The 72,089-nt window shown below is 34.0% G+C and overlaps 6 protein-coding genes, 1 long non-coding RNA gene and 1 pseudogene across 10 annotated transcripts; 4 read left to right on the top strand and 4 right to left on the bottom strand.

The window, feature by feature from the left end:
• Positions 1-11,520: 11,520 nt before the first annotated feature.
• On the bottom strand, positions 11,521-12,597 carry LOC106416954 (annotated as a pseudogene).
• Positions 12,598-12,756: 159 nt separating this feature from the next.
• LOC106418664 lies at positions 12,757-14,720 on the top strand. Its single transcript, XM_013859410.3, has 8 exons — positions 12,757-12,906; positions 13,091-13,168; positions 13,265-13,332; positions 13,707-13,847; positions 13,971-14,012; positions 14,100-14,215; positions 14,309-14,410; positions 14,503-14,720. The coding sequence occupies exons 2-8, from the start codon at positions 13,107-13,109 to the stop codon at positions 14,629-14,631; spliced, it is 660 nt and encodes a 219-aa protein (XP_013714864.1). The 5' UTR covers positions 12,757-12,906; positions 13,091-13,106; the 3' UTR covers positions 14,632-14,720.
• A 1,366-nt stretch (positions 14,721-16,086) lies between these two features.
• Positions 16,087-18,577, top strand: LOC106418663 (tRNA-dihydrouridine(20) synthase [NAD(P)+]-like). Its single transcript, XM_013859409.3, has 9 exons — positions 16,087-16,231; positions 16,326-16,431; positions 16,960-17,098; positions 17,194-17,302; positions 17,412-17,548; positions 17,660-17,796; positions 17,887-17,993; positions 18,058-18,185; positions 18,341-18,577. The coding sequence occupies exons 1-9, from the start codon at positions 16,187-16,189 to the stop codon at positions 18,420-18,422; spliced, it is 990 nt and encodes a 329-aa protein (XP_013714863.2). The 5' UTR covers positions 16,087-16,186; the 3' UTR covers positions 18,423-18,577.
• An 8,264-nt stretch (positions 18,578-26,841) lies between these two features.
• On the bottom strand, positions 26,842-30,210 carry LOC106417677 (probable 2-oxoglutarate-dependent dioxygenase At3g49630). Of its 4 annotated transcripts, none has more exons than XM_013858454.3 (12): positions 29,956-30,210; positions 29,721-29,836; positions 29,502-29,620; positions 29,143-29,206; positions 28,983-29,050; positions 28,021-28,079; positions 27,790-27,934; positions 27,656-27,675; positions 27,509-27,555; positions 27,350-27,430; positions 27,184-27,273; positions 26,842-27,105 (listed from the first exon to the last, which is right to left on the bottom strand). In XM_013858454.3, exons 1-12 carry the CDS (start codon positions 29,990-29,992, stop codon positions 26,953-26,955), a joined length of 999 nt encoding a protein of 332 aa, XP_013713908.1. In that variant the 5' UTR covers positions 29,993-30,210; the 3' UTR covers positions 26,842-26,952. The 4 variants fall into 4 exon arrangements, with proteins under 4 accessions (XP_013713908.1, XP_013713909.1, XP_013713910.1 ...); XM_013858455.3 differs by having other exon boundaries at positions 27,208-27,273; XM_013858456.3 differs by lacking the exon at positions 27,350-27,430.
• Positions 30,211-37,900: 7,690 nt separating this feature from the next.
• LOC106418282 (pre-mRNA-splicing factor cwc-21) lies at positions 37,901-40,089 on the top strand. Its single transcript, XM_013858949.3, has 2 exons — positions 37,901-38,027; positions 38,149-40,089. Exon 2 carries the CDS (start codon positions 38,187-38,189, stop codon positions 39,966-39,968), a length of 1,782 nt encoding a protein of 593 aa, XP_013714403.1. The 5' UTR covers positions 37,901-38,027; positions 38,149-38,186; the 3' UTR covers positions 39,969-40,089.
• A 439-nt stretch (positions 40,090-40,528) lies between these two features.
• Positions 40,529-46,966, top strand: LOC106416953 (ubiquitin carboxyl-terminal hydrolase 26-like). Its single transcript, XM_048766094.1, has 14 exons — positions 40,529-40,977; positions 41,184-41,286; positions 41,537-42,133; positions 42,232-42,487; positions 42,775-43,481; positions 43,614-43,722; positions 43,904-44,082; positions 44,322-44,606; positions 44,686-44,893; positions 45,121-45,192; positions 45,628-45,843; positions 46,017-46,280; positions 46,374-46,515; positions 46,615-46,966. Exons 2-14 carry the CDS (start codon positions 41,210-41,212, stop codon positions 46,707-46,709), a joined length of 3,207 nt encoding a protein of 1,068 aa, XP_048622051.1. The 5' UTR covers positions 40,529-40,977; positions 41,184-41,209; the 3' UTR covers positions 46,710-46,966.
• On the bottom strand, positions 46,720-48,287 carry LOC125591603. The gene is made up of 3 exons (XR_007327688.1): positions 47,808-48,287; positions 47,520-47,701; positions 46,720-47,410 (listed from the first exon to the last, which is right to left on the bottom strand). It is a non-coding gene; the product is annotated as an uncharacterized LOC125591603 (long non-coding RNA).
• Positions 48,288-51,119: 2,832 nt separating this feature from the next.
• On the bottom strand, positions 51,120-52,260 carry LOC111206856 (ATP-dependent DNA helicase PIF1-like). The gene is made up of 2 exons (XM_022704284.2): positions 51,429-52,260; positions 51,120-51,346 (listed from the first exon to the last, which is right to left on the bottom strand). Exons 1-2 carry the CDS (start codon positions 52,258-52,260, stop codon positions 51,120-51,122), a joined length of 1,059 nt encoding a protein of 352 aa, XP_022560005.2.
• Between the last annotated feature and the right edge of the window lie 19,829 nt (positions 52,261-72,089).

Here is a 72,089-nt window from a genome sequence, read left to right as displayed (position 1 = left end):
ATGTTATTGTATTTTTTTAATTTAATTAAAACTTATACGAATATCCCGGGAGTAGCCCAGGAAAAGCCTCTAGTATATATAAAAGAACAGTTCTCTCAATCCTCGACCCTCCACGTCTGATGCCAGCGAATAAAGTAGAGAGCCTCGGTGCTGACACGTGTATCGCACCGCAGAACGCAGAGCTTCTTTATTTGTGTATCGTCTGGGCCTTTCTTCGCTATGTGTCCGTATGATCTTATCGGGCTTAAGTTCAGACGGTGAAAATATATGTTCTTCGCTTCTCTTCCTTAAGTGGCGACAGTGACTATCGAGCTTTCTCACCGTCCATGAAACAGATTGCGTTATGGTTTTTACGTGATTAATCCCATCGATTGAAGCGCCCGTTATTCAATGCGTTGTTTGCGTCGGCAAGATCTGTGAGGTCGGGTATAAATAGGTCTGTATTTCTCTTCTGGAAATCACAATCTCTTCACCGCACTTCTACTCATATCTCTTATATTATACTAAAGATTCACATGTTTTTTCCCGATCTGAAGTCTGGCAAGTGTTCATCTGTTGTCGAGGCTAGACTGCTGCGATTCTGGGGGGCCAGGAACGTTAAGCGTGGTGGGGAGCTCATGTGGCTTGATTAAAGTTATCCACCTTTCTTCATGCTTTTCCCAATTTTCAGTCAAGGCTTCTCCAAAGTTCCATCTATGTTCATCGACTTAACACTTGCGAACATTTGCTGAAAGCGGGAGCTGTTTACGAGCTCAATGGGCTTGATGTTACGAGAAGCAACCACCACTTCAAGTATCACCAGTCGACATACGCTTCACTGACCTAACTAAGTTTGTTGAGATTCCGGTAGGACCTGCTCCATTACCTCTGGAGCTCTTTAGGTTCATGAACAACTCATGGCATTGGCAAACACAAATACTGAATTGCTAGGACTGTCTCTTAACTTATATTCAGAACAAATCTATATGCCTCCCCATAAAAATGTCCATACTCTGTTACACTTTCCTTGCAAACATCATATGGCATAATGGCGACCATCCAAAATGACAGGTACATCGTGTGTTTCAGAACCACTTCACTGTTTATGTATCATCTTCGTTTGATTTTATACTACCAAACTTGAAAGCTGCATTAGAACGTCCATTTACTTTATTTTCTGTTATTCCTGAACATGTACGCAGATCTTCTACTGTCCGTCGAAGTGTCTTTGACGTGCAGGCCAGCCAACTTCACCAAAAGTTAGATGGTGTCGGTGTAAAGCCTAATGTCATTATCGCAACGAGCATTAATCCCAACACTTTGTAGGAGGTCAACAGCTTCCTCAAAACCTTTCTATTTCAGACGTCTGTGTGTATTTATGTTCCAACACTAACTACGCTAGACTTGCTGAACGCCAATATTTGAATGCAACTTCAAGGACCCATTCGTGTGCTAGATTATTAACGTTCCTTCTTTCCACCACAAGTTGCTGAGTTTCTTTGCACCTGTAAAATAGAAGCCATTGAAGCTACTAATGTTCAAGGAAGCTTCTGCGAGAATTCTGGTGTTCTTAAGTATTGCCCCATAGATTTAAATTACTCCTCACTTTTCAAAACACTAACCAAATAAACCATCTACCATTTTCCTACTAACATTTTAAAATTCGCAAACGTTGAAGGTATTGTGTGAAGATGTGTATCTCAGATGCGATAGAGTCAGTCAGCTGTGTTTGATCACCACCAGCTTCCCACTACTGAAAATTTTGCATTACATGTTAACCTCCTCTTTCTCATACTTTGTACTTAACATATTTTAATATGTTTAGACAAGGTGGGGACAACATCCCATGTGATATGCCATGACCTACATGTGTATCTTGCGTCTGCTCTAAAAGACTCAAGTTAAGTGCAACTGATCAGGCTAGCGGCAGTAGTGAACATAGCCACGCTTAAGGTGACCCTTATGATTATAGTATATGATGGAGCAAGACCGAGATGACATACGTATAGACCAACCTGTAATAACATATATTAAACAAATACAAATTCAATATCAAAGCGACAAGTTTGCCTTCTATTTTATTTCTCATACTGCTTCGCTTAGGCTGACGCCTCCATCATGTTTTTTTATATTCCAACGGACCTCGCCAAAATAAAGAATAACACTATTTATCCGATCATGATTTACCAACACTTTTGTATGATTCGAACCTGCAACCTCGAGGCAAAGTCATAATATTTTCAGATGCGGAGATGTGTGTCTCAGATGCGATAAAATCAACCCAACCCATTCAACACCTTGTTTCTGTTTATTATGAGACATCATGATTATGTGGAAAGATCATCTTGAGTTCTAACTCAGAAATATAATTGTGTATGCTTTCTCTTTTATTTACCATACAACTTTGTATAATGTTACTGTTGTTCATGTGGCGTTATACCTCAGACAGTTCAATAAAAAGAGTTCAAATCCTTCTGGATTGGTGTAGGGACTGAAAGGAGAACTTGGAAAAACATTTTCTGCTCTAGGACGTACTGTGATTTACATCAAGGAGTCTCTTATTGATTTGTTGCCATGGTCATTAGTCTCTGCTTATTATTTGTTCTTCACTATTTAGTTGAGATCCCTTCAGTCTTTTTTAGAAGCTTTATAACCAACATCTTTCGGAGGAAAACAAGTATTAACAATATGTAACACAAAACGCATAATGATTCAATAAATGTATGTATCTTGATCCAAAATTATAACACACGATACATTTTTAACTAATACATATATTATGTTTTATTTTGTCACATAATAAATTTATAGTAAATTTAAAATTAAAATAATATATTACTCGGTATAGCAAATGGAAACAATATATGATGTAATAGAATAAGTAAAACAGCCACTAATTATACACTGAAACTGAATAATAAAATTTTATTAAAAATACAAGTACATTCAATACATACAAAATGTAAAATAATCGATATCTTGAGTACTATACCTAACCACAACAATAAAAATTCAAATATACTTACTCTATATAAAAATAATGAACAAACATTCAACAAATGTATACCATTTCAATCATGAAAATCGTATCATGCTAATACAATCTTATAATCTCTAACAATAATAATAAAAATAAATAATTTTAGTTAGACATATGCAAAGATGATATAAAATGTATTATCATTATAAAACATAAAAAAAATAACTAAAATAATATAATGTCAAAAAATATATTTGATAACAAATAAAAAACAAAAATAAGTGAAAAAAATAAGCAAACATCAAATGTTAAGTAAAATGAATATACTGTTCTTCACCACTTAGATTTTCCTACTAGACAATAAACACTATTATAGACATTTCTTGTAAATGCAAACCTAAAACACAAACCACCAAATCATACAAAAAATAAAATCTGAGTTCACAAGTAAAGTATACCCCGCCCGTATAGGCCGGGCCGACCCTAGTTGTTTCATAATTTTATTATGAAGCTATACATGTATGTATGCAAAAGAGTTTTTTTTTATACAAAAGATGAGATGACTATGATATTAGTAGAAACGAATAAAGAAGTTAAGAGTTTGTGCTACAAAAAAAGGAAGTCTAAAAAGTTAGCTCACAGTAGAACTGGTAAGAATGTGATTCTATGGGAAGAATAGATATGTTTGTTGATTGATGGGAGAGTATAACGGTAATTAACAATTGTTCTCTATTTTTTACAATTTAATATTAGTTTTTTAATATTTAAACTTCCGAAGAAAACTATATTTTTATAAAAGAATGTTTTGAAGCTATATAATAACAAGTTGATTTCTAACATGGATGTTTTTGAGGTAGAATTTGGTGATATACTTGTAATCGTTATATAAGGATAGAGCGTAGACATTTCGGCTTGTTGTTTGTTGTTTGTTGTTTATGATTCCGATTATTTTTTTTGGTTTAAATATTTATTTTAATAAGTATGATTATATATTTCTCTTGATGGTTTATAACTTGTCTTAATGTTTTTCTTTATGATGTATTTATACTTTTGTTTTATGATGCATTTTACACTTCTTTTATGATACGTTAATTTTAGTCTATGATTATTAATTTTACTTTTTCATCGCCCACTGATGTATTTTTATTTATGTTTTGTAGTTGATTAGTTGGATGATTGATGATGATGATGATAATGATAATGATGAACCTTATTTGTATGATATGGTTAATCCTGACAAAATGATCCAAAAATATATCAAGGTACATGATGGTATCATGTTGAACAACTTATGCATTAATTAGATTAACAATTATAAGATATTTCACAAATGAACCCGAAGACATTTGTGGAGTTATGAAAACATAATCAATGGTCAATGGATATAATAAAAAGAAAGCTAGATGAATTTTTAACTGTTCTAAAGTTTGTTGTGGATACATTTAAACCATAAGAAAGTGAATTCAGGCGAATGAGTTCATTCATGAAGAATGATGATCGATAATTTTCATATTTTAAAGATTGTATTGGATCTTTTGATGTGACACATGTTCTAGTTCGGGCTCCTAATAAAAATAATGAGACATATAGAGATAGAAAGATGGAACATACCATGAATATCTTAGTTATATGTAATTTCAATATGAAGTTCATATATGTATATATTGGCGTACCATGTAGAGCGAATGATACAAATATATTAACTCAATGTAATAAGAATAAATCTTTTTCACTTCATTCAAATGGAAAATATTACCTAGTTTATTTTGGATATCCTACTATAATTTGCTATCTTGAACCCCATACTAGGATTCAATATAATTTTGATCAATTTCATAGAGGAGGATTACCAATAAACATGCAAGAGTTGTTAAATCAGAAACATGTGAATTTGTGAACAGTGATTGAACGGACCTTTCGATTGTAAAAAGCAAAGAATCACATTCTTGATCGTAAACATACAAAGTATGGTTTAACTAAATGTTTAAAGATTTTAACATCAACAATGACATTACATAACTTTATATGTGACTCGCATCAAGAAGATCATGATTTTGTACAATGTCACACATTAGAAAAATATCTAGTTACTATTAGTGATGATGATGATTATGATGAACATACTCAATATGAGCCTACTAGTTATAGAGCCATGAAAAATTTGTGTGATGTGATTACAAATGAAATTGGTAGAAGATGTTATCAACCATCTTTTTTATACAATAAAGCAAAAGTCAATTGACATTTCTTGGTTTGACACGTGTCTTTCAATTTCTATTTTGAAAAATAAATCAAAATTTGTTCTAAAAACCAACATGTGAACTAAAGTTTAAAACTTTTTTAAATTAAATCTTTTACAACTGTTTTCTGTTATATTCGTGTAACTTTATTTCATTATCTCAATTTTTTAAAAAATGCTTTTAATTAAATGTTTTCTAAACAAGTTTTAAAAAATATTTTTTTGGTGTACAAAAACGTTTTAAAATTATATATCTGTGACAGTTTATTTTCCACTATCTTCATAACTGCATCGTTAATCGTCATCTTTATTAAGATTATTATTTAATCCATTTGCTATCCTTTTCGGTTTATTAATTTTTCCGATCCAAAAACTATTTTCAGATCATATGCCGAAGCTATACATTCGTCGCTTTCAGATGATATGCAGAAGCCATACATTCGTCGCTTTCAACATACAACATTGATTTAATTATAATTTGTATAATCTACTCGTTTTCTTTTTCTTTGTATTCCACGATCGGTAAATTTTGTTTTCCACTTTCACCACTCATCACTTCCAATTCAACACCTTTATATATAGATACAAAATCTAACAAAAAGGAATTTTAACAGTTACGTATTCCTACAGGTAAACTACACATCCTTGATTTTTAAGTTTCTGGTTTTGTAGATTTTTAGTTTTAGAGTTCCTTTCTTAATTTTATTTTCGTCTATTACAGGTTGTATGAATTTATAATCTGAAAACATGTTACAATTTCATTTCAGTATTCATGTATATCCTGGACAAGATGAAGATTGCTTTCACACCTATTTCTCAGGTAAATTATGTTTCTGAAAAATGAAATTTGGATATTAAACTGATGAAGATTGCTTCTGCATATTAAACTGATGACTCGATTGATTAACAATCGCTGGATAAAAAGGCAAACAAGAAGATTCTGACGCCTTAACATTTCTTTTATTTTATGTTCAGCCAAATGTTTTCAGCCGTAGTATTTGGTCAATGCTAAGGGGATACAAGGAAATCATTTCTTCCATTTATTTTTCCTTTGCAACATGTTTTGAAGAATATTTTCAATTTTTTTTCAGTTGGAGATATTTTTATCTTTTTGGTTATTTTAGGGAAAATGGCAGACAATTGTACGCAATATCTAACACTAACAACCATCACAAAGAAAATTATGTTATAATCTCATACCATATAAAGGTATAGTTATGTTTTAAAAAAATATAAAGGTATAGTTATATTTATTTTTTACATTTGCTTTCTATTTAGATTTGATGTTTTGATTTAAGGTTTACAGTTTTTCAAAGTCTTTGCTAAACATCGAGTATCGCGCTTAATCATTGAAAATAGTATTTCTTTCAATTAGAATGTTCAAAGCATGTTTCGAAAGTGGAAGGAATCACATGTTGTACAATTTATAAAGGTAAATGTTCTTATCTGACATTTTCACATATTTTAATCCATTAAAAAATCTGAAAAATGTTTTTTGAACATCAAATTTGCAAGTTTTCTAAAATAGTTGGTCTTCTATATAGATTTCTAATTAATGAATTTTTTTTCTTTAGTTTGATCGCCATATTGTCGTTGTATATCTCCCAAATTTATTATCATATCCAGTGAGTTACCAATAAGTTTTAAACACTATTTTTTATTTGAAAATAAAAATACATATTTTTAGTCTCATAAATTTAATTACAACTATACACTTTGAACACTTTTTTTTTGGTATATATGACTGCTTTTTTGTTCATATTTGTATATACTTTTTACAGTCATTTTGAGCGCCAAATTGTCATTGTAAATTGGCGTAGATTTACAAATTCCTTTTGTTTATTACTTTTAATGTCTTATATTCAATTTAATTTACTATTTTATCATAATAATTATTACTGATATTTTTATTTGTATATTTTGGTTCATTTTAACTTTTGGTCGCATCTTATATATTAAAACATAAGTCACAACCTTGATTCATATGTGATATTTTAAAAAATGGACCATTACTAGAAATTCATATTTCATTTATTTCTTAATAACATTTTGGCATCATTACTAATTTACCTCATATATTATTGACTATAATAACTACCTTCCTATAAGATTGGAAGGAAGCCATTAATGTGTATTTTAAGAATCTTGACCCGTGCATTTCAAATTTCGAATTATCTGAAAACACATGTATACAAAAATACTCCTAAGATCATTACTTATATTTGTCAAAACAATAATCGTTATCTAAAGTCAAATCTAATATTATAAAAAAATATAAAAAAATCTTATGTTTTTTTTCCAAATTAACCATATAAACAATCGTACATAAGAAACTAACTTATTAGCTATTGCATAGTAATTTTTCTGTTTTGGTCATAGTTTATGATAAACATCCGTGCATTTCAAATTTCGAATTATCTGAAAACACATGTATACAAAACATAAAAAATACTCCTCATATCATTACTTATATTCGTCAAAAGAATAATCGTTATCTAAAGTCAAATCTAATATTATAAAGAAATATATAAACACATCTTATGTTTTTTTTCAAATTAACCATATAAACAATCGTACATAAGAAACTAACTTATAAGCTATTGCATAATAATTTTTCTGTTTTGGTCATAGTTTATGATAAACATATATATATATATATATATATATATATCACAAGTAGTTTTTTTTGTTTTGGTGATAGTTTATGATATTTATATTTCTATTTTATTGTTAATGTATTTCTTCTATTTATTTATAAGTAAAATGTATAAAAATAGTTGTTTAGGTTAGATGGTTAAATATCTTAATTTTTTTTTGTGGTAAAAATGTAAAGAAATATATTAAATTTTAATATTCTTAATATAATTAGTTAATATAATTCAATAACCACTTCATTTTTTTTGAACAAAACCAAACCATTTGGATTGATAAAACTTTTAACCAAATGGTTTGAAAATATATTTTGGTTTGGTTTAGATCGATTTGAGTTTGGTTGGGTCGGTTTGGTTTGGTTTGGTTCAGTTTTTCTGCCCACCCTATTATTGGCCCATTTATAAGATATATAATGTTTTAATAGATAAGATTTATATATTGTTGTAAAGGCTTATTTAAATTTGTATATGTTTGAATTACATTACATATAAACTTATATTTTAATAATATACCTTCAATTGTAACTTATTAAAAACAATTATCAATGTTTTTTTTTAATTCATTAGTTCATTTTATCATATGTTCTAATAACTAATATTAAATGCTTAAAGATTAGTGTATACAGATGTTTTTTAATTGTTAAAATTATCAAATAAAATTGTTTATTATTTAAAACATAAATTAAAAATACATGTAAATTTAATTTTGATAATAAGATGTTAAATATAAAATAATTTTAATTTTTTTAAGAAAGTATATATTATTTCTTTAATAATTAAGTAGAAATAAGATATCAAACAATAAGTAAAATGGGGATATGAGCTCCATTGAGTTGACGTTTAAAAAATCAATCAATCAGATATTGCTTTTTTGCCACGTCATTCATTTGCTGAGTCCAACTTCAATTAAAACGGGTCGATACATGTGGGCAGTAGAAAATTCTCTGTGGCCCAGTTTCAGTCTGACCCATGTCTTTGTCCAATTGATTTCGTCTATCACCGACTGAAGAGCTTCACCTTTATCTTTCTTAACGTCTCTGCAAATCGTCGCAACGGTGTAGTTAAGTCCACCCACTCTTTAGCATTTAATTATCTTTTAAAACGTGAAAATGTTAAAGTTTCGACTCCCAATAATTTCTCTATTTATATAAACTTCTTCGCCGGATCTTAGCTACGACCACGTCCCAAAAAAACCAATACAAAACCATGGCGAAATCGAGAAAAACCGCCGGAAAGTCTTCACTGGCTCAATTTTTCGGCGACATCCCACCAGGCCTAGCGGAGTCGGAGTTGAGCTTCTACATAATCCGCCTCGGTCCATTCAGGATACCTATGATCGGCTTTGTCCTCTCCTTTTTATATCATTCGGTTTCAATTTTGTGAAGACGTTTGATATTCATCGATCATTCTTCATAGATGATTGGGTTTTTGAGATTTCAATATGCATCGACAGAAGCAATAGATGATTTTCTCTGTTTTTCGCATGAAAGTTTAAGCGGTATTGGATTGAACAACCACTAAGATCCAAAACGAAATTCAACTTTATTGCTTTCATAATGGTAGAGGTGATTTCTTTCTATTGTTGAAAAAATGATTTTCTTTCTTTTATATAGAGTACAGTTGGTGACAAAGCAGTTAATCAGCTTGACAAATCTGTTAATTCAAACCTTAAGGGGTTGAGGCAACAGTAGCCGTCAACGTGTCTATTGAGAATATGGAAGCTGCTGAGAAGATACATCGCGGGCACTACACAAGTTTTCCTGATGTTAATTAAAATACATGTACAATACTCTTAATTTTCGGATCCAGATTGAATTCATGTATTTTCAGATCTTAAAAGTACATGATATATCCAAACCTTGTAAAATTTAGTCGAAATTTGTTATATATATTTAAAATTTTACAAAATAACTTAAAATAAACAATTAATAATTAAAATAAGATGTTTTTAAACTCTAGATTCTACATTTTAAGCTTCATATTACTTGAAAATGTTACAAAATAATAACAAAAAATGTTTGTAAAAAGATATTTTAACTAAATCATAAAATAAATATAGAAAATAGAACACAAAAAATCATAGTTTTGAATATTTATGTTTTTAGGTCAGGTATTAGTTGGTTTTTATCGGGTCGAGTCTATTCGGGTTTTTTTTGATTCAGGTTCTTACGGATAGAAGAATTTTCGATCCAATAAATACTTTAAATTTTTGGTTTGGTTTCAGATCGAATATTTTCGAATAGGTTCCGGCTCGTATTTTCGGGTCCGGGTAAAATGTCCAAGCCTGTTTGATTTTGATGATACAATAACTTCTTTAAATTTTATACTAAACCGTGGCAAATCTTTAGAAAATTTGTGGTAGTTTGAAGTTTATATGTGGATATTTTGGTCTATTTCATTTATAATGAATATGAGACTATATTTCACATATATTTTATGCTTTAGTATATTGAAAAATAATGAGATCATGCAAGTATATTATTAGAGTTATGTTTTACCAAAGTTGTTAGATATTTGGTAAGATCCGGTAATCTTAGTTTAAATAAAATCCAAATCATATCAAAAGATCTCAATTAAATTCAAATATTCAATCCTCTGAAAATTATAAGAAATTATTTGATAAATTAGGTAATAGTAGATTTTAAGCTTTATATTAAATTATTGTAGTTAAATGATCTGTTACGATTTGTTCCATATCATACCAACATGACCTTTTTTACAGTTTATTCAAATCATCTCTGTTGATCTCAATTTCTTTTTTGAGTTTTTATTTTTGCTAAAAAAATTTAGAATTTTATCATCGTTTAGAAAACAAAGTAAACATAGTAATTACTGTATTTTGTGTTATACCAGATCAACACATATAGTATGATGATAACATGTTGAAAATATGGAATTAGAAATCTACTTATATAATGAATCAAAATGTGATAACAATGTGATTATATGTGTGCATTTTCTCAACCGTAAATACATTACTTAAGCTGTTAAAATGACGGGTGACATAATAATTTATTGGAGAGCTGATACAATTATTGTTTTGTTTCGTGTTTTAGTCGACCAAACCATTTTGTATAATACATTGGCAAATTGACTAAAGTAATCTTAGAGAAATATTTGATCAATTATATGATAACTCAAAAAAGGGAAGGAGTAGAAATCGGCAAATATATGGTATAATGTTATTGACTAATTTATTGTTACTTGTTACAAAGATATAAGGTAAGACCAAAAAAATATTTAAATCTGAGGAAAGAGTCCAAACAATTTTCATATGTATATTTTTTAGGACTCTTTCTCTTTTAATAGTATTGATTCAGAAACAAAAACATATGTATTTTTTCTAGGGGGTGAGAAGGATCAACAAAGAGTGGATATTTCAAAAATGGATTGTTCGTCGGAGCTCTTTGTTCATTAGTGAAAAGCCGAAAAGGAATCGTTATCTGGCTGATTTAATTGATGTATATATCTTTTTGAACAAATTTAATTGATGTGTATAATACAAAATTTGAAGGTAAAACAAGGAATTCACAATAAAAATGATTTTTAAAAAGATATGTATGACAGATGACCATGACCAGGAGACCATCTTCAACATCACGCCTCAACTACTACCATACATTATCCACTTTGACCATAAGCTTTTCATCAGTAGTATAATTCGTATGAAAAATTCTCAACCATGAAATACTTTAAAACCAATAATATCGTAGGAATACAAAGGCACTTGACAATAGATTGATGAATACAATGAGATGAAAAAGTCAAACCATAACTAAGAAGATTTGTGTCTTAACGAAGCTAGAATCAATATAACAAGACTAAACTAAGAAAGGGAACAGTGGACGATTACAAACATGTTAAGGAAGCTATGTTTACATGGACTGGTTTTGAAATAACGAAGCTAGAATCAATAAATCCCTGTTTCACTATTTATTCAGTGTCCAAAGTCTAAAAGACTTGTCGAGCGAGCCTGATGCGATCAAGTTCTCAGTCAGGTGGCAAGCCACGCTCAAGACAGGCTCAGTATGACCCCTCAAGTTTTTCTGAAGCAACTTCCTGGAGTTCAGCTCCCAGCACAGACTATCTTCGTTCCATTAGTGATGGAGAAGGCAGAGTACTGAGAGTTGGCGTGGCCAGTGTATGTTTTAATGAATTTAGCAGAAGAAATGTTCCACAACATCTGCAAAATTGGAGAATACATAAATTATGAATCATGAACTCATGAGAACTAACATCTTCTCCAGTACCCTATTGATGCAAGCAAAACGTGTGATTACATAGCAAACATCAACTCTCTTAGATATATAACTCACCAGCGTGTTATAGAGGATGAACTTGCCGTTAGGAGAGAATCTAACGAATCCCACACCCTGCACAACCCATCGTAGCTACTGGAAACGATAAGCGACCCGTCGCGATTGAAGGATCGGAATGCGCGGGAAGAACTTTCAAGCACTAGCCCGTTTTCACATCCCAGATCCGAAGGTGAGGCGATGAACCTCGCGTCTGAGGAGAAGGCGACGTCGGAGATGCCGTTTTGGTGGCCGGTGAATACTTGTAGGGGTTTGGCGATGGGGTCTTTCTTCGTTGGAGTAAGTGCGGACTGTTCTGTCGGAGGATGATGAAGCGAGGAGGCGGCCGTCGGGGGAGACGGCGTGGTCGTGGGATGTAAGAGGTGAATGATGGAACTTCCTCAGCCATGGGTGATAGAAACAGGTGATTTTCAAAATCTGTGGATTGAGTTTGGATTAATTATGGTTTTGGGTAGGAAAGGGAGCTATATGACCAAGGAAAGAGACGAACAGTGTTTTTTTTTTGGGTTTTCTAACAACTTGTCGGGTGTATTTGGAAATTAATAATACTATTGGGGTTTATTTGAATTTCTTTTTTTGTTCAACGATGAGGGAGAATTATTAAAAATAAAAAAGAGAGAGAGAGAGAGAGATAAAATAAAAAGAAAAAATCGCAGCGGAGAGGAAGAAGAAGAAGAGTTGAGGAAGACGAAGAAGCTTGAGCTTTTTGTTATTTCGGTTGAATCGGGGATCAGATTAGAGGTTAAATAAATGTGCTACTTCTCTTGTCTTTGTCGATTGGTTCTCAGAAGTCTGCTATTTTGGTTGCGATTAGCTCAGAAACGTTGTGTTAGTTCCGATTTGTTTGTCGAAGTAGATCATCTCCGTGTTGAGATTGTCGAAGCTCCTCCTGTTTAGCTCATAGCAGTCTACATATGTCTTGTAGTTTTAAAGACAAAGAGATGGAAGCGAGAAGCGAACTGAAGCTTAAAGTTTACGATATTTTCAAAGAGTTTATGACAGGGTAATTTTATTTCGATTGATTGATTCTCTCCTACATTTATGTCCTTGTGTGTTGTGTTTAACTCTCTCCGAATCTCTGTTACTGCAATGATTGTAGGATCACAAAACTTGAGGAACTAGGGAATGCTGCAAACACTTTTCTTCTTCGGTTTCAGCAAGGACTCTGTACGTTTCTCACTTTGTATTAGCTCTGTTCTTTTGATAGACGCTGAATCTAGCGTCAGCGGCTCCGAATACTTCGTCCTCAAGAATCTAGCGTCAACGCTGAATCAAGCCGTAACCGTAAAAATAGTCGTCGCCGATTATCGTAACTGCCGCTAGAATTTTTAGCGATCAGTTAACATCCTAAATTTAACGCTGCGTCTCTTATAATTAATATCGTTTCAATGGTTTCTCTGCAATCTTGCTTTTAAAGCAACGAAAATATAGAGCTAAAAAGAGACGCGGACGCTAGACGCGGAGTTTGATAAACGAACAGGGGTATTGTCTTCAGTTTTACCATCCTTCTCTCGCTCACTGACACTCTTTCTTATCCCCAGCCTTGCTCAAACGCTCGCCAATGGTCACTTCGTCCACTTTGATCAAGAACCTTATCAAGAACAATGAAACAAGACGGCTAAAATCGTATATAGAATCCGGCTCTATTATCATCGATGATGCTGCAAAAAGCACAAAGGCTTGTAAGTGATCAACTCTTTTAATCTCACTCTCAAAGTTTGTTATGTTAAAAACTTTCATTTTTATAAACATTCTGCGTACACATTTCTCCGTTTTTTGTTCACCAAAACTACCGGAATAAGAAGTGCATAAATCCCTATCAGGACTTTCTGACCATCTGATCAAAGGTAGTGATGTATTTACTGTTTATCACACCAGGTTGCTTGTTTTCCCATTGGTTAATGTTTCTAATCTTTAAGATGTGGGAATTGCAGCTCAAAGCCTGTTATCTGAGCTTGAGCGTCTCACCGATGAGGCAATTGAGACTGCAACAACAACACAGCTAGATGTAGAATCAGGTGATGAGTTACGACATGTAACGAGTGATGAGGTAAGATTTCAACATAAACTTGTTTCTCGAAGAAACTAACTTGTATATCTCTGAAAAATGGTTACAGAGAAGAGTAATGTTGTTTGGTTTCAGGAGAATGAGACTGTACATTTTCTTCAAGAACCTGAAGTTACAGAGTACGCTACAGTTATTGCAGTTGTTTACAGTATGGTGAAGCAGAACTATGTTATGCAGGTGTGTGAGAGTTTGAACATTTAGATAATCTGAATGCTTGATCTTTAAACTTTCAAAAATGTTACTGAAGAGCGACGGATACTATTTTGCAGGAAAAGATTGTGAGATCGCTTAGTTTGAAGACATCATTTGATGAACTAGATACTTACACTATGATGTGGTCATTGCGTCCGTTTGTAGAAGACGAGATTTTGAACAGAGCATGGAAATGTATCTACTAGTACACACTTATTCAGTTAATTTTGTTTGATATTTTGTTTCCCATTCATAAACAAGGAAAGAAGCGAATGTATCAGTCGTTTACATTTTAGAAGACCAGTTCAATCTAGTAAAACCAAATATAACTACGTTTACCTAACTGAAATAGAAAAATAACTATAATTTGATTTTAGTATATCTGTTAATTATATGGTGCACAAAAAAATTATATCTTTTAATTATTAAAAACCGAAATATATAGTTGTCAAACCGATAAAATCGAATGATTAAAACAAAATAACATAGAGTTATTTATACACTATATAATATAAAGAGAAAAAGATAAAAATAGCACTAAATCAAGTTTTTGTTCCCAAACTAGCACTCAAGGTCAAAAGTCACAAAAATAGTACTTAATGTTTTATCAAAAGTCACAAACTTAGGGTTTAGAGTTAAAGGGTGGGGTTTAGGATTTAGTGTTTAGGGTTTAGGGTTTAGAGTTTAGGGTTTAGGGTTTAGATTTTAGGGTTTAGGGTTTAGAGTTTAGGGATTAGGGTTTAGAGTTTAGGGTTTAGGGTTTAGGGTTTAGGGTTTAGAATTTAGGGTTTAGGGTTTAGAGTTGAGAAATGAGGTTTTGGGGATAAGATTTCAAATTTTGAAAAATAAAAAAATTAAAATTTTCAAAGGATAAACTTAGAAAGGTGCTATTTTGGTCATTTTAGTTTTTGAATGCTGTTTTTGTGATATAAACTTAGAAATGTGCTATTTTGGAGATTTGCCCTAATATAAATGATAATATATGTTTATTGATATAATTTGGATATCAAAATTTCTTTACTTTTTAATTTTTTTTTATAGTAAATAGTTAGTTTGATTTACTTCTGTGTCATAAATTTTGATTAAAATATTTTTTATGTGCTGACAACTTATTTTTTTTACTAAATTCTAATCATATAAAATAAAATTCATAAATTTTATAATAACTAAATGTAGATGAGTTTTGGTTAAAACAGAATAAACTGAATACCAAAGATATTCAAACAACCCCAAACCATAATAGATACTCACTCTGTTTCATAAAGATCCACATTTTAGAAAAAAAATGGTTTCAAAAAAATACATTTTTTATCTTTTCAATGTATTATTTAACGAAAAATTGTAAATTTTAAAAAAGCTAATGGTATTTATTGCATTTCTATTGACTAAAAGTTATGGAAAACTGTTATTTACAAAAAAAAACAATAATGTGTTTTTTTTAATACGTGCGAAAAGTGTAAAATATGTATTTTTTGAAAGGGATGGAGTATAAGTTTAATATAAAGATGAATTTTTATAAGTTATTATTAAAGATGAATTTTTATAAACTGAATAACTGAGGAAAATCGAACAAAGATGAGAAGCTTGGTCTCTAAATTAACCACCCTACTTATAATGAGGCCTAATGACACAAGCAATTATAATAGGCCTATTTAGGGCCCAATATAAACACAAAACTTATGAAGGCAAAATCAAACTCTGCGCAGATCTTGGGGTATCTTCGTGGCTGCGTGTGACGACGTTGCCACGAAGAAGAAGAAGATGGATTACCGGAACAAGCTTGTTCTTGCTCCCATGGTCCGTGTGGTAAGTCCAAAAGCCTCAAACTAGCTCCCAGACCTTTGCTCTTGCTGCTTATTATCTCTCAGACTCAGAGAGGTGTTGTTGTTGTTGTTGTTAGGGAACGCTCTCTTTCCGAATGTTGGCGGCTGAGTACGGCGCCGACATTACATACGGAGAAGAGATTATCGATCATAAGCTTGTTAAATGCCAACGCCGAATCAACGGTAAGTATTGGTATCCATGAATTGTGAATTTGAATTTGATTCATATGGTTTCTAGATTCTCTCATAGCTTGCCTGGTACCGTATATGCTCACTGGATAGAGAGAGCGAGATTGATTCAGCTACCGTGTTTATTCGTTTAGAACTAAGCAAAGATGAATTCGAAACTATACTCTCTCTGTTTCATATTAAGGGTAGTTTTAGAGAATTTTTTTCGTTATAAAATAAAATAAATATTGTTTTCGATTTTTAATGCAAAATTTATTAATTTTATGCAAAATTATTAATTTTATGCAAAATTTATTTGTCTATTGATTGAAATATGGTTAGGTATATAGGTAATAGTGTTTTTTATAGGAAATGTACAAAATTAATTGTTTCTTTAATCCGTGTGCCGAAAACTAAAACAACACTTATAATGAAACAGAGGGAATATTAGTTTGGATAGACATTAATTAGGTTTCTCTTTAGTGTGTCCCTGCTTATCTTCATGAATCACCTGATTCTCAGATTCTTATTGTCCCTCTGCAGTTGCTTCCGGGACAACAGAGTTTGTGGAGAAAGGGACAGAGAATGTCGTCTTTAGCACATGTGATGAAGAAAGAGAAAGAGTTGTTTTTCAAATGGGAACTTCTGATGCTGTTAGGGCTCTCAAAGCTGCTGAGATTGTGTATGTTTTAGAGTCATATTCTCCACCAAAAGTTCATATCTTTTTGTACGAATTTTGAAGTAATAACTGTTTTTGTTGTTTCATCATTTTCTTAGGTGCAATGATGTTGCAGCTGTTGATATTAACATGGGTTGCCCCAAGGCTTTCTCTATTCAAGGAGGAATGGGTGCTGCTCTGTTAAGTAAACCCGAGCTCATTCATGATGTATTGCTTGCCTCTCTCAATTCTCTTTTTCATATATATATATATATATATATATATATATGCCTTTGTATCTGACTGATCAGTTTCTGAATTCTTCTCCATCCCACAGATTCTAGCTACACTTAAGAGGAACTTAGACGTACCTGTTACTTGCAAGATTCGTCTATTAAAATCACCAGCGGATACTGTTGAATTGGCTAGGAGAATCGAGAAACTTGGTGTACCAGCTCTTGCTGTACATGGGAGGTAATAATACATACATACACCATTGTGAGTTGTTAGTTCTCACTCCTTTTATCTGCTTCTTTATATACCAAAAAAAAAATTGGTAACTGGCTTCTCCTTACATGAATATAGGAAAGTTGCAGACAGGCCAAGAGATCCTGCTAAATGGGACGAGATAGCAGATGTAGTTGCCGCATTGTCCATTCCCGTTATTGCAAATGGAGATGTTTTAGAATACGATGATTTCTCTCGCATTAAAACTGCTACAGGTACATATGATAAGACTTATTGAATCTAATGGTCTTACTTGATTCACCTCTGAGTTATATAACCTTGTTTTTTTGGTGTTCCTTGCAAAGGCGCTGCATCGGTGATGGTTGCAAGAGGGGCTATGTGGAATGCTTCAATTTTCTCTCCCAAAGGGAAGTCACACTGGGAAGATGTGAAAAATAAATACATTAGAAAGGTTAGCAGATGTCTCTTAAGGGTATAACTTAAATTTTTTCTGATTTGTGGGTGTTTTGTTGCAGAGCATCTTGTGGAATAACGATGTTAAGAGCACAAAATACACGATAAAGGAGATGATAGCGCATCATTCTTGTCTTGAATTAGCAGAAGGAAAGTCTCTCAACAAAGCAGACACTTTGGCAGATATAGCGTAAGCTAACCTCTTACTTTAACTTGTGTGTTTATTGGTTTTTACTACAGAACGAATCATATAACGGAATCGAAACTATAGTCCACCGTAGTGGCTCGAGTCTTAGACCAATTTGATTCAGTTTTGAAGTCTAATGTTGTTTGTTGATGTTTCAGGAAGCTTTACGAGTTGGAAGATTACTATTGGACAGTGAAGAACATTCGTCCCCTGACACATGACTTGGATTATGTTTTGTGATACTTAAACACAATGCATTTTCTTTCCAATCTTCGTGTAATCCCATTTTTATGTTTTATATAAAGAGGTATCCCATTGTTTTTAAACGAAATTCGAATCTTAGTGTACTGGAAGCAACTACACTATCACAAATACATAATCATGCATTCTCTTCATCGACCCCTCTGTTCTATTCCATGGATATATTTTTTTTTTAAAAATCTATTACATGGATTCGTTGTAACCAAACTTGTCCTAACTTATACATCGATTCTTTGTAACCAAACTTGCCCTAACTTACACTCTACATGAGTCTAGCCTTAACCATGCGGAATTTGCAATACACAGCAACTCTGGTACACCTCTATCTTACTCCAATCGTTTCATCTTGCATGGCATTAAGCTGGATGAGCCTCTTTTCTTTTTATCGTGACCATATAATACTCAAATATTAGCCTGATTAAATCAATATACATGTGATATGGGAAATATTTTGCTAGCTGTTATTGGAAATTAGGTGGATGGAATAACCGGTTTCAAGAAAAAATGAAACTGTCTTCCTTTATCGACATACGAGTAACAAATATAACACGAGTAAGCTTGATTAGTAAAATATAATATTAAAGATATTGGTGTCAGAAATAAATCTAACATCCGCGAAGTCGGGATAATTATTCGGCGAAAACTTTATGTAATCACATTTCTCTTTATTTAAAGTAGGCATTGGCATAAAACCTTAATTTGAAATCTGAACTGAACCAAACAAAAAAATCGGATCCGTACACGTCCAAAATTAAAAAAATACCGGAATGAAGCTTGTAAGATGGTACAAAACATATTCGAAACATGAACTGATAATCCGAAAAACTTGAAAAGTTCCAAGAAACCGATCTGAACCCAAAGTGTTATTAGCCGAACCTGAACGGGTAACCTGAAAAACTTGAAAAGTTCCAAAAAACCGATCTGAATTCCAAATTAATCGCAAATATAAATATTTGAAACATAAATATATGCTTCAAATATTCAGTTCTATATTTATTTTGAAATGATATCTAAAAATAAGTATTTAAATTTTAAATAAGTACTTTAAATAGGCAATTCTATAAAAATAAGTATATGTTTTTTATGTGTTGCTTTTAAATTTTGGATTTAACTTCAGATATATTCGAACCAAACCAATATAACCTGAATCCAAACGATATATGGTTACTTTATAGATTTTATAATGTGATACAAATTAGAACCAAAACCGGTGTGTTATATCCAAACTCGATCCGTACTTACAAATTTACCAGAATGAGACCTATATAAATTAGAATCAAAATTTAAAATACCCAACATGTATCCCAACGGGTACCTGAAAGCCCAAGCCTAACTTAAAGTGTGTTTTATGTTTTGTTTAATTAATTTTATATTTGATAAATATTTTACATGTTTGTTGGAAAACCAGTAAACCTGTAATCATAAATTAACAATAATAACATGTTCTATCATATCCTTAAATATTAATAGTAGCTAGTTATTAAAATTTATTCTATCTAATTTTAATATTTTATCTATAAGAATTATATTGTTATGTATATGGTGAGGGTTTAGAAATATTTGTTACTTGAATTTGGATTAAAGTAAAATTTTATATATACCAGTTAGTAGGCATATATAATTTTTATATTAATAAAAAAATATGATGGAATAATTTTAAATATAGTGTTAATATAAATTGAATTCAATATTTAAAAACAATATATTAGTTATTTAGTTATTTAATTTTAGGTTAGAATATATATTTAATAATAATTAAGTTAGGTATAAATAAAAATAATAGAAACCCAAAAAGATATGGTCCAACCTAAACTATTTATAAGTAGATAAAAATTGTTTATGTTTTATTAGTATTGATTAGGCCTGGAACTTTTATCCGAGATCCGGATTCGATCCGAGATTCGCTCCGGATCCGATCTGAAAATCCGGATATCTGGAGGGACCGAATCCGGATCCGGATAGTAAAATGTTGGATCCGTCAAAGCCGGATCCGTCAAAGCCGGATCCGTCAAAGCCGGATCCGGATCCGTAAGTTTTATTGATAAATATTTCAAAAATAGTAATATCTATATATAAAAATTAATTTTATTTAATATATTTTCATTTTTATAATAGTATATATAAATTTTATGTAAATTTTGTAATATTATACATAGAAATAATTAAAAATATTATATTTTTTTTATTTTTAAATTATTGTTCATATTTTATATATATTAATATTATTTTTTGTTTATTTTAAGAATCCAAATCCGGATCCGGATATCTGCCGGATATTACAATTTTTAGAAGGATATCCGACACCCGGATATCCGAAAACTCCGGATCCGGATAAGGATAGTAAAATTATGGATCCGCCGGATAAGGATCCGGATCCGGATACCTTAAAATTGCCCGGATATCTGATCCGTCTCAGGCCTAGTATTGATGATGGAGGAAAAAGTTGAAGATGCAGTTCAGAAAGGGTCTTACGGTGCTGAAAAATCTGGAGAATCAAATGATGCATCTCTGAAGATAAATAATCAAAAAAAAAAAAAGGAGCAGAGTGTAACCATCGTGCGGCAGTCCCTACCAAGAGACTCCAAAGATAAGCACAAGTTCTTGTCTGATTCTAATGCTCAGAAAGCCAAGGAGGCTTCGAGCAAAAAGTCGACTCGCAAAAATTATTAATGTCTGGTTTCTTCTGAAACATCAGAGGACTCAATAAAAAAACTAAACATTCTGTAGTTCGAGAATGGATCAGAAAAGGGTCGTTCCAGTTTGGCTGTCTACTGGAGACTAGAGTTAAAGAAAAAAAGGCAAGTAGTAGTGCTGAATCGGTATTTGGAGATTGGTCTTTCCTATCAAATTATGAAAATAATAGATTGGGAGGGATTTGGATTGTTTGGAGTCTGAAGGTTACGGTGACTCCGTGTTTTAAGAGTGGCCAAGTAATCACTTGAGGTATCTTATTGGAAGGGATGACTGAAGAAATTTTTTGTTCCTTTGTTTATGCTGCAAACACAGTAGAGGAGAGGGAGGAGCTTTGGCAGGATCTGAAATCTCATCAGGACTCGCCTATGATAAGAAACAAGCCGTGGTTGGTGTTTGGGGATTTTAATGAGATTTTGGATGAGGAAGAGCATTCTGGGAATGAGGACATGTCGATTGCTTTAAATGTCGTGAGAGATTTTCAAAGTGTGGCCAACTATTGTTCGCTTATAGACATGTCTTATCAAGGTCCCAAGCTCACTTGGAGCAACAAGCGGGACAATGATCTGATTTGTAAGAAACTTGTTCGTACGTTGATGTATGATTCATGGTTGCAGAAATTTCCTCAATCATACTGTGTTTTTGAGGCAGGTGGATGCTCTGATCATATGCGCTGTCGGATCGTGATTCAGGAAGGGATGACTTAAGTTCGCAAACCATTTAAGTTCGTCAATGCAGTTGCTGATTTCCCGGAGCTTCTACCTTTAGTTCAAGAATTCTGGGCTACAACATAACTTATCTTCAACTCAACATCTGCTCTTCATCGCTTGACTAAGAAGTTAAAACTATTAAAACCTCTTCTGAGGAAGCTGAGAAAGGATCACATTGGAGAAATTGAGAAGAAAACGAAAGAAGTTTCGAGTATTCTCTGCGATCGCCTGGAAGCTACGATGCTCCACCCAACACAAGATAATATGAGAGAAGAATCAATAGCCTATGATCGCTGGAACTTTCTTTCTACACTAGAGGAAAAAATCCTCAGTAAAAAAGCAAAAGTTCATTGGTTGGGTATTGGAGATGGTAACAACAAGCAGTTTCATCAAGCTGCTAAGGTTAGAGAAGTTTGAAATGCTATCAGAGAGATCCACCGAGAAGATGGTACTATAGCAAACTGTCAAGATGAAATAAAAGAGGAAGCAGTAAGGCATTTTTCTCGTTTCTTATCTCACAAGCCGGAGGATTTTGTGGGAATATCTGAAACTGAGCTTAAGCAACTTTTGGAGTTTGAATGTGATGAGATAGACATGCGGATGTTGGATAAAGAGGTATCAGAAGAGGAGATTAAAAATGTCTTATTTGCAATGGCGGCAAACAAATCCCCCCGTCCAGATGGTTTTACTTGAGAACTCTACAAATCAGCTTGGCATGTTCTTGGCAAAGACTTTGTAGTAGCAATACATTCTTTTTTCACCAAAGGCTTTCTACCCAAAGGCATCAATTCTACTATCTTAGCCCTTATACCGAAGAAGGATGAAGCAACTAGAATGGGAGATTACAGACCCATTTCTTGTTGTAATGTTTTATATAAGGTGCTGTCAAAGATCTTGGCGAACATGTTGAAAAAAATACTTCCAAAATTCATCTCTACAAACCAGTCAGCTTTTGTAAATGACCGGCTTCTTATGGAGAATGTTTTGCTCGCGTCTGAGCTGGTTAAGAGCTACCACAAGCCAACAATATCATCTAAATGTGCAGTAAAGATCGATACATCCAAGGCCTTTGACTCAGTTCAATGGCCTTTCTTTTTGTCTATTCTCTCTGCAATAAAGCTACCAGACAAGTTTGTGTTTTGGGTGAAGAAGTGTATTGAGCTTGCCTCTTTTTCGGTTCAGATAAGTGGAAAACTAGCTGGATATTTCAATAGTTCTAGAGGGCTTCGCCAAGGATGTTCTCTTTCCCCATATTTGTTTGTTATTTTCATGGAGGTTCTATCTAAGTTACTAAATAAAGCAGCAGTGGAGAGGAAGATGGGATATCATCCTTACTGTCAAAGTTCAGCTGACCCATCTCTGTTTCGCTGATGATCTATTGGTATTCTCAGATGGGAAAAAGAGCTCAGTGGAAGGGATTTTACAAGTCTTCAAAGACTTTGCAGGCATGTCAGGTTTACAGATAAGCTTTGAGAAGTCCACTCTGTTCTTGGTTGGTGTATGTAAAGACAGAGAAGCTATTTTATAGAAATTTCCATTTGAGGTTGGCACTCTGCCGGTCCGTTATCTCAGGGTCCCGCTGTTAACAAAGCGAATGACGTCAAGTGACTATTCTCCTTTGGTTAACAAAGTCAGGAAGCGTATTACATCTTGGACGGCACGACAGCTCTCGTTTGCAGGTCACCTGCAACTCATAGGCTCTGTCATTCACAGCATAACCAACTTCTCGATGTCAGTTTATAGACTTCCAAAACAATGTATCAAGGAGATTGATCAACTCTGTTCATCGTTCTTATGGTCAGGGCCAACAATGAGTATAACAAAACGCAAAGCCTCTTGGGATAATGTTTGTAGGCCGAAGGAGGAAGGAGGGTTGGGATTACGATCCCTTTCGTAACCAAACAGGGTCTTCTGTCTCAAACTCATATGGCGTATTTTTTCGCAGTCTACTCTATGGGTCCAATGGGTTAAAAGATATCTGATAAGGAAATGCTCCTTCTGGAGCATCAGTGACACAAGTTCTCTTGGCTCTTGGATCTGGAAGAAGCTGCTGAAGTTTAGAGCTCTTGCTAGATCTTTTGTTAAAGTTGAATTGAGGAGTGGTGCTTCTACTTCTTTTTGGTTTGATGAGTGGTCCTCTTTGGGGAGGAAAATAGACCTCACACAAATGCAAGGATGCATTGCGCTTGAGATTAGTCTTAATGCCACAGTAGAATTTGTTATTCACAACTACCGGAGTCGCCGCTATATAGCAGAACACTTGATCACCATTGATAAGGAGATCCTCAAGCTGAGAACGCAAGGGCGTACTGAAGAGGATGATGTGGTTTTGTGGAAAGGAAAAGGAAATGTGTTTCGACCCGGTTTCGGCACTAACCAAACTTGGAAGTTAACACGTGTGCAGCAGCCAAATGTTCAGTGGTATAAGGGTCTCTGATTCTCTGGAGAAACTCCTAAATACTCTGTCATTGCCTGGATTGCAGTACACAACCGCCTGGCAACAGGAGATCGACATGGCACGGCTCCGCGACCTCCGAGTCTTCTTACCAAGTTCATCGACAAGCTGACAAAAATCCAAATCAGTTCACTGCAAGGACAGAGGAGGAAAAACTCATAAGCAAGCAATGGTGGTTTGGTTTTCGTCTAGAGATTAGATGGGGCTAAATCTTTGATTTTGTTATAGTTCTATCACACATTTGACTAAAGATGCATCAGTTTGTACAAAAGTCTTTTTGATTTGAATAAATTTAACATTCTTTCAAAAAAAATAGTATTGATGATGAAACTTACTATGAAGTAGAGTTACTTTAATACATATAACATACATAAAATCTTACAAATTATTAATTTAAAAAACAAAATATTAATCGTTTAAGATAATTTATAAATTAAATATTTATAAATTTTTATATATGTGTATGATCAGGGGAGATATTTAGTAAACATAATACATAGATATATTTTGTAACAAATTACTAGACCCTGACCAGCGCGCCAGCGCGAGTATGAATTTTCAGTTTTTGATTATTTATTTTATTAAATGATGTATTTGTAATATTCGTTCATATTATATTCATTAAGTAAATATTTTTTTTTTGCATCTTAAACTATCTATTTTTTTACGAATGTGTGATATCATATAAAAAATATAAAAAATGAGTATAGAGTTAATTAGATAATTTTAAAAACAAAAAATTTTCTTTCGTGTGCGATATCATATAAATAATGATCCGCCCAGTTAACAAAAATCATGATTATTTTATGTGTAATTTTTTTTTTATTTTGACCATTTCCTTAAAACTATATTAAATTTTACATATTTTAATTAGAATATTTTTAATATCTTTACCTTTTTATTTGAAATGCAACTCAATATTTTTTTAACAATTATAACAAAATATTTAAAAAATATTTTTAGAATTTGTGTGAAAAATATGAAAATTACATTTTAAATTATAATTATCCTAAAATATGATAAGTTTTGATGTAAACGAAAACTCAAATTATGTCAAAAATAATGATATTCAATGATAATAACAATTTTAATTGATTATTTTTTAAAAAATACATTTATAAAAATATTGTTTGAAAGAAAATTCATTTATCTTTCAAATATAAAATGAAAATATTATAATTAAATAATAAAAAATATAAATAAAAACCATAAATTTAACAAATGACAACTGAGTTATATTATGCTAAAAACATTTTTCTAACAATTTATCAAATAAAAAATGAATTATGAGCAAATAATACCATATAATTTTTAAAAACATAGTCATTGTTAAATATTTTTTGAATAAATAATTATTTTTAAATTTAATCAACTGAAAATAATATCCGTACAATTGTGTGAGTCAAATTCTAGTTTTATTGATGCAAGTTATATATTAGTGCTGCATGTTTTAGGTAACATTTTAATGATGCACGTTTTTAAAATTTTCCATTATTAAAATTATGCACGTAAGGATAACTCATGAGTTTTTTTGGTTGATTAAATGACATTATGTTCAAATTTATTTATGGATAATTCATTAAGGTAACTGAAAAAGACAAACAATAAAATAGAAAGTTTAAATTCATAGCCATTCTTAAATATTTTTTGAATAAATAATTATTTTTAAATTTAATCGACTGAAAATAATATCCATACAATTGTGTGAGTCAAATTCTAGTTTTATTGATGCATGTTATATATTAATGCTGCATGTTTTAGGTAACATTTTAATGATGCACGTTTTTAAAAATTTGCATTATTAAAATTATGCACGTAAGGATAACTCATGAGTTTTTTTGGTTGATTAAATGACATTATGTCCAAATTTATTTAAGGATATTTCATTAAGGTAACTGAAAAAGACAAACAATAAAATAGGAAATTTAAATTCATTTAAGCATCTCTATTATTAAAAGAGAAGTACCTTTTAAAAAATACCCCTAAATTTCTAACTTATTTACACTTTCATGCCACTAAGAATTAAATTAAACTACATATTTTAATGCTTGTCTTTTCCAGTTAAATTAATGAGTTTTCCTTAATCAAATTTAAACTTAATGTCATTAAATAAACCTACCTATTTTAATGCTTGTTTTTTCTAGTTAAATTAATGAGTTTTCCTTAATCAAATTAAAACTTAATGTCATTAAATGAACCTAAAAATACATCATATTTAACGTAGCTTATTACGTATTGAACCATGCATCATATTTTTAGCTTATTACGTACCTAAAAATACATCATATTTAACGTATCTATTTACCAACATATTGGTAAATAGATGGTTTAAGATGCCAAAAAATTTATTTACTTGGTGAATATAATACATCACATATTACAAATACATTATTTAGTTAAATAAATAACCAAAAACCAAAAATTCAAACCTGCGCTGGCGCGCGGCTCAGAGACTAGTATTTCATTAATGTAACTGAAAAGACAAGTAATAAATTAGTCAGTTTTGTTCGTTTTAGGATATTTCATAAATGCAACTGAAAAAGACAAGAAAAAAACAAAGTTTAATTAATGAAATAAGAACATTTTCAAATGGGTACTTCTCTACATTATTTATTAGAATCCGAAATCCAGCCCGAAAAGAAAACCAATCAAATTAACTGTATTCCAATAAATTTGCGAAGGTGGTTTGGACTTTGTTAACGAGATGCTCTCCATATACAACTCTTTTGGGAACCTGAGATCTTTTATCTCCTGGATACTTCTCTTTGAAGATTTCCAGTGGCTCAACCATCGCGTCAAAGTTAGTCTGTTCGAACAAGATAAATGATTCAAAATCCGAGTTGAGAAATACACAAAAATTAACTGTTATACAAGTTTATTGCACCTCGTAAAAGAAAGCAATGCATACACGGTATAGAGGAGCATTATTGATCACTCTATGAAGTGTGGATTCGTATACTCCATTTGAAAGTATCTGCATATATGATTCCCAAATGTTTTCAAGAATTGTCAAAACGAAAAGAGAGAAAGAGAGAGAGAACAAACAAAACCTTTAACATGTCACCAATGTTACAAATAAATGATCCAGGGATTGGAATAGCTGATACCCAATCACCAGCCAAGTTTTTCACCTTTTCCGAGACAAAATAAAATCTAAAGCCATTTTTCTAAGCAATAAAATCAGAGAAGATCATGGTAATAATATATACCTGAAGAGCAGTTTTATCATCGTCTTGATTTATAAGCGTCAACAAGCCTACAAATCACGGATTTTCATAAAACCAAACCAGCTATGATACAAAAAATATATGATGATATATATTCAGTATCTTAAGTATGAGTTGAAACTTACTTACCATAGTCAGTGTGAGCTCCACTGGAATTTTGTAAACAAAAAAAAGAGACGAATTATCATCCGTTTACCACCTAATAGAGTTAATCAAAAAGAAATGTATCCGTGGTAAAACAATAATGATAAAAAGTTTATTACCATCCGATAACATTTTCTTGGTTTACACCTGGATAACCAATTATACGCATCACCCAAAAAGGATCCCCAACCATTTCTCCCTCAAATTCATAAGGTGATCCACCAAGAGCTAAGGAGATTCCTCTTAGGATGTTTCTAGAGAGATCTTGAAACCATGAAATAATCTCTAATTAAGTTGGAAACAAACATACACACAATAATACGAAATGGATAAAATAGACGAATACACACCTGTGCATAACTTAATATACTCATCCATCAACCCTTTGTACTCTTGAGAATTATCTGGCCTTCAAATAAAACGTCACAAAAAGGTCACAAAGAGAAATATAGTTCAAAGAAAGACAAAGCTAATGTAATCAGTTAAAATGGTATGACATTTTTTTAATATTTTGACATATTAAAAAAATCGTGATTTTCTTTTGCCATTATATATTTATAACATTTATCAAGTGTTCAAGGTTTCAGAAATGATTTCAATTTTTAGTATGAGCTTTATTTTCATTTTAAATACAACTTGAAACACCATTAATCTATGAAAACCAAAATTTTGGTGTTTTAATTTTTCACAATTCTATTATTTGACTAACTTTATTCAGTTAAAATGTTTCATATCCTATCATTTGACTAACTCTACTCAGTTTAAATGTTTTGGCCATTCAGTATATTCTAATAATTTGACTAAGCCATTATTCATATGTATGTATCAAAGATTGTTAAAAATATTTTATAACTATCTATCTTATTAAAACATAATCATCATTTGTAATAACATTACGTATACGTGTGGTTTACGATTTGTGCCACTCAAATTTTAATTATTTAATCTTATAATTTTTTAAAAAAATATTTTTTAAATAACCAATTAAATTCATAATTATTATTAAATATATATATAAATATTAAATCAGTTTGTGTTTAAAAATGAAAAATACAAACTAAAATTATTATATTTTTAAATGCGACAATCTTAACTTAAAAAAATATAACATTTTCATCAAAATTTAAAATTTAAATATGGGAACAACTAAAATTAAATATTTTTATTTTTATTTGAATTTAATTTTAATTTTAATTTTTAGGGATAATCTCACCTATTACAATCTAGTATTCAATTAAAGCTGGTAAAATTTCGTCTGTCCCTTTCGTTTATTTTTTTACCAACACAAAGGTAAATGCAAAAATATACTTACCACTGGTTTAACCCTTCCAAGACCTTTCCAGTTTCCCCATACTTTCCTTGCTTGAACTCTCTGTAACACTGCCCATAAATACATATTAGTAGAATCACAACTGCTTGATAGATCAAAATTGTTTATTAACACATTGGCTAGTACGTTGGACACCACTTACATCAATTGCTTCGTGGAAATCTTGTTTCCCGCTCGTATAGTTCACTCCAATTTTCTGATATCCTCTGTGTAACTCAACACCATTAATGATCCTCCACAAAAAACAACAGCTACGAACGTATTAAAGCATACAATTTTTGGTTTTCTGTTTTAATATGATGTATCTTTATTTTCAAACGAATATGAAGTTGTGTCTTGTTCCTGGTCTCTTGTACTGTTGGAAATGCCACCAAACTCTCATTAAGTAATGCATCGCCGATAAAGTATATATTGTGTCTATCGTTGTGAACAAAATAGATGCGTTGTAATTAAAACGTGATACACGTTTTAGATCACTTTTTCAGATATTTGAAAACAAACCTATATCCAGCTGCTGGAGTAATCTTGATCTTAAGTTTCTCCTCATATGGAAGCTCGAAGAATCGATGTGTCATCTCTTTCACCTTCCTCATAAGACTCTCCGAAATTCCATGACCAATCTGCTCCACCACAGTCACCAGTCGTCCAAATCATCAAACCATGCAGAACATTTTCATAAACCACAAGAAAAAGGTAAATTCAAATTAACTTTTTAGTTACCACGTAGAAGAATCCGACGTCCCGACAAGCCCGGTCTAGTTTTCGGACAACCTCCGCCACGCCAGTATCGTCCATCATGTCGGGATCATCGCATTTGACAAGTAAAGGACTGATGTCTGCAACAACATTGTTTCATTATAGTTCGAATTCCCTTGGCATAATATGAAATGAAAGTTAATTTTAATGATGAGAGAGTGATCATATCTGCAATGAATCTAGGTTTTTTTGAACGTACCGATAATTGGTAAGTGTGGCTTGAAGTTTGTAGCCATCTCAGATGCTAGACATAGAGGAAAATCTTGGCGTTGGTCTATTATATAACACTAAAATACAAAATATCCTAAATGGTTATTTTCGTAATCTTCGATCAAACCCCGAGTTGTCTCTTAAGATCCTTAGAGGCCAAAAACAGCTAGCTAGGCTGCCACCGCGGCCCCAGTGGCCAGTGGGATCGATAGCCCGTGATCCGTTTTACTCCACCATGTACCATATCCAAACATATGCGACAATGTATTATTGGTAAACTCCAAAACGAAACAGATACGTCAGTATTTAAAACGTTTTGTTGAAATTTGAATATATTTTATAAAAAGACCGCAAGATTCCATCCATCTGCCATAGTCATTATTTTATAACAATTTGCAACGTTCAGTATATATACATTGTTTTGTATATACTGGATTATAGTAATCATTTAAAAATTTAACACCAAATGTAAGTTACTTAACGAGTACTAAAGATTCTAATTAGCATAATTCTTATACATTATTTCCATGCGTTGAATATGCGCCTCTACGGTATAGAATCTCTACTATATAAAATAAACTAAATTGAAGCAATTCTAGGTGTGCCACATAAGACAAAATATTCAAAACCAATCATTTGTCCATGTCATCAACGTTGTTAAGCTGTTGGGCCACGAATATGTGCTACGTAATAGGCCCATTAATTTTAATGACCAGTTTGTTTTATTTTCCTCTTCCTCTAACCTAAGTTGTCACGGCATCTACAAACCCTCCAAAACTCATCGTCTTCCCATCTCTTCTGTATAACGTCTGCGACGGTAATAATGATGAATCAAAACTATCCTCCAGACAAATCGGCGTGTAACTCTCCACATCCCCCCTCTTACTCAATGATATCAATGCCTCTTGAAGATCCCTTAATTAATCACTTAAATGAAATGCATCTCATCTCTCTCTTTTCCCTATTGAGACTATATATATATATATCCCAACCCAACAATTTCTTCCTCAGCAAACGCATCCCATCACTATGGCAAATCAAACGGCAGTCGCCACCGTGCAATACAAGCCATTCTCCACTTTTGTTTCAGCAGGACCAGGAGATTCCAAGTTGATGTTTCGGCTAATCTATTTCTAGGAAGCTTGCAATAATTCCAAAGGAGGCATTCTTATCGAAACCAAGTACGTGACAGTCGATTTCTTTAATGATCATCTTCCACATCGGCTCTCTCATGTTCCCTTTCCCCACTACATTCTTAGAGTTCCCTGCTGGCGAGTTCTACCAAAAATTTAGTGAAACGTGTAGTAGATACTCACTTATCTTTTTCCTCCATTTAAACCATGATTAACTCTACGTTCAAATTCTCATTTCTTAAATAGATAAAGACACCTACTTAAGCTTGATTTAAAGATAGATGGAGTCTCTAAAAATGATAGGAATCAAAGGTTCGTAAGTTTCTAATCTTCTTATGACATCTACGTTTTGCTGTTGCTTAGGATGGTTATCTCTCAAAAAGACATGATTGCTTACCACGAACATGCCGGAGAAGCCTCAAATTCACACCCGCCTATGCTCGATGCAGTGTCAAATGAGTTCTGGAAACAGAAAATTGTGAGGAAGAGCAATGGAGCGGATATCTACAGACTACAGAGGAACGTTAAGAAACGGTACAGGTTAGGTTTATATAAAGATGGTTTCGAAAAAGAAAAGACGTGTGTTTTTAAGCTAAGACACAAGAATTTGGTAAGATTTTTAGCAGTAACTTGATCGCTTTGGTTACAGAATCGACCGGTGGAGAAAATATTAGAGACTCACGCTCAATTCTTCATTGGCTTCGTCATGGAGAAGAAGATTAGGAGTGGTTATAGGAGTTGTATAAGGTATGTTTTATCTATTCGAACAATTGCCTAAGATTATATTTGATCTGAATGCAAGTAGTGTTTTGTTATCGATGATGATCAAGAACCATTGTTTTCTCAATTCAAGATTGGAGATGAAACCTACTCATCAAGTTATAATGGCTCTTTCTTCGAAAATATAAAATACAAAAATTTCAAGTTACGTGTGTTTTTGTTTGTGTTATCATCTACAGATATATTTAACTTTGGATTCTTTATCTTGAAAAAGATTACAAATCTAAAACCTGGTGAGGAACACGAAGATCCAGAAAGGAGGTATGTTGAGTAAATAAGAGTTTATGGTCGGATAACTTAGAGAGAGAGTGGTTGATGAGAATATGAAGATTGAAGAGAGAACATTGGGGAAAATTAAGTAAGTAATTACACTTGGACTTATGTTCACTGACAAATCTCCGTCAAAGCAAATCAAGCTTCTACGCAGATTTATGACATGGTGTTTCTTCGTATGAGTCTAGCTCAAGGCATCAATCAGATATGTAATTAGGTTGTGTGTGTTGAAGAATGGAAGCTCTACTCTTTTGTTTTGATTTTAATAGATAAGATAGTTTTGTTACAATTTCAAGAAATATTTTGTATACAACCAATAAAATTGCACCTTATTTTTTAGGTAAGACTTGCACGTACACAAATAAACATATCTGTTAGCTGGTTTATTATTAGTCACCATTTTCAGTCCAATGTAATCTCTTTTATATAATTAATAGACAAAACCATCTGTGGATACGCAAATGGTTCTAACGAGACATCTAATGAATCTAAGGTTATAGGAAAACATGGATGAGCTGACATGATGAAGAGTTTTGCTCAAGTTTGCGGGATCAAGACTTCTTCTAAAAAACACACGTACGTATTATTTGTATAACTAGGTAATGAAAATATGAAAAAAAATGTCAGCATACAAAAAAAAATGCTGTAAAATTCCGAGATAAAAAATTTATATTAAATGCCTATGATCAATAAACAAAACTTTCAATAAAAAAATAATAAAATGTGTACGTATACAAGAGAAAACAACAAAACATACATTTAATCGTTAAAAGTCATGAATTTGAATAATATTGTTTTAACACGAAAACTCAAATATTGGAACAACACAACATATATACACTCACCAAATATAATACTATACATTACTATGAACTGAAAATCAATCAAACAAATCTGTTAACTATGAGCAATAAATCAATCAATTTAATATTATAAAAAAATCACAAATAAAATCAACCAATTCTTAGCCATATTTGTGATTTTTGGTATAAAATAATGTAAATTAAACTTTAAATATTTTTTTAAGAAAATTAAATTTAAAATTTATAAGATACTATACGCGCGTAGCGCGGAAAATGAATCTAGTAAAGTTTAATAGTAGTTATTAAAGTTAGAGATAATTGGTCCAATATACCTTAGTGAACTGGAAATTAGAAAACTACCCTAAAGTTATAAAAAATTCCCGATCACTGTGTCTTATTGTGCGTGTCTTGCCGGAAATGCCCCTACAACTAAGTGAAGTACGATGGAAACGTGAGGAGAGATAGATTGGTTAGATCTTTATAGTACAATCGTAGGATTGCATAGAGATGTAGGTCTCCAGCTAATTTCTTCCCCATCCACTTGTTTGGTTACGCCATTGTAGGGTCTGCAGCTATTATCTTCTCTTTACACTTGTTTTATTAGGTAATTATGTAAGGTACACTAAAAAAATTAAAAAAAAAATCGGAGAAAGTCTGTGTATAACAGATTAAGTATGGCATTGACCATACGTATGTGGCATGTGTGATCTTACAACGTAATAGTTTATATTGAATGTTAATGTTTGATCTTATCTGGTAACTATAAATGTTTGTGTTATTTTCATAGTTGACCTGCATCCAAAGTCATCATCTATACCTTATTAAATCCAGCTGGAGATTACATGACACATGCACCAGAGGCATACACACGTGGATCTCTAAACATAGCATCTCAAAATACAAAGTGTTATCCTGGTAGGTCAAAGAAGATAAGGATTTTGTCAAATGGTGAATTCAAAAGGTAGACTTCAGCTAACTTCAGCATATACCAAACATGCATTGAAGTTAGTTGTTACTAATAGTATTAATCGTTATTGAAAGTTCTTAACATCAATTTGCTTGTTCATGCAGCAAGGTGTCATAGGGCGCAAAGCAAAGACTTGTAGGAGGTGTGGTGGAACGGATCACATTAGGTGAAACCATTATATACACTACACGAATTAACTCTTAATTCGAACTTTAGTGGTTAATCATTACTGATGAAACTAAAAAAGAGTGAGAAGTGTGAGCATTGGTGATTGTATACAAAACATTTAGAGTAGTATATATAAATGTTAGCTGTTAAGTATTCATATTATATGTTAACATCTCCGGACAATAATAATTGCTACGATAGAAGTTAAGAACTAGTGAGATATCGTTACAAAATTGGATAACTTAAGCACGTAAGGATCACTGTAAAATCATATATATTATTTAATGTTAGATACTACTATAAAAGGTTAATGTCTAAGTAATAATGGTAACATTAATAAAGTACGTTAACTTTTGAAAACCGACTGGCTCTCTCTTTCCTTCTTCTCTTTGGCCTCTTTTTCTTTTTGCTTCTTCTTTGCTCTCATACGGGCCAGATCAGCTGCAGTGGAGCCTCCAACAAACATCATTTTTTGAATATGTGACCTTTCTATATTAGCCGGACAAGGTTGTCAACATTCTCGTCCTCAACTTTTTCATCCCAAATCAGGTCATCTGGGGAGTATGTCGTATCCGCAATAATGGATATCACCTCAATCTGAAAACACAAACAATCAAATCAATTCACACTTTTTAATGTAGTGGTTACAAGCATGATAGCGCAGCATAATTCCTTACATTCGGCGACTACTACATAAGATAATTATTAGCCGTAATTACTTATCGTATCAGTTACCATTCATAATAGCTTTCATTTGTTAGCCTTTAACTAAAATCAATAGAGTAACTTAAATAACTAGTGACAGTAATAAACGGTTTATTATTGCTGATACAGTTATCCTCTGTTACGTTCCTTCATTAGTGTAATTCAAAATGAAATAGGTCAACATTAACTATTAGCAACTAAGATGAAATGTACTAGTGTTCTTGGACGTTACTTTCTGAGATAACGTTGAATTGGTAACCTTAGCCTCTACTATAGTAACATTAAAGATAGTCTAGCATGGTATCTGGAAATAGTATAAGCAAATCTTGATCAATAACGTCTACTACATATCTTAGATGGAACTTTCTGAGATTACATCCACTTTGATAATTATTCCTATACCATACAAACATTGCGGATATTTCAACAAGGTAATGAAAAAGATTATTATTAACACCCACTAATTCGCTTGGAAGTTACGCTTGAAATTACTAACCTTGGCTTCTTCATCTTGCTCTCTAGCATGAGCTGGGTTTACACCGTAACGAACGGAAACGGGAAGGGGTGGTGGGACATCTCGCTCTTCTTCTTATTCTACTTGGGAGTCATCTATAAAGTAGAAATAAAATTACTTGAGAAATATGTGTTAAGAAGAAACAAGATTACATTGAAGCGGCGGGTGTGGTGACGGAAAGGACGAAGGTTGAGGTTCTAAGTGCCGTTGCGCACGAGCTAGAAGAGTGTGTCGGTGACGAAACTCATTAGGATCAGAGTAGCTATTGAGATTAAGAGACGCATAGTGAATCTAGAGACGTTGCTTTTGTTAACAATAATCCAAAAAGAGTTTGTGAGATTGAATCTATCAAAACTCACTAAAAATCCGTGATAATTACGAAGAAGGAGAAGTGAAAGGTTCTAGGTTTTATGAAGAAAGAAAAACGAAAGATTATGCCTTTTAAGCCAAAGAAAACTACAAATATATATGTAAATTTCTGTCTCTACATTTACCCTTGACGTCTTTTGGGGTAATGATGAAGTACAGTGCATCATGGCGTATAGCATAGGGTCTCAGGTTCCAAGTCTATGATACAGAATCTGAAAGTACAAATAGAGGTGTTGAGGTTGTGTAGGGGTGTTTTGGTATTAAAAGAAGATTAACAGTGGGTAGGATATTTTACTAATTTTGACAATTTATGTGTGTATAGCGCCTAAATTCTCTTAAAGTTAACCAATAAAATAAGTAATGACCAAATTGAAGAAACGCAATGTGATTATTTTTCCGTTTTGAGCTAATGTCCCTCATGAGCATCTATAAAACACTATACAAAATTTTTTTGCTCACCAAAATGGAATTTCAAAACTTTAAATTTAAATTTATATATTTTATTTACATTTTGATCTTTATGATTACACATCACATTTATAATTTTTAAATTTTTTATCTTTGTCGTTTTACATTAGAGGTTGATAATAAATCCTGTGTAAGTTTGGCAATTGGTTAACGAAAATAGTCCTTTAGCCAAAAGAAAACAGCAATGTGGTTATTACAGCCCAATTTGCCCGGTTCAATATCTGGTCCAATCAAAACGATTTCATTTCACAATTTTTTTCATATTTCAACAAACTAAAGTTGGAAGATATCTTTCTGGAATAATTTATTTAGAATATAATATTAATTCTTTTAGAATATAATCAATTAACCAGTTATAATGAACAAAGTTAAAAACAATTCTATATATTATTTTCTAAATGAAAAGACAAATACTTATTTGTCTCCACATTCTTCGTACAAATGCATCAGTTTGTACAAAAGCCTTTTTAATTCGAATAAATTTAATATTCTTTCAAAAAAAATAGTATTCATGATGAAACTTACTATAAAGTAGATGTCTATACATTTAATGAGGAGATTGCCTACTGATATGGATGTATGTGTATACACATGAAAACTCATAAATGTACATTGATAGAGATCTAATTTTTTTTTCTCTTTAATTTTTCTTCACTATTTTACAAATCTCTTTCTCTCAATTTTTTCTATCACATGGCTATGCCGGATTTTTTTTTTCATTGAAAAGACGATGATTTAGCTTCTTCCTGATGAGAGATTAAAACGAAAAACATACGTTTTAACATACACATATTTATATATAAAAATAAGTTCGCAAAAAAAAATAGATGTTTATTTTTAAAATAAAAATTAATATTTTACATTGACAGATCTAATTACTTTTTCTTTTTAGTTTTTCTTCTCTTTTTTGCAACCATTTTTTTGGTTATGCTCCAAATTTTTTTTTGTCATTGAAAATGATGATTATTTTGCTTCTTCCTAATAGGAGTTTGAAACTAAAAACATAAATTTTAAGATACACATATTTATGTAAACAAAGCATAGTTCGTAAATAATTTAAATCTTTATTTTTAAATGATAAAATAATATTTTTATTTTGAATTTTGATCAAAACATTTTCTGTAAATATTTATGGACGTGTATGACTCAAAAATATTTTCAGTTATGTTTACTTATACAAATTTAAATTTCTAACTACATTTTATTATTTGTTTCCCAAAATAATAGATATCAAATTATACATAATCCAATGTGAATATGTTATAAATTCAAGACACAAAATCAAACCAAACGCAAGGGAAAAAAGTGTGTTAAATCTGATTTTAGTCTATTTAAGAATCACTAAACAAGTATGGTCTAATCGAGAAGAATAAATGCACAATCCAATATTCTAAAAAAATAACTGGACGATAAGATTGTTTATGAACAAAGTTACATATATATATATATATATATATTTAAAACAACATTATTGAATTTAAAATCAATTAACCAGTTATAATGAACAAAGTTAAAAAACAATTCTACATATTATATTTTCTAAGTTGAAAAACAATACTTCTTCAAATCTCAAACGTGATGAATGTATAAGAAGGAATGAAATTCAATATTTTACTAATAATATAGTTCTTTTGCCCATCTCATTTATAATTTTATTTCTTCTATTCATCATATCAATATAAAAATAATCAGTGACAGTTTAAAAAGAAAATCAACTTTCTTGGGCCTAAGCCCATTTAGTATTTATAATTAATTTTAGGCCTTTTAAGCATAGTTAAACCTCCCGTCCCTTCAGATCTGCGAAGAGTTCAATCTTATTCATCGCCTCGTCCGTGTCCATTCTCATACCGCCGCCATCGACGATTTCTCTCATACTCACTGGTAATTTAATCGGAGATCTCTGTTTCTTTTATTCCTTTTGGTTTCAGGTTGCGGTTGATTTCTCGTTTAGGTTTCGCACAGATCGTTAGATTTGAATCTGAACCAATCTATTCGTTTTTAGGGTTTGGTGAGGTGATTGAAGTTCGTTCATAGAGAAAGATGTACAACGGAATAGGGTTACAGACCGCGAGAGGATCTGGGACTAATGGTTACGTTCAGACGAACAAGTTTTTCGTGAGGCCTAGGAACGGTGGTAAGCCCGTTAGTGGAGGAAAAGGGTTTGCGGATGATCAGGGAACCGCTGGTTTATCCAAGAAACCCAACAAAGACATCCTTGAGCATGACCGTAAGCGCCAGATTCATCTCAAGCTTGCTGTGCTTGAAGACGAGCTTGCAGATCAGGGCTTCTCTGATGCCGAGATTGCTGAGAAGCTTGAGGAAGCAAGGTTGAAGTTTGAAGCTGCTGCTGCCTCTGAGGAGAGTGATGCGGTTGGTGATTCGAAGATCTCCGATACACAGACTCATCAGGTTGCTGCGAGGAAGGAGAAGCAGATGGAAGCTTTTCGAGCTGCGCTTGGTTTGCGTGATCAGGAGCCGGCTGAAGAAGGGATCATTGAGGAGGAGCCAACAGGGTTAGTGAAAGAGAGACGGGAACATTCGTTTTTGGACCGTGGTAGTGGGAGGAAGAGAGATGAGGGTGTTGAGGTGAAAGATGGCCAGGGTAAGGAAAGCAAGAAGGAGCGTGGTGATGATGATGTGGATGAAGTGAAGCGTCACAAGAAGAAAGTGAGCAAGAAGAGAAGACATGATGATGATGATGATGATGATGATGATGATGATGATGATGATGACTCATCTGAGTCTGATGGTAAGGGACGTGACCGCAGAAGGCGCTCTAAGAAGAAGGCTAAGGGGCGTAAACAAGAGAGTGACTCTAGCAGCTCCGATTCTGACTCTGACAGTGATAGCGGAGAGAAGAGGAGAAGGAAGGTTACAAAGAAACGTGGTAGAAGCAGGAGAAGTGTCTCTTCTGAATCTGAAGCTGAGAGTGACGACAGCCTGAAACTTCGGAAGTCACACAAAAAGAGTCGACCCACCAACCAATCAGTTTCAAAAGATTCAATGGACAAACCTGATGAAGGAAGAGGTGGGCGAAAGAGACATGATTCTGATGTTAGCGAGCCTGAGTCTGAGGATGAGAAACAACAACTGCGAAAGAGAGAAGAAGCTTACCGCAGTGGACAAAAGCCGAAAAGAGATCAGGAAGACTTGGAGTCTGATCATCTTAAGGACATGCATAGAGGTGGCAAGAAAGCTGCAAGAGACTCTGATGACAGTGAGGCCGAGTATGGGAACAATAGGAAACAGCTGCGCAGTAAGGTGGAAGTTTACAGTGGAGGAATGAGCAAGAAGAGAGCTGAAGAAGAGATCGTGTCCAAGCATGATTATGATAGGAAGCAAGTTGCAAGAGACTCTTCTGATGACAGTGAGGCTGAGTATGAAAATAGGAGGAAGCTGAAGGATGACAGTTACCAAAGAGGAAGGAAGCAGATAAGAGAGGAGGACCACAGTCGCTATGGAAGGGACAGGTATAGAAGCGATGATGCTGGTCAGAGACGTGGAACTGTTAAGGATGTTGATGATAGGTATAGAGGTCAAGCCAGCGAGGAAGAGGATGAAAATGATAGGGGTCGATACAGACAGAGACGTGAAACGGTTAAGGAGGATGATACGGAGTACAAGCGTGGCAGGGAGAGGTACAGAGGCGATAAGGAGGACAGGTATAGAGATGATGTTGCTGCTGGAAAAAGACATGTGACGGGTAAGGAAGACGAAGATGATGAAAGAGTTAGCAGGGAGCGTGAGTACTCAAACAAGGGTCGAAGTCATTACGATGGCCGATCAAGCGGGAAGAGGTCCTCCTACGCTGATAGAGATTAATGATCTTTGTTTCATATGTATGTTTTAAAGTTTCCCAAACATTTTGTGTGTTTATGGGCTTGTCGCAACGTAAGCCTTGTTTTGCTTGCAAACTATCTCTTTCAGACTTTTATTATGGTTACATGTTGGTCTAAAAGTAAAAGTTTAAACCATAATAATTAGACCCGACTGTTCTAACCGGACCGAACCAAATACTAAATTAAACCGAGTTGGCACCCAAAATACACCAAGAGATGATTACTGCCAAATATTTTAAAATATAATATAATATACATAAAGTTATTAATTATATTTGTTTCTAACAACAAAATGTCTAAAAGTATGATTTATAAATTAAATATTTCATTTGAAAGTATCTAAAATTATCCAAAAAGCTTAATTAACCAAATTTATCTAAATAATTGTAATTTAAAACATCTAAAATTATCCAAAAGTTCTGGAGTAACCAAATTTATTTGAATATTTTTCCGAAATATCTAAAATTTTTTAAATTTTTTAATACGTGTATCTTGTTTATGTTAATTATCCAGAACTATCCTAAAAACTAATCCACATAAAATCAACATGTGCCTCTCTGATGGCGTTGGCCCATGATCTAGTGAAATTGATCAATTTGTTACATCTTAGAGTTAGTGGGACATTAAATGCAAAAGAAACTAACTTAAGGTAATGGGATTAAATTGGAATGAGATCTCATCTGTGGACTACAATAAAAACCTATAGACTAAAATCTAGAGGTAATTGATGCTCTCTTCATAATATAATAATCTGAAATCGAGAGAGCGCGGGACGGCAGTACAGAGAGACGAGGGAGAATTTTTTTTGTTCAACGAGGAGGGAGAATAATTAAAAACAAAAAAAAAAGAGAGAGAGAAATGAAATAAAAAATAAAGAAAAAATCGCAGCGGAGACGAAGAAGAAGAAGAAGAGTTGAGGAAGACGAAGAAGCTTGAGCTTTTTGTTACTCTCTACTTAAGCTACCAACTCTCCCTTTTCCACAGATTCTCAGGTACTTTTTTGCTTCGCTCTTTCTCTCTATTGCTGTAAAATTTGATCGCCAATTTCTCAGTGCTTCGATCGATCTGGGGGGGTTTCGACGTGATTTCGTTTAACCTAGATGCGAATTTCATCAAATAAGCACCTGAGAGAGGATTATGTTATTTCGGTTGAATCGGGGATCAGATTAGAGGTTAAATAAACGTGCTCTTCTCTTAGGGTTTGGTGGTGGTGGTGGTGATACAATGAGACCTAACACCAGGAACAAGAACAAACGGCAAAGACCATCAGACGCTGCTGATTCCTATTCTCAAATTCTCCGGTACAATATATTTCACTTCTTTGCATTTTATTTTATTTTTTCCCCCTTTGAATCTAATAACTGATGCGAGAAGATAATGCGCAAAAAACAGATGAACAAACACGAGAAAGTAAATCGACACAGAAACTGAAACTTATGCGAAAAACAGATAAATAAAACATGGTTCAGTAAAGATAAAATTTTATTAATTAGAGGCTAAATGTATTTTACTTTTAAGTAAACCTTTGCTACTTTTTTTTGTGTTGTGCAGCAAGATCCACGAAGCTAATGATGTAACCGATGAAGACGTGAACCAGCTTTTCATGATATCCAAGCCACTTTGTCAAGGCTGCCGTGTCAACACCCGTGACAACCCCAACTGTTTCTGCGGTCTTGTTCCTCCGCCTAACGGAAGCCGTAAGTCTGGTCTCTGGCAGAAGACTTCCGAGATCATCCAGGCTCTTGGTCCTGATCTCTCCTCCGAGCTTCGTGATTCTGACTCTACGCCGGCTGGTTTAACCAATCTGGGAGCTACTTGCTATGCTAATAGTATACTCCAGTGTTTGTACATGAACACTGCGTTCCGGGAAGGAGTTTTCTCTGTCGAAGTTGATGTCTTGAAGCAGTATCCTGTCTTGGATCAGATTGCGAGGCTTTTCGCCCAGCTGTATGCTAGCAAAAAGTCTTTTGTCGATTCTGATGCTTTTGTGAAGACGCTCGAGTTGGATAATGGGATTCAGCAGGATATACATGAGTTCTCCACTTTGCTTCTCTCCTTGCTTGAGCGTTGCTTACGCCATTCTGGAGTTTCCAAGGCCAAAACAATTGTGCAGGATCTCTTCCGCGGTAGTGTCTCGCATGTGACCACGTAAGATTGATCTTAAGACTGCTTATTTGATTTTTGTAAGGCAAGAACATATCTGCTTTTTGGTCTCTTGTTCATCTTTTCATTTTCTTGTCTTGTAGGTGCTCAAAATGTGGGAGGGAGTCCGAAGCTTCTTCAAAGGTCGAAGATTTTTATGCCCTTGAGTTGAATATCAAGGGCCTCAAAAGTTTGGATGATAGTTTGAATGATTACCTTAGCTTGGAGCATCTCAATGGGGACAACCAATATTTTTGTGGGAGCTGCGATGCCAGAGTAGATGCCACACGCTGCATTAAGCTGCGCACACTACCTCCTGTTATCACTTTCCAGCTCAAACGATGTGTTTTCCTCCCTAAGGTGGTTTCCTCGATCTTAATACGCCTTTCTTACTGACTCAGTTGTGCACGTAGTTTCTTTCAACATCTCTACCTCTTGTATGCCTTTGTGGATTACCAATGCTGACGTATGTTTCTTGGATGTTATCTTCGGTTGATTGATTTATTTATTTTCTTACTCATGAGTCATGATCATTCCCATACCTTTTCCTTTGCTTCTCCTGATACGTTTGTATGTATAAAAATTGAAATCTTAGATAAGACATTGTTAAAAATTTCCTGATTTTTTTTGCTGGATCATGTCAACAGACTACGGCTAAGAAGAAGATTACGTCCTCGCTTTCCTTTCCTCAAGTGCTGGATATGCGATCGAGATTGGCAGAGTCTTCTGAGAATGAGTTGACATACGAACTCTCTGCTGTGTTAATCCACAAAGGAAGCGCTGTGAACAGTGGACATTACGTTGCTCACATAAAAGATGAAAAGACTGGCTTGTGGTGGAAATTTGACGATGAGCAAGTGTCTGAACTGGGTACACATCCATTCGATGGAGGTTCTTCTTCAACTGCACAGTCCGAGAGTAATGGTGCCGCTAGTAGTGGGAAAACCAAAGATGTCAAACAATCAGGTTCTTCTTCTATTAAGTCGGAGGTTTTCTCATCCAGTGATGCTTATATGCTGATGTACAGTCTTAGATGCGGTAAAAAGGAAAGTCAGGAAGGACAAAGAGAGAACCCTCTTGACATAGCCAACGGAGAAGTTGCTAGTGTTCAACAGCCGGAAGGTTGTTATCTTCCGTCACATCTCGATAAATGGATCAATGACCTGAACGCAACATTCCTTGAGGCGTGCAAGCAATTTGATTTAACAAAGGAAAGTCAATTGAAAACTTTGACTGAAAGGAGGCAAGAAGTACGGACTATACTTTCAGAAGCTGCTGTTCAGTCACTTGAAGAACAATATTTTTGGATCTCCACAGAATGGATTCGTCTATGGGCTGATACCATTTCGCCCCCGTAAGTTAATCTCCTCATACATGCATTTGTTGTTATTCTCTATATACCAGCGCCTGCTGGTAGTATTGATATGATTTTCGATTTAGAAAATTAGATCACATCCATGCTTTCAAATGTTTTTGTACAATGTAGCGCTTTGGACAACACCCCGTTACTTTGTTCCCATGGGAAAGTTCTTGCCTCAAAAGTTACTTGCATGAAGCGTATATCTGAACTTGCATGGACGAAGTTAGAATCAAAGGTTAGTGCCTTTCCCTTTTTCAAGACAAAAACTATTCTTGTCTTCAAGTTTTGTATCAGCTGACATCATAAACCATGTGTCATACTTCTGTTCTAGTATCATGTCCTTGAATTATTTGCTGGTTTTTGCCACACCCTTATTTCATCTTTTTTCTTATACGTTCATTTCCTCTTATGTTTAGTTCAATGGTGGACCAAAGTTAGGGAAAGGGGACTACTGCAGGGAATGCCTTATGGATGGTGCTCGCATGGTTGTCTCTTCTGACAGTTATAGGGATCGAAGAACATTCATGAAAAACATAGCAACCGATGTTCTTTCGGGAAAGTGCGAGGACGGAAATTATTACATCTCTAAAGCATGGTATGCATTCAATTGTCCTGTAACTTATAAGTTTGTAATAATACCGTTTTTGCATATTTGTGCGTGTTCGACACTTGATGCATTTGCAGATGGCGACTTTAGCACGTAATTACTATTATTATTATTATTTTGTGGGGGTGTTACCACAGTTAGCTGCTTCTATGATAAACGCCACTGGGACTCGCACTAACATGTTTCAAAAATCTTGCTCCTTCTAAAGCGTAATATCACGTTTCCAGGTTGCAGCAATGGGTGAAAAGGAAAAACATTGACGCTCCCAGTGAAGCAGATGCAGGACCTACAAATGCAATCACGTGCAGTCATGGAGAGCTGATGCCTGAGCAAGCGCCAGGGGCCAAAAGAATTCTAGTTCCAGAGAATCTCTGGTCATTCCTTGTTGAAGATGCTTTAAAAGTGACACCAGAAGATACTTCGGGTTGTCAATGTTTCCCTCTGGACTCCATCCAATGTTCTCATTGCACATCCGAACTTTCTGAGGTTGCAGGCGTCGAGGATGCATTAAGGTTAACCATTGTTTACTTGCTTTTTCTGTTGGTCTTGATACTCTTTAGATATTTTCTTACGTTCGGTCTGATGCAACAGAACAATAAAGGCCAAGCAGCGCCAAAATCACGATAAGTTAGCCACGGGAAAGGGTATAGCATTAACGCCACAAAGCCCATATTTCTTGTTGCCATCTCCATGGCTAATGCAGTGGAGAAGCTATATTAACATGACTGGAAAAAATAGTTCCTCAGTACCAGAGCCTGAACTTCTTGATGGAGTCATTAATACTCTCAAATGCCAGAAGGTAAGATTCATTGCTGGGCAGCGATTTGGTTTATATATGTACAGAAGTGCTTAATTCTAAATTGGGTTCCCTGACTGTTTTCTCTATTTCCTCTCATACACCTATTTAGATGTGTTAGTAAAGGCTGGTGAATATAAACTGTCGTATATCAGCAAGCCTTCTTTCATCCTCCCACTAGCAATCTGAGCATAACACTAATGGTTTGTTCCTATGGTTATTGGTTTCAGCACACTCGACTCCTTGAAAGGCTCCCTGAACTTGTCTACAGACGTGGCTCATTATTTCAAAAAAATCCATCTGTAAGTGCATTATATACAGTAATATGCTTCTCAATCAATATTGCAATCGTTTGAATTAATAAAGCCAAGATCGAATGGAAAACTGAGAGTGTTCATTATTGGCACAGGAGAGACTGACTTGTTTCTGTAGAAGTAAGAATAGTATATATGACATTATTCAAGTGTAGAGATATGGTTGTGTTTCGTAACTGGTTTTATTAGGGCTTGGGAGGGTTTAGGATCTCTAGGATAAACTTACTGGTTTTAATAGTTTGGTTATGTGGTTCTGTGGTTTGATTGTCGTTTCATTTTGAGATAATGAGGGAATTGTGCTCTGAATTTGGCAGTGGCTGCGCTTCAGTTTACATCATTTGTCTTCTTTCTTGGCTGTTTTTACCGATGAGATGGAAAATGCTTACTTTGATCTAAACTCTTGTTTTCTGCACATTTTTCTAGACGGATAAGCTGACAATCATCCCTGAGGATGACTGGAAGTATTTCTGTGAGGAGTGGGGAGGGATCGTGGAGAAGGGAGTCTCTGCTCTTATTGAGGATGGTAGTAATATGAATCGAAGTGCATCCCAGGACGTAATTGACCTTGATCAGGATTCTTCTCCTGATGTTAATATGGAGATTGATAATCAGCAGCTTATTATCAGGACATTTCCAGAGGTAACGTCTTGAGCTTTTGATACTACATTGAATTGTAAAGTTGGCTTAGCTTCTCGCATGAGGCTCAGATGTGTTATACTATGATGTTTTTTTTCCGTAAAAGTAGATGTGATCATTTGTAATCGTTTGAAGTTTATGAGTTGCATTTAACAATAGCTTTTAACCTCGGCTAGGTTTGTGAGGAATGCATAGGAGAGAGGGAGAGCTGTGAGTTGATGCAGAAGCTCACTTATTCTGAAGGAGATGTATCTGTCTGCCTGGTGCGCGGAAAGGAAGCTCCAAAGTCAATGTTAAATGCATCTGACTCGAGCTTTGAGGTGGACCGTCGCACGTCAAAGCGTTCTCGAAGAACTAACTATGGGAAGCAGACTAGCCTGAAAGTTTCTGCAACGACCACTGTGTACCAGTTAAAGATGATGATATGGCAACTACTAGGGGTAATGTCTTCTAACTCGAGAATAGTCTTAGAAAGTTTCACTGGGTTACTTGTGGATGATAGACAATGACATGTGTGCTGTCATAATATGCAGGTGATGAAGGAAAACCAAGAACTTCACAAAGGCACACAACTGATTGATCAAGAATCTGCAACCCTTGCAGACATGAACATATTCCCTGGCGACAAGCTTTGGGTGAGAGATACCGAGATACATGAGCACCGCGATATTGCTGGTAAACAAAAACTTTCATAATTATTTCAGTGTAGCTAATTACCTAGCTTAAGTTAAGATTTATCTGTTTAAGAATAAACCATCTTGATGTTTTCAACAGATGAGCTTTGCGATACGAAGTCAGGGCCTCAAGATATAGAAGAAGGTTTCCGGGGCACACTATTGACTGGAGATATCACTTTTGAAGCCTGCTAGTAATTCTCAGTTAGTTGTGCAGGAGATGGATGACAGTTTTTTTTTGTAAAGGCAAAGGCTTTGAAGCTTTATTTTGTGCACAAAGATATTGGTGAAAGCTTGCAAATGCCTGAATCCGTAGATGTTTAGGCGTGGATGGATTTGAAGCTGTTGAGGCTTTTTCTGTGTGTGTTTCTGGTGTACGTTTTATTTTAGTGTGACATTTGTGTTACAAAACATCTTTTAAGTGCATATTGAAAGTAGTTCATTTACAGAAACTTTGTTTTGTTTGCACAAAGGTTCTTTTACAGAAACTAAAACGGGAGCTCAGTATTCGTTATCAAATCCATATGTACAAATTACAAACATTTATCCCATTAACTCATATCTTGCTTGCTCTTATGGCTTAGTGAACAGGAGTTGCTCCACCAACACTCTTGGATTTAGAGAGAAGCAAGTCTTTGAGCTGCTTGTAGTTTATCAGTTCCTCTAGTGCATCTGATGTACTTCGAGCCATGGAAAATTCAGATTCTGTGCCTGACTCTGAACCTTCTCTCTCAACCCCATACATTGACGCCATGTAAGTGCTCGAGTCTTGTCGTAATGGTGGTGCTGTCTTCAACATTTGAACGAGAACTCCAACCGCTGCGTCCTGTGACTTTCTCCCTATAGGTAGCGACTGTGATATAGAGCTTGAAGTTTTCCTTCGGTCAAGACTTTTGCTGCACCCGAAGAAATGCAAAATCTTATGTCAATATATATATGGTATGAGCTGTGCTCATTGATCAGCTTTCTGTGAAAAGATTTAAGAAATGGGTAGAGCCAGTTTACCTGTACTGGAGTCCTGATTCGTCAACATCATCGAAATCAAAAGGGCATGAACAATCAGGTTCATCCAAATCATCTGCAGAAGAAAATCTACTCGGGCTCCTCGAAAACCCGAATCTTGGTGAGCCACTTGAAGACAGAAGTCCAGAGAACCTGCCTGAATCTTATTTGCTGTCCTTTGTCAGCTGAAAGATTTGATTCAAAAGAAAAAAAGCACAACGTCAGCTAAACACTGTGATCTAGCAGTCGCATTCAGCAAGACACATTATTAAAAGTAAGAAGCGTAAAAACCTTGTGGCCAGGGTATTGGTTCATAAATCCAGAAGGAGAGTCTCCGCTTCTGGAGCTCTTGTAAAATGCAATCCCAGGAAAAGAAACCTGGGATGAAGTGGAGCGTCTCGTGCTTCTTGGGGAAAAAGGAGGGAGTGGATTCCTATCAAACGTAGATGAAGAAGGAATGGTCACTGGAGCAGTCACTGGCCTCGCATTAATCCTTGGACTATAATCCCCTGAAACATATCTTGGAGTAGAAGGGAGGTGAAAGAGGAGATTTTGAAGTGTACGCCCTTACAAACACAAGACTCCACTCGCTTTATAGAGATTTTGAAGTGTACGCCCTTACATTTAATGGTCTAGCAATGAATGGGTTTAGGATTTACATCTTTAGGGCCCAATTTGTGTGTACTCTCCGAAGATTTTTTATTTTACTAAGCCCGTTATCATTGTCTTCGTATTTTTTTTAGCTTTAAAACCCTGTATTAGATTTTGAAAGGTGGGTATATATTTTGTTTTACATTTTTTTAGAAATTTAAATTTTATATTTGTGTTTTTCTTTATATAATATTTTTCTTAAATGATTAATAAGATGTTTTAATAATTATATTAAAATAGTTAGACCACACCTATATCAATAAGTAAAATCATGGGCATATATTATTTTTGACAAACTTGTTAATCGTTTTGGATGTTCTCGATCATATTTTTAGAAGTGGACGTTTGGTATTAGTTCCGATTTTATTTTGGGAGTTAGTTTTTTCGGTTAAAAGTTACTATAAAATAGGGTTTATAAATATTATTTATAGAATATTTAAAACTAAATATAATGATTATCTCTAATTGGTCCAGTAACTAAGATGATTTATTTTATATTGTAAAGGATCAGCTTTATAATTATATAAATAGTAACAATTAATGATATGGTATATGAACTCAATTAAATTAGAATGAGCATAGTTTTATGATCATTTATAACATTGAATATGGGTTCTGATTTATTTTCGAATTTATCACATTAGCCATGTTCTTTACGTTGACGCGGACATAGCGTCAAGCGGCTATAATTAAAAAACAAGATTGAGAAATTTAATCACAGCGTCAGTAGTAAGTTGCCGCCGGCGACTATCGCTAGTGATCGTGTCCGTGTTTTCATCGACGCTGTAAATATTAGCGGCTGACGCCGACGCGGCATCTCAAACATATATCGCTAGCGTCTAATGATTGCATGAGCTGTCATTAAGATTCCTTTACATTTTTTGATCGCCGTCGTTAAAGCAGCGCGTTCCGGAATGTTTGCTGGTCTGAAAATTGTTATGATGTATTCAATATTTTTTTTTTAAATTTGTGGTCGGAATCAAAAAATAGATTAGGGATTTTCACAAGGAAAAAAATCAGAAAGGAAAAATCTTAAAACCAAAAACTAACCGACGGAGAAGTCTCGGTCTCTCCAAAGCAATGAATCTGGAAATGTTCATCAAATCAACATCTTTCCGGTCGAAGAAAGAAAAAAAAGAGGATAGAGATCGATGGAGAAGTTAAAGGAGCTAATCATTCAATATCTCGATCTTTCAAACATGCATCCACTTCTAGATCTGTAAGTTTTTGTATTGTCTAAAGATTCCTAGTTTCTTAATTTTTTATTTCAAGCTCTTAATCGCTTTAACTTTTGACTTGCAAGAACATACCAGATCGAATTAACAAAATAGATCAAAAATACAACAATACGAAATCACCGACTTGTCCAGATTCATTCAAAGCTCGAGTTAAATCCAAATAATGAAGGCTTTTGGCATAATCCGACTACAGAAAAGTAAGTATAGATATAGAGATCCTTACATAATAAATTGCAACCTTTTTGATTCTTTTCATATGTTTGTACTTTTCAGATGCAGGACAAAGGTCGGACAGATGAAGACCTTATTTTATTAATTAGTATCTAAACATCGACTATAAAAGCATCAGAGAAGGTACAATTTTTAAAATGCTGTTGTGATCTGAAAAAAATACATTGGACAATTAAGCACCGTTTAATTCATGCTGTTGTCTTATTAATGTTTACGATTCATGTGCAGGTCGTGCAGTGACATTCTAAAGACTGTGACGGATTCATTTGACCGTAACTAACAATTATAAAAACACTACAACCTGAGAAAAGATAAGTTTTTAAAACAATGACATGGCTCATTTCAACGCATACAATGACTTCTACAATCAAATTTAAGATTTGTAGAATCTATTACATGAACTTTTATCTTTATTTTACGGGACAAAGTTGACTGTTGTATGATAATAAGAGACATAAGGCAAAGTCCTGCGAAATCCATACAATACAGAGATAAGTCTTGGACTATTCACTTGTCTATTTTATTGAATAAATCTTTTCTTCTCCAGCATTCCACGTTTATAGCAAATTAGTACATGTCCTTGACTATAGAGTAAAAATCTAGATTGTTGTATATTTTATTGAGTTGTAGTATTAATGTATACAATTGAAGTGCATGCCGTGCAGTTTCATCTTTAGATACAAAGCTTTATTCATGTGAAGACCATGGGACATGAAACATTCTGCAACACGTTTCCAAGTATGTACATCTTAAACTATTAACATTCTAGTAGTTAGGATGCGAACTCAACTTGGTGATTGATTGGAACTGAGTATGGTAGTTAGGTAAAAAAAACTGGAGATTGATTGCAGTGTGTTTGATTGATGTGTGATTGACATGTTTAGTACTACTCGCTTAAATGAGTATTGAAAAATTAGAAATACTGTTATTTTAAATGACCTAAACGAAATATCAAAGTATGTTGCTTTTAGTAAAACTATTGAACATGAGAAAAAAAAATTGGCTCTTCGACCATGACATGAATTTTTCCAGAAGTTGAGAAAACATTATTTGAGCGTTAACACACACGCATATGGTGTGTAAGCAAATGCAAGTGTCTAGATAAAAAATATATCATCTAAAAATATAATAATCTCAGAAATCTTGAAAAATCTCTTTGAAAATAACATTTTTTGTTTGTTTATGAGGTTTACCATCCTCGTCAACAATCAAAATCTTCAACTCTTTTTTAGATGTGACTCTAGAGATAGCAACATAGAGTTGTCCGTGAAAACACACAGGCTGTGGTAGAAAGATGCCAACATGTGAGAGTTATTGTCCCTGACTTTTATTAATAGTTATAGCAAAAGCGACATCAATAGGTAGTTGTCTTCTCCTCATCTTGAAAAGCATCTTCTTGTCTGAAGGTGTTATTGACAACCTCGGAATCAACACTACTGCGCCAACTTTCTTTCCTGTAATAACTCGTGCTTTGACACATAAATCATACATATCTATGATCTGAAATCTTAGTTCCATTCATCAATCCTCCATCATGATCAATATTTCTGAGCAACATCACTGGACATCCGATATTCAATCTAAGATTATGATTAGGTAAACCAGAAACATTGACACTGTTGAGAAAATCTGGAGTGAGACCTTGATCATTAACAGATCCAGTATCGGATGGGTCAATGGTGTCAGAACTTAAGTGAATCTTTTCTTCTCCTAAATTTCACGTTGATAGCAAATTAGTACTTGTTTTAAAACACAAATAGACACGTGAATAATGATATGATAAATTAGGAACCTTGAAACTGATCCAACATGTGCTGGTTTATCTTGTTCACGTCATCATTCGTTGGACATAAAATAGCTCTATCTTGAAAGAATTTAGGGTCGTTCTTCTGTTGCAGAGATACATCATCTCCATAGACTTCTTTTCTTATTGCTTCAATTGGATCATTTGCATCCATAATAAGAAGTTCATCTGGAATGGTGATTAATGCCACACCATCGTTAGGGTCACCAACCTTCCCGTCTCCCACATCCAAAATCCATTGTGAAAATTCTCTTAGTTCCTTTAGCTCCTCAGCACTCATATCACTTGAAAGCAACCTCATATTCTTTGTAAGTTTGAGTACTTTGCAATGTTTCCAGATATATGATGAATTCAGAGACTCTAACACAATTTCGGCCCTTGAAGCACCGTGAATAACTGGCAACACTTGGCTGAAATCCCCACCAAAAACTACCACATTCCCAACAAAAGGCTTCTTCTCTGTACTCCTCATAATGTCTGCTAAACTTCTATCTAATGGCTCAAAACAATGTTTGCTCATCATTGGTGCCTCATCCCAAATTATGATAGAAGCCTCTTTCACCAAATTAGCAGCATTTGTACCTGATGTTAGATTGCACAGCGTGAACTCATCAGGATTGATAGGTATACCAAATATTGAATGTGATGTCCTTCCTCCTGGTAACAAAAGAGAAGCAATTCCATTTGAAACAACATTCAACACAATTTCTCCCATGGATCTAATTGCAGCAAATAACAATCTCCACAAAAATGTTTTTCCGGTTCCACCAAATCCATAAACAAAGAAAACTCCACCTCGTTTTCCTAATACATCATCCATAATCTCTTCATATATTTTCTTCTGCTAATCAGTAAGCTTTACGATGTCCCTTTCATGTTCTTCTCTTAAGGCATCCTTATCGTAGCTGAGTTCAACCATAATAAGAACATTCTGAGAATCCTTGCCATCACGGTCTGGTTTTGGCATTTTATCCCAGTTAGCCAGAGATGTTCCATTACTCTTCAATATCTTCTCAATCTCGATAAGGGCACCATCCTTGTTTTGAGCATCAGTAAGACATAATCCTACACAAAACGATGTATGTAGGCACATTACATTCATAACTATATGATAAAATATTAAATAAATTAGAAATAAACAATTGGTAATTTTAACAGGTCTATCAAATCGTCTCCTCTAATTGTACTCTATGTCTTCAGAAAGTAACTCACATGTACAATCCCAAACCTTTTCAGACATTGACAAAGTATTAGAGATAAGCATGATAGTAAAAGAATGATGCAGATATGATGCAAAATTGTCAAAGTTTGTCCTAATAAGATCATCAATATATTCTTGATCATCTTCTAGCAGACCACGAGCACGGCTCTTTATAAGTTGGATACTGGACATCGTTAAATGTTCTAATTTCTTCAAAACATGTAGGGCCGCGAACAATATTAAGCAATACTCGAAGAAAATATGCTTCTTCTATGCTAGTGGTGCATAATTAATCCTTCCAATGCTGAATCTTTTTTCTGTCATGGAATTTGCTTTCCTTCTTGTTCCAAGTAAACCTTGTTGGAATTTCAGCTATAGTGAGTGTTCTAGGAACAACACTAACCTTATTTAGTTCAAACCAGCCCATGAACATTGTATTCTGAATCAAAACACGACTTGTCACTTCCGCAAATGTATCATCATCCTTGAAGACAATCATTTTCTTCCCAGGCAAATGAAAAGAAAATTTCTCCACAGGCAATGATCTATAATGAATAGGAAACTTAAGATTCCTCCATGCACCTTCACAAGTAGACACATACCTGAAACCATTATCAAATAGGCTTATACTTGTAACAACATCAAATTATTAGATTCTTTAATTGATAAAAGCCACATAATTAGGTATCTACCTTCCTTTAAAGAAATCTTGTATTTCGTTTTTCTGTTCTGGATCAGAACACTTGTCGTTTTCATTGTCTGTTGAAGTTTCTCCTTTCTTTGGTGGTTCAACAACAACTGTAACCTGATCCGAACCCTTGTTAATATACTTAAATAAGTATTTGATTGATACTGACTGATTACACCACTCGACGTTGATATGAGCCTTGTAACGAAGTGATAGTTCTTTGTTATATGGTATAACATATCTATTGTCGCATTTGAAACCATTTTTTTTTCTACAAATCGATTGTTATCCCTTCTCCTGTAAACTGGGAACCCTTCCTTGTTCACTGTAGTTTTGTCCGCAAATGACTTTGAAAACATTTTAGAGAATTTGCCATTTTCCATACGCAGTGAATGCATGTTTACAACTCCACATGGACCATGAATCATCATGTCTTTAACCACTTCATATAGTTCGGGCTCTTATGTTTTGTCCGGAATCTCTGCTGATATAATCTTGTCAATCTGATTAGTCCGCGAGAAATTAGAGGTTGAATGCATGAACAATAAAATGTGAGCATGAGGCAAACCACACTTTTAAAACTCGATAGCATACATAGCTGCATAACAGGAAAAAATAGTAATCTGAACACAGCCAGAATAGAAAAATATATAAACTAAAATTATCAAAATGAGATTTACAAACATGCCACAGTCTTCCCAAAAAGCTCATTATCGGTTAGATCAATCATTCAGGAATCCAATTTCATCTTGAACATTCGGCACATAATCTCTGGTATATCCTCAGTCTTTAAATTTCGCTTAGACAAATACCTTGTAATCTCAGGCGATTTTGGATTGCACGTAAAGGTTATGAAAAGATCTGGAAACCCAAAATGTCTACAGATGGCCATAGCATCTAGATAGTTGTTCTTCATGAACCTTGGTCCTCCAACAAAAGAAGCTGGCAAAATATACTTTGTACCTTGGTCATTCATGTTTAGTTTTCCAGCATTTTCCACTTGCTGAATAGAGTCAAATGTGTCAGACCTCAAACATTTATGATTCAGCCTCAAAAAACTTAGCATGTTCGTCTCAATATTAGTGAATGCGTCGACCAGAAACTGTTGAAACAATCTTCTTGAGTGTAGAAGAGTATGACACTCGCCATCTCTCTCTTGAATTCGACAAGCAAACCATTGTCTCATACTAATATGATCCCTCTTTAGCTTCTCGGTCGCTGATGTTGCCCTTTTTTTAATTCCAAGTCTGAAACCATCTTCACCATATGTAAAAATGAGAGGATACTGAAGTGCAAGGTATGACGGATGTATCTCATTAATCCTTTTGAACCAGCCAGTTTGCTTTTCTTGTAACACAATGTCTAGCTTGTCCATCTCTAAGTTAAAATCACCTGGGATCAAGGCAGCAACCTCTGAAGCTGTTGGAGTATCGTACGTCATTCCATCCTTTTCCCGAGAGCTAACAATCCTCATATGAAAATGTTGATTGTCATTCAAATTAAATCGTTCTCGGACAGATCGAAACTTCTGGACATAAGGATTAACATCGTCCAACACCTTGATAATGTCCTCAATGATTTGCTTTCTCAAATTGTGCTTTTTGACCTTGTCCACTTTCTTCTTCTATTTGATGAAAATTTATGTATACCAATAAACAGTTTAGTAATTAATGTATAAAAATGAATCATTCATGATTTTACAATAGAAACAATACCTGATTACGACATCTCTATCATCCACCTCGTTTTCCGTGTCAACAATATACAGTTGAGAGAACTTAGCTGAATCACCTTCATCTTGTTTCATACTTCCCATGAGGTGGTAGTTTTCTCCTTGTAGTTGAAACATTTGTGGTTCGCGTCCATTTGCACATGAATTATCAACTTTACCACCAAGAGAAGTGAATGAGAAAACCATATTCAATGCTCTTAAATTTAATTGGTAATATTTGCTCTTCTCATCATTTCCGGTAAGTAGATTCTTTATAACCAAAGGACTTTCTTTTGAAGAGAGGCAACTTTACTTGTCCCTGGCCACAACATAGAGAAAACTGAGGATCTTTTCTGGTTCTCTTCTTTCTGTTTAAACGTTCGCCATACCACAGAGAGGCAACTTTACTTGTCCCTGCCACAACATAGAGAAAACTGAGGATCTTTTCTGGTTCTCTTCTTTCGGTTTAAACGTTCGCCATACCACATAATAGCTCTACAATATTCACACTTGAAGGTAGGATTACCATCGTCAATGTACTCTGAAATCATAGTGAAAATCAATCAACATAGCTAAATGTAATAAAAAACTAATCATTCACTAAATGTATGCAACTTACGTGTTTCTTTAACAACAATCTTTGGTTTGGCTTTCACATCGCTAACAAATAAATTTTTAAAGATTTTGGCCATATTTTGTATGCGATCTCTTTTTGTGCTACTCTTGAGATTGGCTAATGTATCTTGGATTTGATATGGTTTGTCAGATTCAATATCACTAAATTCTTCTTCACTACTTATGTCGTAAATCTGTGCATGCAAACCTTGAAATGCACGTAAATAGTCAAGTGTTAGTAAACTAAAATATAGCAGTAGTTAAATATAGAGGAAAATGAAACTATAATTTCTAAATTATCGAACGGTCCTGATATTGAAATATATTCTTTATGTTAGTTCAATAAAAACATACCAGCTTCCCCATCGCTATCATTTTCCTCTGATATTTGGTTGGTCTGATAATCACGGTGAACCGTAGATTTTACTATTGATAACGTAGTCAGGTTCGAGTCATATTGAGATGTTTGACCTTTTCAAAACTTCGAATGGCTGGTAGAATTAATTATGAAATTGTTAAATAGAATTAACATTAATAGCAATAGAATGTTAGCTTTCACAGATATTATTAGTTACAGAGATAATTTTTTTTTTACAAATAAGAAGTTTCATACATTGAACAACATCTGAATGCAAACGGTTCCTCTTTGGAGTAGAAAAACTATGTGCAATTTTGTTACCTGTTTGAAAAAGATTAGGCATTTATATTAAAAACACATAAAATGTTGATATTTCAATATTATTTATAGTTGCATATACCTGGAGGTGACTCAAAAATATAATTTGAAGCAGAAACAGCCTCATGTGTTGTTGTTCGAGGTGTGTTTGTCACATCTCATAAGACTCTACTGAATATAGATTTCAAAGAAACCGAGCCAAAATTACCAAGTGTATTCATGGATGAAGTTGAATTCCCACAAAAACTCTCGCGTTTCTTCCTCTTGTTCATAGTAGCTTGATATGAGTTCAATAATCAAACAAAATAAAAGCAAATACACATGTTAGATATATATAACAATCATCTATATAACATGACAATGAAACAACAAAACACTTGCAATGTGTTTGTTACTTTCACGCAGTGTTTTGAAACCCGACCCGGGCCTACGGTTGAACCGGTAAACCCGGTGACCCAGAAAAATCAGGTTTGGATTTTGTGAAAAACCCAATATTTAGAAACCCGCAAAAACCCAGTAAAAGCCGGAATCCGATACCGGTTGAACCAATAAATAACTTTTACTTCTTTTTTAGTTTTTAATTATGTTTTTAACTTTCAGATTATATTTTATATTCTAAATTTCCAATTAATAAGTTAAGTGCTGAAAAAAGGTTAGGTTTTCCCTTTCAGTTTTATATTTGTGATTTTTAGATTTTGATGAATATTTTACTATGCCACCTGAAGAAAATGAAGTGAACGATGGTAGAGAGAACCAAAATTAGTTGATCTGATTTGATGTTAGTTTATTTTCGTTATTGATAATTTATTACAATGATTTTTTACTTTTGGTTTATTTTGTATTTGAAGTTAAATTTATTATTCACATTAAACATTTAAAGATTTATAAATTTTATGTCTTGATTTTTTAGATGTCATAACTTTTACCTTGTTAGAGAAAATTCTAAATAGTCTAAACTATTGTTTGATATTTTGTATGCCAAATGAAAATAAAAATATAAAAACTAGAGTTAAGTATTTTCTAAATGTTTTAAAAAATAAATGTATACATATCCAAACTATTATTTTTTGTTTTAAAAACATTTAGAAAATATTAAACTTTAGTTTCTACATTTTTATGTACATAGCTGATATATTATTATATAATAAAATTAATTCATTTATTAACCCGCGGTCGACCCAGTGACCCAACAACCCGGTAAATTGTCCGGTTCAGTATCCGGGTCGGGTTTAAAAACATTGCTTACACGATATTTCTGATTGTTCAATTTTATTACTTGAAGCTTCTTTTTCTGTACCTGTGTAGTCAAACAATTGTTAACAATAAAACATGAACTTTATAGATATTGTTATGGACTATTAACTATAAAATTGAAATACTTGTGCAGAAATCTATACCTTGTGATGGATCATTGCTATTTTTTGCACCAGCAGGACCATGAATAACCTTTCTAAGAGGTTGGTTTGACACATCTTCTAAGACACGTCTTTCAGGCCTTTCTGGCCGTGTTACAGCTGACTTCTACCCAGTTGACATATTATTTGGCTTTTTCATCATTGATTGCGAATTCTCATTGTATTCTCTTGTTTCATGTCTCTTCCTCTTAGGTTTTGATTGACCATTCCCAGACATCTCTACGATGTTTTCCTTGTTCTTCTTCATTGTTCCAAATAGAAACGATGTTGTTATAAGAGAATATTGATTGTTCGAAGAATATCTTGTTTTACTAAATTTTGGATTATTATTTCAAGATATTAGTTTTCAGTTATTAGTCTTCAGTTCAGATTTACTTTTTTATTCGTATCATATCCCGAACTAAAATAATTTAAATCATGATTTGCAGGTGGTGATCTGTCATATTTATAAGATATATTTATGTGAAGGTCAGGGGATACTTAACAATGTTAGCAAACGTTTTCAGAACCAAGTAAGTTTAAATCGTTTTTCACATTTCATTTAGTAGAATTGAACTGAGAAAGATAGTTAAGAAACTATGTGTTTGCTCTTGATTGTTGTGTATTTGATTGATGTATGCTTACGACGGTGGAAATTAGCCTAAAAATATATTAGGAATGGAACTGATTCTGGATAGTTAGGAAATTTGGGAATGCATTCTATAAACTGATAATTTTATCAGATTCAACCAAATAGTTTTTCTATTCATATATTAAGAAAAAAAAATATTATTTAATTCATAGAATCTAGATAAAATATCAAAGTACAAAGAAATAAAACCATTAAAGAAGCAAACACGTAAAATTAAAAAAAATCTAGACCTTGATTCAAATCAGCCACTTTTAGTATCTTCACCTTCATCATTATGTAGCTTGTCAGTCTTAATAACATTTGTGCATTGATTCTTCCTTGAATATGTTGAATCATGGTGAAGTGACTTGATTCTCTTCAACATAATATCATTAAGACTCCAAACTTTCATGGCACTGAATTTTTCCACTTCAGATGACGTCTTATTTTCATCAACCGAAATGCCAAATCCATAAGTTTTACCAACTATCTCCACTAATTCAGGTGGTAACATTTCACGAACTTCAACCTATTTAAATTAGTTATACTAATTAAATTAGCAGGTAGTAAACAATAAACAATAAATTAATTCCTAAAAAGAAGTAGTAATATATCACCTCATCCAATAAAACATTAACGACTTTAGCTGCAACGGTTCACAATAGATGTTGCGACTGAGTCTTGAAGTGTGAATTTGGACTTACCGGTCTGATCCTGCACAAGCAAGTCTAATTTGTACCTGAAAAAATAAATACCAATTTTAATATATTAGAATCATTATATAATAAGAATTTTTATGAAAGATTTATATGGTAAAAAAATAACATAGCAGAAACCTTTGTAACACCACATTGGCAAAATTCACACCACCAAATTAGAACATATTTTTCATCAAATGAAATAGACTTTGAAAACCTTATTGTGGCATACCACACAAGCAAGATAATACCATCCACTCACGGTATCTATAGCATAAACCGAACAGATCACTCTACAGTTTCTATCCTACAAAAAAAAAACATAAAATCTGTATAATAATTGTGGTAAACAAATAATAAAATGATCATTTTATAACTGAAACAAACCTTATAACAACGTTTCATCTCTTGAATGGTTCTGAATGGAAACTGCGACCATTTTTAGCGTTTTTCCTAGATCTGAATCTTGTCATTGACATGTTGGTACATATCAAGAGAGTTATCATCACCATGAAACCTAAATGAAAGGAACATCAAAATCAGCAATTTTATAATTCATTTGAATACTACAATTTTATAATAAGAGGTACTCGCATTTGTTTTAGTGCTTGTGCTTCCTTGATATCTGGGTTTATCAACAACAATGTTGAATTAAATGCATTGGAGGATACACACAACTCCCCTGAAACACAAATAAAACAAATATAAAATTTTCTAAAAGCTAAACATTAAAAAAATATTGAATGTAAAAACTTAGCTTTACTATTACAATAGCATTGTAACTGCCGATTTTAGCAAATCTTATTAAACAAACATCACCAATGTCTGGTTGTTTGCCTTCACGGGTCAAAATCTCGGCTAATTTACCTGTAATGCAGCATTGAAGGCGCATATCACTGAGATAATAAATAAAGTGATAGTAGATTAAAATTAACAATAATATTTTTAATTATTTTTAAACATAACTTACTTGATATCTCTTAGAGTAAACTCCAATTTGGTCATTTCTTTTCTTGCACCTTGAACATTGTTTAGACCACCAAGTCTAAGACTTCACCAATAACATCTGATATGCAAATATGTTAGTTATATAAACGTCTTCATATATATTCATAATCAAATACAACGCATAACAAAACATATGTTACCAATAAGAAAACATGGGTCACTTAAACCATTGATAATGTTGGCAAAATCTTGGAGGTCGAGGGACATGTTGTGGCATGCAAGATTTGCATCTGTTATTAAAGTTTGTTTCACGAACTCCATTTTGAAAACATGGCTGGTGTGTCGGTTAAGACCAGATGCTGGACATAATTTAAAGTTAGTAATAACTTTCCATTCTCCAACACCACATTATCTCTCGAGTTGTTGCAATAACGATTGGTTGCAACTGGCTTGGATTTTGACACCCTAAAACATGTAAAAACAAAACATCAGTTTATATATTAAACATATCAAATAGACGATAGGGAGAGTGCATGTTCTTACATTTTTGTCTGTTAAAACCATCTCAAGAGAAGCACCAAACTGGTGACTGAATGAGACCCACATATGAAGCACTTTTACTTGGACACTCCATGCAGTCTTGAAAGGCTTAACATCACTTAAATTGCTGATTTTGATTATGGAAGCCATTCAAATAAATGACGGTAGACAGTTTGGAGATTTGGAATGGTAAAGTTTCACGTGTTTGATTGTGTTATTTATATACTCGTACTGGCTGGTGAATTATTGAAATCGAAATATTATATAAATCGTTGATATTTAGGAATATTCTATGGATATATATTATTGTTGATAATAATTTATGTTTGTTGATTTTTAACTTGTTAAATTAGATAGGATATCATAATGTAGTTGTGATTTTATAACAGTGTTTGTTTAGATGAATATTTTATCAATTTGACAGAAATTCATCATAGAAAAGGATTTGCATTTGGATCTGGTGTGATTGGTGGAAGAACTGTTAATTACTCTGTTGTAATAATATTTGAGATTGTTGTAGGTAAAATTAATGCAGTGGGTCAGTTTTAACAAACTTATTTTAAATGAAAACAGTAGTCTAAGAGAATATTGATCGACCATTCCCAATATCTACGATATTGTTATAAGGGAATTTTTAGTTTTTAGTTTTTAGTTTTCAGTTGAGATTTACTTTTTTATGTTTATCATATCCTGAACTAAATAATTTACATAATGATTTGCAGGCTGTGATGTATCATATTTAGAAGAAATATATTAGCGAAGGTCAGGGGATACTTAACAATGTCGGCAAATATTATCCGAAGCAAGTAAGTTTAAATCATTTTTCACATTTCATTTAGTAGGAGTTGAACTGAGAAATGTAGTTAGGTCACTATTAAAAATTATATTTATTTTTAATTGTGTTTGCTCTTGATTGTTGTGTATTTGATTGATGTAAGCTTGCAGTATTAAAAATTATCCTAAAAATATAAGGTTAATTGATTAGTAAAACTTGGCAAAATTTAATTTTATGATAATCGCAAAAAAAATTATTATTTCAACCATAGAAAGCTCAAGTTAACTTATTATTAAAACACTCAATTTTATTATTTCACCAATAGAAAGCTCAGGGTTTTGGAAATCATTTATTAAGAATACAGAAATAAAACTTAAAAAAAACGCAGGGTCTTTCTAATTGTTCTTCTTGTTTTTCATCTCCTCTTCTGAAAGCTTCTCAATCTTGACAATCTTAGAACACAACTTCTTTGATGTAGAAGTAAGCTCAGGAACTTCATCTCATTCTTCTTGTGTACGTTTTAACGAAGGTGTATTCAAAACTGAGCATTCTTCACCCTCAATCATCCAAGATCCCTAAAACACAATAATATTTAAGAGGTGAATCACATATCATAACAGCGCTAATATTAATAAGTTAGAAATGCATTAGAAAATACCGCATCCCCGATGGTCAGTGTAGTTTCCTTTGCTGAGGTTGTATCACTGTTCTCACCAATAGTGATCAAATTGTCTATAGACCAAACCTTTAAGACCTTGTAATATTCTACTCCATAAGCGATGTTTTCTTTTTAAATGGTAATACCAAACTTGAAAGTTTTACCAAGGACATCCTTAATTGATCTTGGCAACAATTCAGATCTTTGATCTAAACATGATACGGATATGTATTAGTGGGTCAAACACTTCTCAAACTGTTATTATAAAATTAAAACGCAATGATATACGTCACCTCATCCAAAGAACCATTAAGAATTTTGGTTGCAGATTCATCCAAGATCATGTTTCCTATGACATCAAGTAGCAGAAATTTTGTTATGCCAATATCATCCTAAAGCATTAAGTGAAGTTTAAACCTGAAACATAAATCACATCACTAATTAATAAGATATGATATATAAAGTAATATATGATCATTACTAACTAAAGGTCGGATCATACTTTGGTTTAACATTAGTAACAATCCTGTCACATTTCTCACACCAGAAGTTTGCTCCAGTGCAGCAATTAGGAACTTTAAAGGTTTTATGGTTGCATAGATCACAACCAAAATAATACCACACATAGTCTGTATCAACAACATAGATGGTAGCTACAACCTTGCACTTCCCAATCTGCACAATACCATAAACCAAAACCAAATAACGAATTAGTTTTTTATTATCATCACAATATTGCAACGTTAAAAATTATAAACGTACCTGAGTTGATTTCAACAGTTCGACAATGATCTTATTTTCATACTCATTCTATCTGTATATGTTAATTTTATTTTCAGCCTTGACCATCTGGTTATCATCTTAGTTTGATTCAACCATAGACATTGATGAATCATTATACTTAAACCTGATTAAAAGTGATAGAAACGAAATTAAAATATATTGATTTTTTAATATTTAATATATATATATATATATATAGATAACTTACGCTTATATATATCAATATTTAATACAAATATTGATAACTTACGCTTCTTTCCAATCGTCAGCTTCTTGAATTGTTGGATTGATAACAACCTCTAAAGAATTATATACATTGGATACTTGGAGAATTCCTAAAACACAAGAATCATATTAGCGAGACTTAATTTGAAAAATATAACTATAGTATAAACTGGTACTAATTATATATTTTACCCTGAACGATCCTATATATCTTAGCAAACTTGATCAGACAGACAACAACACCCATTTGTGCTTCTTCACTATAGGGTTCCAACATCTCAGCAAACTTACCCCAAATACAGCATGCTAGGCGCTGATCAATATATATCATACATTAAAATAGCATCAATATATAATATTCCCTATAGACAGAAAAGTCTGATAATATAAAAAACACTCTAACCTCATATCCCTTAGTGTGAATTCGATCTTCTTCAGTATCTTTTCATTTTGACATTGGATGGTTTGTAACTCTCCAACATCTAAAGCCTGACCAATAACATCTATAAAATGAATATAAAATGTTTAACCAAGCAAATAAGAATAGCAACATATAATCAAAACATAGATAATCTACTAATCGTACCAATCAAGAAACTGGTGTTTTCGTTTCCACTCAAGACTTTTTCAAAATACATTAAAGAAAGAAACATATCTTTGTTGTGATAATTACAATCAGATATCTTTGTGAGATTGATAAATGTTATCTTCTTTGAGTGTTTTGTTGTTCGGTAATGACCCTTTGCATCCGTCACAGAGAAGTTGCTAATTTTCTTCCACTCACCCACAACACATTTACTCCCCAAACTTACTAAATAGGCACGTTTACATGTTGCTTGAATTTTGTCACCCTGCAAAACCGAGGTCATGTCACGTCAAAAACAATAGGTTGATTCTGATATCCATGAATATAAAAATTTACGAAAATGATGAAAGTTTATCTTCTTGTCAGCGAACATGATTTCTAGGGTTTCACCATAGCCTGCGTTTGTTTGCTTCCAGGTGTGGAGTACTTTCACCTGGGAAAGATATGAAACTTTTTGCACTCTACTCATTTTCGATGTGAAAAAAAGAAATGTTGTTTGTGAGGATTATTGGTTAATTATTGTGGTTATATATAGGTGAAAATAGATCTGAATCTATACAATATATTTTCGTTTAGTTAAGATTTGAATATGTGCAAATATATTAAGAGTTCGTTATTAAACTAATTCGATAGTTAAGATTTAGGATATTTTGGTTGTTGGATGACAAGGTATATTCTTCAAATAATCTAAGTGCAAATTGTTATAGATGTTATAAATCATTATTGTGGATGTCCATAACCGGTCCGGTCCATAACCGGCCCATACTAGAGAGAGAGAGAGCCAGCGCCCTAGAGAGAGAGAGAGAGCCGACGGTTGAGGAGAGAGAGAAACCATATTTTACTTTTCCTTATGTGTTTATGATTTGTACTATTTCCTTTTCTAATCTTTCATTTTCTCTCATGTAATTTCCATATATAAGGGCATCTTATGTTATGATTAATAATAAGAACTTACAGATTCTAATCCTTAAGTTTACAACACGTTATCAGCACGATAGACTCTAAATCCCTAAGCTAAACAATCCGCTTAAAACCCTAACACTAATCGGCGATAATCCTTACTGGCGAACCATCCTAATCCCGATCGCGAAACCTTACATCTCGATCCTTGTTCGCGACCTGATCCCGTGATAAGCACCTTCCCAACTCCAGCTTGGACAGCTCACATCAGACCCTAGCTCAGACGATCCAGCTCGCGACTCGATCAGCACAAGGACAGCTTGTGTTCCGTTCCTGATCAGTTACAGTTTGCGGTTCTTCTCTCCTCAGTGGTCCATTCAACCCTACTTGAGGTTAAGGTAATCCGAAACCTTAATGAGAACCCATAATCGAAACTACAATGAACAAGATCAAAACTATAAAACCTTAATCGTATTGTATTAGTTTCAAAATCTTAATGTTGAAATCGAAAACCATAAACCCTAATTCGAAACCTTAATGGTTTTGAATCAAAACCCCAATGAGTAAATCGAAGCTCATAATCATAAGTTCGATTTCCTAAACCCTAATGATCTAAAGATCAAAATCGAAACCCTAATACTAATAACCATGATCGACTTCAACTAAAACCCTAATACTTGAAACCGAAACTATTTGATTGCTTGATTCGATTATTGAAAAGGAATTTGATTGAATGCTTGTTTTGAAATTGAATCACATAGAAATCGAATGCTAGGTTTTCTAAAATCAAATTGATAAAACTGATTGAAATTGAAACCGTATATTAGATTAAAAATCAAACCCTAAGTAGATTGATTGCTTGATTGCTTGAATGGTATTGATCGATTCTTTGACATAGAAATCCATATGCTAGGACTGCTAAATTCAAATTTGATATTGATTGATTGAATGAATTAAAATCGAAATCGTATTGAATGTTAAGTTTGAAATCCAAAACCCTAATGTCTTGAAATTAAAATCGTATTGATAGATTGATCACTTGATTAAAATCAAATTTGATTGATTATGATGCATTGCTTAATTGTTTGATTGCAATTATATAGCTTAGAAATCGTATGAACATATAGAAACCGTATGATAGGCTTGCATTATAACCATATGTACATATAGAATTCGAATTGCTTGGACATATCTTGTGGCCGTGCGGCTTACCTTAAATCATATCAGTATGAACTGAATGCATCATGCATACATGAACACTTAGAATCTCGTATGCTAGGATGATAGAAACTATCTTGGCCGTGAGGCTTGATTCTTGGCCGTAAGGCTTGTTTGAACTTAAAACCTAATTGTTTGAACATATTGATTGCATTCACATGAACACTTTTAAACTAAATTATAAAACCTATGATTTCAGATGTCGAAAATCAACAACTTGGATTTTGCTGCCCTAAATCTCTCTGGAGATAATTATTTACAATGGGCGTTTGATGCTAAGATCATCCTGAAATCCAAGAGACTCGGTGAGTGTATCACCGAGGACAATAATGCTAGTGAGAAAGATCGATACAAAGCCATCTTGATCATTCGCCATCATCTAACTGAGAGTCTCAAAGATCAGTATCTGACCATTGAGAATCCATTAGACCTTTGGACAGAATTGAAAGCAAGATATGATCACCAGAGAACGGTGATCTTACCAAAGGCTATGTATGATTGGAGGAATCTCATAATCCAGGACTACAAGTCCGTGGACGAGTATAACTCGTCACTGTTTAAGATTGTTTCGAAATTGAAACTGTGTGGTGAGAATGTGACGGATAAGGATATGCTTGAGAAAACATTTTCCACCTTCCACAAAAGCAATGTGCTGTTACAACAACAGTACCGTGAGAAGGGCATCACGACTTATGCTAATCTTATTTCTTGTCTATTGCTCGCTGAGCAAAACAATGAATTGTTGATGAGAAACAGTGAAATGAGACCTCCTGGATCAACTCCACCACCTGAAACACATGCGGCCTCTGAAGCCAAGAAAGAGGCTAATCACGTCCAAAGCAATGGCCAACACGGCCGTGGTCGTGGAAAATGGCATGGACGTGGCCGTGGTCGAAGTTCATTTGGCCGTGGACGAGGAAATTAGTATGGTCGAGACCATAGTCGAGATCGTGGCCAAGGCAACTCGTTTGGCCGAGGTCATGGTCGAGGCCGTGGAACTTCTTTCAAACCTCAACACTCGACCAAATCAGTGTGCCATAGGTGTGGGATGAGTAACCATTGGGCTAAGACTTGTAGGACTCCCAAGCATCTTGTTGACCTCTATCAAGAGAGTTTGAAAGGGAAGAATCCTGAAGCCCACATGACATATCAAGACGGTGAAAATGATTTTGATCATGACCAAGACGATCTTATGGAATATGAAACTTCAGATGCTCTAAAAGACTGAAGATTGATTTCGACATTTGTGTTTTAAACCTTTGTGTTCTTTGCTTTGGTGTTTTTCATTTCTATGTTGTCATTTCTTTGAATTTGTTTTATTAAAACTTAATAATAAACGAGTGATTTTATATATGAAGTCTCTAAAAGATACTTCATAAACTTGACACTAAAAAAACGCCAACATCTCCACCATTGCGGGTATAGCTAGTCTCATAGAGGGCTACGGCCAGGCCAACATTTTGTTGCCTATGGGTATGCATCTTGAAATATCAGATGCCTTGTATTCACCCAGCTCTAAGAGAAGTCTATTAAGCTTTAAAGACATTCGAATGAATGGCTTTCATATTGAAACTAAGGGCGGAGGTAACAAAGAGTTCCTTCAAATCATTGAAATCGCCCAAGGTGATAAGAAAGTTTTAGAATCTATACCTGCACTACATACTGGTCTTTACCATGCTAAAGTCAGTATGATCGAGGCCAATGCCACTTTTAACAAAGAATCCATCGAAAATATCACTCTATGGCACGACCGGCTTGGCCATCCCGGTTCGACCATGATGCGTAAATTGATACTGAACACTAATGGCCATACATTGAAAGAGAAACGAGTTGTTCCTAAACACTTAATGTGTGTGGCATGTTCACAAGGGAAACTCATCGTTAGGCCATCACCAGTTAAAGTCACTAAGAAAACGATAAACTTTCTGGAAAGAATACAAGGAGACATTTGTGGACCAATACACCCACCTTGTGGGACATTTAGGTATTACATGGTCTTGATTGATGCATCCACGAGATGGTCGCACGTCTGTCTCCTGTCGACCCTCAACTTGGCGTTTTCGAGGTTGCTTGCTCAGATCATTCAATTACGAGCTCATTTTCCAGATTTTCCTTTAAAGACTATACGTCTTGATAATGCTGGTGAATTCACGTCCCAAGCGTTTAATGATTACTGTATGTCCATGGGGGTAACTGTGGAACACTCCGTGGCACATGTACATACACAGAACGGCTTAGCCGAATCATTTATAAAACGCATACAGGTAATAGCTCGACCATTTCTTATGAGGTCGAGACTTTCGGTTTCTGCTTGGGGACACGCCGTGATACACACGGCTGAACTCATATGCATCAGGCCATCTAGTGAACATAATTATCCCCATCACAATTGCTTACGGGTCATGAGCCAGACATATCCCATCTTAAGACATTTGGCTGTGCCATTTATGTTCCAATTGCTCCACCACAGAGAACAAAGATGGGACCTCAAAGGAGGATGAAGATATATGTTGGATATGATTCTCCCACGATTATTAAGTACCTTGAGCCAACTACGGGTGATTTATTTAAGGCCAGGTATGCGGATTGTCATTTCGATGACTCCGAACATCCAACATTAGGGGGAGATAATAATAAGCTGGTAAAAGAAATTACATGGAATCAAACATCCTTATCTTGGCAAGATCCTCGGACTCAGAAATGTGATTTAGAAGTCCAAAAGATTATACCTTTACAAAAGGTAGCTAATCAATTGGAAGATTCATTTGCTGACCTGAAAAGAGTGACTAAGTCATATATACCAGCTGCTAATGCACCAATAAGAATTGATGTTCAAGAGGGACACAATCAAGTTGCTACAGAGTCTAGACAACGTTTAAAACGGGGTAGACCAATAGGTTCACCCTCGGAAAACAAAGAAAGGTGCTGAATCCGAGGTTGGAACCCCAGACATGGTCGCGGCCGATCCTACTTGAGATGTGGCCGCATCCGACCCTAAGGGTTTAGACATGGCTGACGGTCCTGATGTACCTAATACTGAGGCTTGGGACGGCAAGCTTCATGGTACTGAAGTTCCTGATATTAATGAGATCTCAATAAACTATGTCTTGTCTGGGATACAATGGAATAGAAAGAATGTCGACATTGATGATATATTTTCATATAATGTAGCACTTGAACTTATGGATCTAAACGAGGATCAAGAACCCACGTCCATTTATGAGTGCACTCAACGATCATATTGGATCAAATGGAAAGAAGCTATATACATGGAGTTAAACTCTTTAAAGAAGAGAGGTGTTTTTGGTCCTATAATCCGAACACCATATGATGTAAAACCAGTGGGATACAAATGGGTCATTGTGAGGAAAAGAAATGAACATGGTGAGGTCGTGAGATATAAAGCACGGCTTGTTGCACAAGGATTCTCACAGAGGCCAGGAATCGATTATGAGGAGACGTACTCCCCTGTGGTGGATGCTACTACTTTTAGATTCCTGATAAGTCTGGCCATAAGAGAAAAAATAGACTTGCGGTTAATGGATGTAGTAACTGCATACTTATATGGTCCACTGGATAATGAAATTTATATGAAAGTCCCAGAGGGTATTGAATTGAAAAACAAAGATAGTTCTCGAGAACAACATTGCATAAAGTTGAATAAGTCACTTTATGGACTGAAACAATCAGGTCGAATGTGGTACAATAGACTAAGTGAGTACCTAGTGAAAGAGGGATATAGAAATGATCTGATCAGTCCATGCATATTCATAAAGAAATTCGACAATAAGGGCTTTGTGATCATAGCAGTGTATGTTGATGATCTGAATATCCTAGGAACCTCTGGAGAGATCTCCCAAACAGTTGAATATCTTAAGAAAGAATTAGAAATGAAAGATCTAGGAAAAACAAAATTCTGTTTGGGATTACCACTTGTGTATATTAAAGATGGAATCCTTGTGCATCAAATGACATATACATAAAAGGTACTCAAGAAATTTAATATGGCCGAGTCTCACCCACTGTCGAGCCCCATGGTCGTGAGGTCCCTCGGCCTGGACACTGATCTGTTCCGTCCCAAGATGGACGATGAAGATGTCCTTGGTCCCGAAGTGCCATATCTCAGTGCCATAGGAGCTTTAATGTATTTGGCAAGTCACACACTGCCAGATATATGCTTTGCCGTGAATCTATTGTCTTGATTTAGCTCTTGTCCGACCCAAAGGCACTGGAACGAGATTAAACATTTTCTTCGTTACCTGCAAGGAACGAAAGACTTGGGTCTATTTTATACTAACCAAAACAAAGAAGGTTTAGTTGGTTTTGCTGATGCAAGTTATCTATCAGATCCACACAATGCTCGATCACAGACAGGTTATGTCTTTACACATGGAGGTACAGCCATATCATGGCGTTCCATGAAGCAGACGATCGCGGCCACTTCATTAAACCATTCAGAGATCTTGGCCATTCATGAGGCCAGCCGCGAGGTCATATGGTTGAGGTCGATGACCCAACATGTCCGAGCTGATTGTGGGATGACCGAGAGCAAGGACCAACCAACCGTGATATATGAGGACAATGCAGCTTGCATTGCTCAGCTCAAAGATGGCTACATCAAAGGAGACAGGACGAAGCACATATTGCCTAAGTTCTTCTTCACACACGATCTACAGAAAGCTGGCGAGGTCCAAGTGGTCCAAGTACGTTCCAGCGACAACTCAGCCGACCTGTTCACCAAATCACTTTCGACTTGCACATTTAGGAAGCTCACGCATCAGATTGGGATGCGTAGACTGAAAGACCTTCAGTGATGTTCAGAACAGGGGGAGTAATACGTGTTGTACTATTTTTTCTTCACCATGGTTTTGTCCCACTAGGTTTTCCTGGTAAGGTTTTAATGAGGCAACATCTAAAGCGTATTACAATCCTTGTATGGTTATGGCATCCAAGGGGGAGTGTTATAAATCATTATTGTGGATGTCCATAACCGGTCCGGTCCATAACCGACCCATACTAGAGAGAGAGAGAGAGCCGGCGCCCTAGAGAGAGAGAGAGCCGGCGGCTGAGGAGAGAAAGAAATCCTAGTTTACTTTTCCTTATGTGTTTATGATTTGTACTATTTCCTTTTCTAATCTTTCATTTTCTCTCATATAATTCTCATATATAAGGGCATCTTATGTTATAATTAATTATAAGAACTTACAGATTCTAATCCTTAAGTTTACAACAATAGAGGATATATCGGTTTACTATCAGAAAATTCTTTTTATGTACGCATTGTAAAATCGTCAGCTTGTTGTGGTGGTTTTCTATTTTGAGTTAGTAATTTTCTAATTTAAGAAAATATAAATTTGAAACCTCCACATCCAAATATTTCATATGTTGATCATTCAAAAAAACACAATATCAAAATAGGGTTTAGGGTTTCCTTAGGGATATAAAGTGTTTAACTATTGGGAGATCTAGAAGATCGATCCAATCCAATAGTCAATATTAGGATATACATCAATTTATTAGAATAGAAAGTTTATCATTATCTATTATATACTATTCCATATTAGTTTAGGAAATTAGTTTGATTTATTCTCTATATAAACTATGCATCTTGTAATATTATTTTCATGAGGGTCTAATATAATTCTTCCATAAACACTTTTGTGTTCGTTACTCTCATCAATTTGTCATGGTATCAGAGCAAGAACAAAACTAAAAACATCAAAAACATCCTTATTCTCGTGTTGTCTTGCAAAATCGCAGAACAATCACTTCTCATTCAAAAACTTCTTTATTCACGACTTGAAGAAGAAGATTTTTATTCAATCATAGTCTTGGTGTCTTTGCAAAATCGCAAATCATCAAACTTATTCTCTATTCCTTTGTTTCTCGATTTGAAGCAAGGAAAATTCATTCAACAATTCAGACATTCATTCATCAACTTTCGTATGGCTATTAGCTCACGAAGATTCAGATTTCTTGACGGCAGTCTACCGGCAGCCGATTCACTCTACTGTGAAGATTGCAAAGCAAACAATCATCTCATTGTAGGATGGATAAAACAAACATTCAAACCAAAACTCAGATCATCTATCTCTACTTGCAAAATCGCAAGCTATGGGACATTCATCAAGCTTCCGCAACGATTAGTGCATGAGCTACTTCTACCACCTAATTTGAAGATTGTTCAATCTCATACGTGTTACCACGTATGAGCTTGAGGGAGGGTATTGGGAGATCTAGAAGATCGATCCAATCCAATAGTCAATATTAGGATATACATCAATTTATTAGAATAGAAAGTTTATCATTATCTATTATATACTATTCCATATTAGTTTAGGAAATTAGTTTGATTTATTCTCTATATAAACTATGCATCTTGTAATATTATTTTCATGAGGG

This window comes from Brassica napus, chromosome C8, assembly GCF_020379485.1.
Source record: "Brassica napus cultivar Da-Ae chromosome C8, Da-Ae, whole genome shotgun sequence".
In the NCBI taxonomy this organism is placed as follows: Eukaryota; Viridiplantae; Streptophyta; class Magnoliopsida; order Brassicales; family Brassicaceae; genus Brassica; species Brassica napus.
This window is presented reverse-complemented; position numbering and strand designations above follow the sequence as displayed.

Coding starts and splice junctions, on each gene's coding strand:
- LOC106418663 (XM_013859409.3), top strand. CDS start 16,187: ATGGATTACCGGAACAAGCTTGTTCTTGCTCCCATGGTCCGTGTG. Junction 16,232..16,325: donor TTGCTCCCATGGTCCGTGTG/GTAAGTCCAAAA, acceptor TGTTGTTGTTAG/GGAACGCTCTCTTTCCGAAT. Junction 17,549..17,659: donor GCTCTTGCTGTACATGGGAG/GTAATAATACAT, acceptor ACATGAATATAG/GAAAGTTGCAGACAGGCCAA.
- LOC106418664 (XM_013859410.3), top strand. CDS start 13,107: ATGGAAGCGAGAAGCGAACTGAAGCTTAAAGTTTACGATATTTTCAAA. Junction 13,169..13,264: donor TTCAAAGAGTTTATGACAGG/GTAATTTTATTT, acceptor CAATGATTGTAG/GATCACAAAACTTGAGGAAC. Junction 14,013..14,099: donor TTCTGACCATCTGATCAAAG/GTAGTGATGTAT, acceptor TGGGAATTGCAG/CTCAAAGCCTGTTATCTGAG.
- LOC111206856 (XM_022704284.2), bottom strand. CDS start 52,260: ATGGATGATGTATTAGGAAAACGAGGTGGAGTTTTCTTTGTTTATGGA. Junction 51,347..51,428: donor CATGTTGGATCAGTTTCAAG/GTTCCTAATTTA, acceptor CGTGAAATTTAG/GAGAAGAAAAGATTCACTTA.
- LOC106418282 (XM_013858949.3), top strand. CDS start 38,187: ATGTACAACGGAATAGGGTTACAGACCGCGAGAGGATCTGGGACTAAT.
- LOC106416953 (XM_048766094.1), top strand. CDS start 41,210: ATGAGACCTAACACCAGGAACAAGAACAAACGGCAAAGACCATCAGAC. Junction 42,488..42,774: donor GATGTGTTTTCCTCCCTAAG/GTGGTTTCCTCG, acceptor TCATGTCAACAG/ACTACGGCTAAGAAGAAGAT. Junction 44,083..44,321: donor TATTACATCTCTAAAGCATG/GTATGCATTCAA, acceptor TCACGTTTCCAG/GTTGCAGCAATGGGTGAAAA.
- LOC106417677 (XM_013858454.3), bottom strand. CDS start 29,992: ATGGCTACAAACTTCAAGCCACACTTACCAATTATCG. Junction 27,556..27,655: donor TGGAGCTCACACTGACTATG/GTAAGTAAGTTT, acceptor CGTGATTTGTAG/GCTTGTTGACGCTTATAAAT. Junction 27,431..27,508: donor ATGATAAAACTGCTCTTCAG/GTATATATTATT, acceptor GTCTCGGAAAAG/GTGAAAAACTTGGCTGGTGA.